The 72089-nt window shown below is 40.3% G+C and overlaps 1 long non-coding RNA gene across 1 annotated transcript; it reads right to left on the minus strand.

Moving 5' to 3' along the window:
• Window positions 1-17903: 17903 nt before the first annotated feature.
• Window positions 17904-59514, minus strand: LOC147357489 (uncharacterized). The gene is made up of 2 exons (XR_015142477.1): window positions 59136-59514; window positions 17904-18994 (listed from the first exon to the last, which is right to left on the minus strand). It is a non-coding gene; the product is annotated as an uncharacterized LOC147357489 (long non-coding RNA).
• Between the last annotated feature and the right edge of the window lie 12575 nt (window positions 59515-72089).

Below are 72089 nucleotides of genomic sequence, written 5' to 3' on the forward strand. Positions count from 1 at the left end.
AAAATCATGTGACTTTTTTGGCAAAGGGACAACCCTGCCCCCCCAAGCCCAGGGCACTCGTGGTGATCTGTCTTCTTGGCAGACTCCCATTCCTGTCTTAGAAGGACCCCAAATGTAAAGCCGAGTCCTCTGAGACCCCAGAGATGAAGCAAACCTTTCAGGATGTCTGAGTGACCAGCTGAGGAAGGTGCCCTTGTTCCAGACCCAAGAAGTTGCCCAGCCATCTCTTGGATGCCTTTTACCCAGACTATTGCAGATCAAGCCCTGAACCTTTAGAGTGGGAGCACTGACTCCAAGACCCTAGACTACCAGAGAACTAACCCTGCTGCTGCTGCTGCTGCTGCTGCTAAGTCGCTTCAGTCGTGTCCGACTCTGTGCGACCCCATAGACAGGCAGGAAAGTGAAAAGTGAAAGTGAAGTCGCTCAGTCTTGTTCGACCCTCAGCGACCCCATGGACTATAGCCTACCAGGCTCCCCCGTCCATGGGATTTTCCAGGCAAGAGTACTGGAGTGGGGTGCCATTTAGGGAGTGTCAAATAGTGAGAACTCACAGAAAGGAAGCCACCCGGATACAAGACCCAGCATCATCCAACCACCAGTAGCACCCCGTGCTGGATGCCTCATCTAAACATCAAACAACACAAAAGTACAAACCCAATCATTAGCAGACAGGATTACCACCTCACTCAGCCTTGCCCATCAGAGGCAAACAAACAAACAAACAAAAACTCAGCACAAATCTCACCCTATGCAAAGCTTATACAAACCACTGGACCAACCTTAGGAGGGCAGAAACCAAAAGGAAGAAAGAATTCAACCTTGAAACCTGGGAAAAGGAGACCTCAAACACAATAAGTTAAAAAAAATAATGAAAAAGTAGAGAAATACTACAAAAATGAAGGAACAAACAAGAAACACAGAAGTCCAAATAAATGAAGAGGAAATAAGCAAACGATCTGAAAAAGAATTTAGAATAATGATAGTAAAGATGATCAAAAACCTTGAAAACAAAATGGAGAAAATGCAAGAATCAATTAACAAAGACCTAGAAGAATTAAAGAATAAACATACAGAGACAAACAACACAATTACTGAAATTAAAAATACTCTGCTCCTGCTGCTGCTAAGTCGCTTCAGTCATGTCCGACTCTGAGTGACCCCAAAGACGGCAGTCCACCAGGCTCCTCCGTCCCTGGGATTCTCCAGGCAAGAATACTGAGGTGGGTTGCCATTTCCTTTTCCAGTGCATGAAAGTGAAAAGTGAAGTCACTCAGTCATGTCCGACTCCTCACGACCCCATGGACTGTAGCCCACTAGGCTTCTCCGTCCATGGGATTTCCCAGGCAAAAGTACTGGAGTGGGTTGCCATTGCCTTCTCTGTCAGAATGGCCATCATCAAAAAGTCTACAAGCAATAAATTCTGGAGAGGGAGTTGAGTAAAGGGAACTCTCTTGCGTGGTTGGTGGGGATGTAAATTGATACAGCCACTATGGAAGATGGTATTGAGAGTCCTTAAAAAACTAGGAATAAAACCACCACATGACCCAGCAATCCCACTCCTAGGCACATACCCTGAGGAAACCAAAATTGAAAAAGACACTTTATGTATCCCATTGTTCATTGCAGCACTGTTTACAATAGCTAGAACATGGAAGCAACCTAGATGTCCATCAACAGATGAATGGATAAAGAAGTTGTGGTACATATACACAATGGAATATTACTCAGCCATAAAAAGGAACACATTTGAGTCATTTCTGATGAGTTTGGATGAATATAGAACCTATTATACAGAGTGAAGTGAGTCAGAAAGAGAAAGATAAATATAGTATTCTAACACATATATACGAAATCTAGAAAAATGGTACTGAAGAACTTATTTACAGGGCAGCAATGGAGAAACAGACAGAAAATAGACTTATGGACATGGGGAGAGGGGAGGAGAGGGTGAGAAAGAGTAACATGGAAATTTACATTACCATATGTAAAATAGATAGCCAATGGGAATTTGCTGTATGGCTCAGGAAACTCAAAAAAGGGCTCTGTATCAACCTAGAGGGGTGGCATGGGGAGGGAGACGGGAGGAAGGTTCAAAAGGGAGGGGGTATATGTATACCTATGGCTGATTCATGTTGAGGTTTGACAGAAAACAATAAAATTCTGTAAAGCAATTATCCTTCAATAAAAAAATAAACTAAAAAAAAAAAAATGAGGACAAAATAAAGACATTTTAGGTAAACTAAACAGAGTTTTTATCAACAAGCCCTCAGCAAAATAAATTCTAAATGATGTCTTTCAGACAAAAAGAAAATTATTCCAGATGGAAGATATGAAATGCAGAAAGGAGTCAAAAGAAAGGAAAGTTGTAAATAAGTGGATAATCCACATGAACAGTGACTATACAAAAGAGTAAGTATAAAACTCTTGCAACTTAATTTTAGATATAAGAAATTAATGGAGTTAGTGTTGTAAGATCTTTGGGTTATGTGATATGAAGATTAGGTTATTCACATTTGATTTTGATAACTTAAACATATATCTTATACATTTTAGAATATATTGTTCATGATTCAGCACAGAAAAACAGAAACAAAATATTTCAATAAGGAAAAATATAAATACAAGGAATTAGGAGTTTATTAAATCATTGGAATGATTGAGAACAAAATTTGGAAGTGAAAAAGTATCCGGCTGCTGCAAACTTCAAGATTTTTACAACCTGTACATCAGCCATCACCACTGTCAAAGAAAGAAAAGTATTTTCCTCAGTCTTGCTCTCCAGATTATATGTATTTATTGGCAGAACACAAATTGCATTTCAAAGTCCAGTGTTAAAGAGTTTGAGAAATGTAGGTTATAGGTTTCCAGTCCCTGAGATCTAGAGACAGGCACAGAAGAAGATAGAAATGAAAGATGATTACCACTAAACATTATTCAGCACCAAAAGAATAAAAAGCGTGTATAATATCCAAAGAAGTAGATTTGCCACTATGTTTTATACTAGAATCATCATAGTTTTTACTTTTACATTTATGTATTTGTTGTATACTGTATTTAGATATATGTTATCGATTTTAAATTATTTTTTACATATTGATTGGAATTCATCTTTTTTTTTTTTTTTTTGGATTGTGGATATCCAATTGTTCCAGTACCATATGTCAAAAGACTATGGTTCTCCACTGAATTGCTTTTGGTATGTGTGTGTGCTCAATTGCTCAGTTGTGTCCAACTCTTAGAGGCCCCAGGGACTGTAGCCCTCCAAGTTCCTCTGTCCATGGGATTTTTCCAGACAAGAATACTGAAGTAGGTTGTCATTTTCTTCTCCGGGGGATTTTCCTGACCCAAGGATTGAATGCATGTGTCCTCATTGGCAGGCAGGTTCTTTACTGCTAGCACCACTTGGGAAGCCCCCCTCGCCCTTTTGTCAAAAATCAATGTGTGTGTTTATGCAACTTTTAGATTCTCCATTCTGTTCCATTGCTAGGACAGTCTATCTGATGCCAACATTACACTGCCTTAATTGCTGTACCTTTATGTTCATTCTAAAAACAGGTAGAGTTAGTTCTCTATTTTGCACTTCCTTCTAAAGTTTATTTTGGCTATTCTACCTTTACAATTCAATATAACTTTTAGAGTCAACTTGTCTAAATCTACAAAAAAAAAAAAAAAAAAAAAAAAACCTTATGGCATTTTCAGTAGAGATTCTTTTGAATTTATTTGAGGACAATTGACGTTTTAACAATACTGAGCCTTTGAACGTATGAACAAGGTATTTCTCTCCATTTATTCTGGTCTTCCATTTCTTTTGACATTATTTTTTTTGTAGTTTTCAGTGACAGATTTGGCATATATTCTGCCAGTTTTATACCTAGTCATTTCATATTTTGGTGATATTATCTCTTAAAAATATTTCAATTTATTATTTTCATTGTTAATATTTAGAAATACAGTTAAATTTTGTATATTGGTCTTGCAACCTGAAGTTCTGCTAAATTCATACATTAGTCTCAGTAACTTTTTTTTAGATTGCATCCCATTTTCTAGATGTACAATCTTATTGTATGTGAATTATTTGTGTATGTATGTGAAAATACTTCTACTTCTTCCTTACCGGTCTGGATGCCTTTTATTTCTTTTTCTCGATTTATTGCACTGGTTAGAAATTCCAACATAATGAATAAAAATAGTGAGACTGGATATCCTTATTTTGTTCTTGATCTGAGGGGGGGGAACAAGTTTTCTAAGAGTTTTGTTTTGTTTTTTTTTTTAATGAAAAATGGAAGTTGGGTTGTCTCAAATGCTTTTTCTTCATCTATTGAGATAATTATGTGGTTATTCTCTTTCAGTTTGGTAATATGGTGACTTATATTAATTCTTTTAAAACGTTAAAGCAACTTTAACACTGATTCATGGAATAATTCATGTGATAAATCCTATTTGGTCAAGACATGTTATTATTGATTTGGTTTTCTAAAATATTGTTTATAATTATGGTATTTATGTTTATGGGAAATATTGTTTTGTAGTTTTTTTTTTTGTAATGTCTTTGCATTGTTATCATTGTATCAACTGTACTAACTTTCAGATGAATTGGTGCATATTCCCTCTTTTTCAATTTTTTGAAAGAGTTTGAGTAGAATCATTTTAATGTTTTTGTTCAGTGTTTGGCAGAATTCACAGATGAAGTCACTTGAGCCTGGAGTTTTCTTTGTTGGAAGGTTTTTATTTACAAATTCAATATCTGTAATAGATGTAAGTCTATTCAGGCCATTTCTTCTTGAATGAACTTTGATAGTTCGTGATTTTTCAAGGAATTTTACATTTCATTTAAGTTAATAAATTTATTGGCATAAAATTGTTCATAATAATTCCTTCTGACCCTTTTAATATCTGTAGAATCTGTAGTGACATCACTTTTCATATCTGATACTAGTCTCTTGGTCCTCTTTTTTCCCCCTTGATTAGTGTGGTTAGAGGTTTATCAGTTTTATCTTTATTAAACAATATTTATTGTTTATTACTACATTATACATATTACATATATTTATTTTAAAAGCTGCTAAATCTTTTTTTTTTTTTTTTTTTACTGTGATCCTTTGATCTGTATTATTTCTTTTCTTCTATTTGCTTTAGGTTTGTTTTTTTTTTTCCCCAGTTTGTGAAGGTGAAAGCTGAGGTTATGTGTTTGAGATATTTTTTTTTTTTACTAAAATAGATGTTTAGTGATATAAATTTGTTTCTAAGTACTGCTTTAATAATCCCACAAATTCTGATACATTGTGTTTTCATTCAGTTCAAAATGTTTTTGATTTTGTCTTTTGGTTTCTTCCTTGATTCATAGGTTATTCAGAAATGTGTTATTTTGTTCCCTAATTTTTAGAATTTTCCTTATATTTTTGTTTTTGATTTCTATTTACTTCCATTGGGGTTCCCTGGTGGCTTAGATGTGCTCAATGTGGGAGACTCAGGTTCAGTCTCTGGTTTGGGAAAATCCCCTGGAGAAGGGAATGGCAACCCACTACAGTATTCTTGCCTGGAAAGTTCCATGAACAGAGGAGCCTGGAGGGCTACAGTCCACGGAGTTGCAAAGAGTTGGACATGACTGAATGACTAACACCTTCACACTTACTTCCATTTTGGTCAAAGAATATACCTTATATGGCTTGAATCCCTTTAAATTTATCTAGATTTATTTTTTTGGCTTTTGGTCTGAATTTGGTCTACTTTGACAATTGTTCCTTTTACATTTAGAAGCAATGTGTAATTTATTCTTGTTGGAGGGAATATCTTATGGATATCAGTTAGATCAAGTTGTTTGACAGTATGTTTAAGTCTTTTATATCATTGTCAGTTTCCTGTTACTTATTTTTTCAAGTATTTAAAGAGGAAAAGTTTCCAAGAGTAATCCCCAGCTATACCTTTGGATTTGTCTATTTCTCTTCTTAGGTTTATTTTTCTTTGTTTCATGTATTTTGAAACCCTATTATTATATTCTAAACGTGAATGTTTAGAATTGTTATACTGTGGATAGATTAGGGCATCTCTGGTAGCTCAGACGATAAAGAATCTGCCTGCACTGCAGGAGACCCGGGCTCGATCCTTGGGTCAGGAAGATCCCCCAGAGAAAGGAATGGCTATCCACTTCAGTGTTCTTGCCTGAAGAATTCCATGGACAGAGGAGCCTGGCAGGCTACAGTCCATGGGGTCACAAAGAGTCGGACATGACTGAGTGATTCCCACAGACATACACACACACACTGATAGATCAACCCCATTAATCATTATGACTTAAAGGTCTATCTCTTATAGTATTCTTTGCTATGATTCTAATTGTCTAATTATAATACAAGCACTCCAGCCTTCTTTTAACTAGTGTTAATTTTTTCCTTTTGATTATTTTTTAAATAAAATTTGCTATCCATTCATGATAAATAAAACATTTAGCAAAATAGAAATGGAGGGGAAACTTCTTTGTCTTGATAAAACATATCTACATCATACTTAGCAAACATAGCAAGTACCATATTTAATGGTAAAGGTCCATATACTTTCCTCTTGAAAGCAAGAACAAGACAAGGAATTCTGTTAACCCCACATCTATCAATTCAATATTGTACTAGAGGTTTTGGCCAACACACAAAACACCTTCCTTCACTACCTCCAGAAAATGATTGAAAAGGAAAAAAAAGTCATCACTTAAATATAACTGTGCATGTAGAAAATTGAAAAAATTTCCATAGATAAAATTTTAAATGTAAGAAGAAAGTTCTAACAAGTTTGTTGGGTACAAAATAAATATAAAAACAACATTTGTTAGAATATTTACACCACCATATATCAAGCCCTACTATAAATAATATGTTAATTAGGTTGGTGTTGCACTGATGCAGTGATAGCAAAATGGAGCAATGCCATGGAATAGCAAGCCAAGCAATAGACTCTCGATACAGTGCAGAGGTGATCCTGCAGAGAATTAGATAAAAGACAGACTTTTCAAAAATGGTGCCAAGAAAATTGGATATCCATATGGGAGGAAAAGAAATTAGATATCTGTCTCACATCATACACTAAAATCAATTTCAGATGGATTAAAGACCTGATTATGAAGTCAAAATTATATTGCTTTCTGGAATTTCAGTTCCAGAACAAGATACTATAGACTGACATTTTCTTGCTCCTTCTCTCTCTAAATATAGCTAAATACCCAGGAATTTTTAAACAGACAATGATTAAAGGACTCTGAAAGCTGGAAAGAAAAGTCAGACTGGCTAGAGACCTCAGGACTTGAGGAATAACAATGTGATGAGTTCCCTTGGTGGGGGGTGGGGGAGGGGCTGGGTGGTTTGTTTTTGTTTCATTTGCTTTGTTTTATGTCTCTTGTGTATCCTTATACTGGGCACTGGGGAAGCCTACAGCCCAGAGCCACTGACAGGCATAAACAGAGAAAAACAGAAAGACCTTCTCTCTACTGCCAAAGGACCAAAAAGAGGCAAGCCCAACAGAGATCTAGTGGGGAACCTCCACTCCTGCTCCATCACTAGGAAACCAGCAGTGGCAGCAATAAGGACTCAGCCCCCTCAACCCTGCTCCACAACCAGGATGCTGGTGGGTGGGCTACTCTGCTTACAGCAGCAGCAGAAATTCCCCAGGCCACCCAGCCCTTGCTCCACAAGCCAGGCCCAGTGGGTGACCTAATCCATGGGAAATAGTGAAGCCCTGAGCTGTTTAAGCCACCACCGAACAACTGGAACACTGGCGGCTTATCCCATCTGTCAACAGTGGCAACAACCATGAAGATCTGTGTCTCCCTGCTTTCCCTTTAGAGGTATAGGGAGACCCCGGCTCAGGGATTTTCTTCTCTGTCAAAGGTCTCTCAGTAACAGGTGGCCTAAGGGAATACCTTCTGCCACTGCAAACAGTGCTAGCAGGCCTTGAGCAGGTATTTCAACAGCACTAGAGAAACAAAGCAAGTGAAAACATTGCAAGGACCCAGAAAACTGAGCTTTTATTAGAAGTAAAACCACAAAAGTAGGGCAGAACCTATACGTTAAACTTCAAAAGCGTAACTTTCTGCAAAAGTAGATTTAGATGAGATCAAAATTTCTTAATTTAATAACCAAAATATCCAGGATGCAATAAAAAAAATCACCCTTCATAACAACAGAAGAACCACAACTTGAAAAAGAAAAGACAATCAACAGACACTAATCCTGAGATGCTGAATTATTTGACAAGACTTTTAAAGCAACTCAGACAAAATGCCCTGTAATCAATTACAACTTCTATCGAAACAATGAAACATATAGAAAATCTCAGCAAAAAAATAGAAGTCATAAAAAAGAACCAAAGAGAAATAAACTCAAAAATACAATAACTTAAATGAAAAGCTTGCTGAATGGAATCAATAGCAGAGTGGATATGACAGAGCACTAGATCCATGAACTTGAAGTCAAATCAATAGAATTTATTCAATCTGAACAATAAAGAGAAAATAGACTAAAGAAAAAATAAAAGTATCAGGGATTTATACAACAAATATCTAACGTGTATATCAATGGAGTCCCAGAAGAAATAATAGCTGAAAACTTTCCAAACTGGTGAAAAGCAAAAACCTACGGATCCAAGAAGCTGAGTGAATCCCAAATAGGATAAACCAAAAGAAATATATACCAAGAAATATCACAAACTTCTGAAAACTAATGGTGAAGGGAAAAAATCTTAAAAACAGCCAGAGATAAATGACACATTATTAAAACCCACCAATTTGAATGACAGAGGATATCTTATCTGAACCCATGAAGCAGACAAAAATGGCATAACATTTTTCAGTTCTTAAACGGCAACCTTGAATCAACTGAAACAGGTATCAGGGCTTTTTGTTTTCTTTTGTTTGTAGACACAAACAAGTTTATTTTTTTTTCTTTTAAAATTTATTTGCATTGGAATATAGTTAATTTACACTGTGTGCTAGTTCCTACTGTATAGCAAAGTGAATCAGATATAGATATATATATATATATATATATACACACACATACACTCTTTTTTTCCTTCCCCTATGTAAGTCATTACAGAGTATTGAGTAGAGTTCCCTGTGCTATGCAGTGAGTTCTTATTAGTTACCTGTTTTATAATAGTAATCAGTTAGTAAGTTCAGTCTCTCAGTCATGTCTGATTCTTTGTGACCCCATGGACTGCAGCTCGCCAGGGTTCCCTGTCCATCACCAATTCCCCGAGCTTGCTTAAACTCATGTCCATTGAGTCAGTGATGCCATCCAATCATCTCATCTTCTGTCGTCCCCTTCTCCTCCTGCCCTCAATCTTTCCCAGAATCAGGGTCTTTTCTAAGGAGTCAGTTCTTCTCATCAGGTGGCCTTGTTAATCCCAATCTCCCAATTTATCCCCCTTATCCTCCTTGGTAACCATAAGGCTGTTTTCTACATCTGTGACTCTATTTCTGTTTTGTAAATCAGCTTATTTTTAAATTTATGAAAAGAGAAAAGCTCTAGAATGGCCAAAACAATTTTGAAAAAGAAGAATTAAGTGCTAGAAATAATTTTTCCCAATGTTAAGTCTTACTATATGGCTAGGGTATTCAATGGGCTTCCTAGGTGGTGTGAGTGGTAAAGATCTCGCCTGCTAATGCAGGAGACATAAGAAATGTAGGTTCGATCCCTAGGTTGGAAAGATTCCCCTGGAGGAGCGCATGGCAACCACTCCAATATTCTTGCCTGGAGAATCCCATGGACAGAGGAGCCTGGCGGGCTACAGTCCGTAGAGTCACAAAGAGTCAGATTTGACTGAGCACGCACACAGTATATTCAATTAAATGTAATACTAATAGGGGGATAGACATATAGATCAGTGCCATAGAACAGAGAATTCAGAAATAGATCCACACAAAAATACCCAACACATTTTTGATAAAAGAACAAAACTAACTAAAGAAGAAGAGACAGCTTTTTAACTAAGTGGTACTGGGGCTATCCATAAGCATAAAATGGACTTTGATTCTAAACCATGCATTTTATGTGCAAATAAATAAAAATGAATCATGGGCCAAATCTTAGGGAAAAAAGCATAAGAGAAAACCTTTGAGTTCCAAGATTATGTAGAAAGTTCTTAGACCTGACACCAAAAACACAATCCATAAAGGAAAAATTAGAACTTACCAAAATTAAAAAGTTTTCTCTCAAAAGATCCTCTTAAGTGGACAAAAAGACTGAAAGAAAGTGTTTGCAGTATTGTGAAGAATTTGTATCTAGACTACATAGAGAACTATCAAAATTCAGCATAAAAAAAAATCCAGTTAGATAGTGGGCAAAAGACACGCACAGACATTTTATCAAAGAGCATATGCAGATGACAAATAAGCACATGATGTCCAACATCGTTAGCCATTAGAGAAATGCAAATGAAAACTACAGTGAGACAGTACTGCACACCTATCAGAATAGTTGATGTGAAAAATCACACCGAATACTAACAAGGATGTGAAGAAACTGGTTCACCTATATATTTCTAGTGCCAATGTAAAATGGTACAACCACTTCAGAAGATAATTTGATATTTCCTTTATAGTTAAAAATTCACACAACAACCAGACAATTAGGCATTTATTCCAGAGAATTGAAAACTTGTTTTCACACAGAAGCTTGTATAAAAATATTTATAACAGCTTTATTTGTAATTGCTCCAAAACAGAAACTATCCACTGTCCTCAATTAGCTGAAAGATTAAATAGGCAGTGGTGCATTTATATTCTGGATTACTACTCAGCAGTAAAAAGGAATAAACTTGAAAACTGCAACAACTTGGATGAACCTAGAGGAAATTACACTGAGTTTAAAAAGTTATGGTTGAAAGTGTATATGCTGCATGATTCCACTTATACAGCATTCATGAAATAGCATAATTACAGAGATGGAGAGCAGATTAATGCTTACCCAGAGACAGGGATAGAGAGAGGAGGAGATAGCTATTGGGGCGTGGCATGAAGGGAGTCTTGTGATAACTATACACTTATGTATAGGGATTGTGGCAGTGATTCCATGAAGCTACACTTGTAATAAAACTGCTTGCTGCTGCTGCTAAGTCGCTTCAGTCGTGTCCGACTCTGTGCGACCCCATAGATGGAAGCCCACCAGGCTCCCCCGTCCCTGGGATTCTCCAGGCAAGAGTACTGGAGTGGGGTGCCATCACCTTCTAGTGATACAAATACACATTCATGTATGTACAGGTGCTATATGTGAGTGCAGTGAAATCTGAATATGCTCTGTAGATTGCAGTGATGTCAATTTCCTGGTCCTGGGATTTCACCCCAGTTCTACAACGTGTTAACATCGGGAGATGCTGGGTGAAGGATGCATGTATGGAGATTCCCCATATGTTTTTTTTTTAAAAAAACACTAGCTTTGTTGTTTTTCAGTTGCTAAGTCGTATTACTTTGTTATTAATATAATGGTTTTTATTGTTACCCTTTTTCATGTTTAAGAGGCAGAAACATCTACCTGATATCAGGCCATGACTATGGGATAGAAGGGGAGAATGTTCTTTTTGACCCTCTTTTGCTTACAGAGGTGGTTGGTGGGGAGGTTCCTCTTGAAAGTTTGAACTGGTGGCAGAGGAAGAAATACCCTTTATGCCCTGTAATTTCTAAACTGCTGTTTTTTAAAATGTATTTTTAATTGGCGCATAAGTGCGTTACAATGCTGCATTGGCTTCTGCCACCCAACAGTGCGAGTCAGCCATGAGTATACCTATGTCCCCTCCCTCCGGAGCCTTCCTCCCCCACTTCCGCCCCATCCCACCCCTCTAGGTAGTCACAGAGCACTGGGCTGGGCTGCCTGCGTCATTCGGCATCTTCCCACTGGCTTAGAGTGGAAAGCTGCTCTATTTTACACATTGCGGTGCATATGTTTCAATGCCACTCTCTCAATTCATCCTTCTTCTCCTTCCCCCTCTGTGTCCGCATATATTTTTTAGTGCCTCTTGTGGCTCTACAATTATTCCAAAATAAAAAATAAAGATTTTAAAAATTATTTTGTTTTTAGATGACAAAATAAAATAACCTCATCACCTCAAGGTAGGGAAGAATTTCTTAAACAAAACACAAAATATACTACATACGAAAGACATTTCCTCAGTTTTCAATCTTACTCAAACTTCTTGAAGCACTTTATATTATTCAATATTATTTACCTTGAAATCTAGCTTTGATTATTTTCTAGCTTGGCTTCTATGGATCTTCAGTTCAGTTTAGTAGCTCAGTTGTGTCCGACTCTTTGCAACCCCGTGAATTGAAGCACGCCAGGCCTCCCTGTCCATCACCAACTCCCGGAGTTCACCCAGACTCACGTCCGTCGAGTCAGTGATGCCATCCAGCCATCTCATTCTCTGTCATCCCCTTCTCCTCCTGTCCACAATCCCTCCCACAATCAGAGTCTTTTCCAATGAGTCAACTCTTTGCATGAGGTGGCCAAAGTACTGGAGTTTCAGCTTCAGCATCATTCCTTCCAAAGAAATCCCAGGGCTGATCTCCTTCAGAATGGACTAGTTGGATGTCCTTGCAGTCCAAGGGACTCTCAAGAGTCTTCTCCAACACCACAGTTCAAAAGCAATTCTTCGGCACTCAGCCTTCTTCACAGTCCAACTCTCACATCCATACATGACCACTGGAAAAACCATAGCCTTGACTAGACGGACCTTTGTTGGCAAAGTAATGTCTCTGCTTTTCAATATGCTATCTAGGTTGGTCATGGATCTTAAACTTATCTATAATTTTCTTTTACTTCTCAGAATTTATTCACTTTGTTAAATGACTACTGAGCACCTATCATGTGCCAAGAATTGTTTTATGCTCATTCAGTCATGTTCAACTCTTTGCCACCCCATGGACAGTAGCCCGCCAGGATCATCTGTCCGTGGACTTTTCCATGCAAGAATTCTGGAGCAGGTTGCCATTTCCTCTTTCAGGGGATCTTCCTGACCCAGGGATTGAACCCACATCTCTTGCATTGCAAAAGAATTCTTTACCACTGCACCATCTGGGAAGCAGGCTATAATAGTGAACAAAAGAGGTTTTTCAAATAGATAGCTTCCTATCCTGATGGGGCTTACAGTTTAGTGCTAGCTGGTGGTTGAGAAGACAAAAAAAAAAAAGTATAAATAAATAAGTAAAATATAGTAGTATGTCAGTTGGTGATAAATGTTGCAGAAAAACTATAAATCATGAAAAGGGAATAAAGATGCTGGGGAGAGATAAAGTGTGCAGTTTTAAATAGAATGATTAGGGAGTTCCTCACGGAGGTGTCTTCTGAGCAGGGAATTAAAGGAGGTGAAGAATGTGCTGCGAAACTACCCGGGGGCAAGTGTTTAGAAAAGAGGTTTGAGCAGGAAGGTGTATGCTTGGCTCAAGGGTGGGTAAGGGGGCCACGGAATCCAGAACAGACTAAAGAAAAAAGTAACAGGAGCTGAGGTCAGGGTGGTAATGACACCGGATCCCAGTGTAAGGCCCTTACTTTCCCTCTACATCAGTGGTCTTGAAACACAGTCCTCACCCAGCAGCATCAGCATCTCCTGGGATGGTGTTAGAAATGCTCAACATCGCTAGTTATCAGAGAAATGCAAATCGATATTACAATGTGATATCACCTCACACCAGCCAGAACGGCTATCATCAAAAAAGTCTACAAATAATGAATGCTACAGAGATTGTGGAGAAAAAGGAACCCTCCTACACTGTAGGTAGGAATGTAAATTGGTGCAGCCACTATGGAGAAAGCTTTGGAGGTTCCTTAAAAAACTAAAAATAGAGCTACCATATGAACCAGCAAGCCTACTCCTGGGCTTATATCTGGAGAAAACTTTTGAAGAGGTATGTGCAACCCAAGGTTCGTTGCAGAAATATTTACAATAGCCAAGACGTGGAGACAACCTAAATGTCCATGGACAGAGGAGTGATAAAGAAGATGTGATACATGCACACAATCGAATAGTATTCATAAAAAGAAGGAAATAAAGCCATTTGCAACAACACAGATGGGGCTAGAAATGATCATAATAAGTAAGGCAGACAAAGCCAAATATGATATCATTAAGATGTAGAATCTAAAACAATGACACACACGAGTGGAGGTTGCCATAGCCAGGCATCCCTGGGGAGGAAGCCGCGGCTCCTCCCTGGAGCTCAGGCCACAGCCGCCTACATTCGCACCGGTGAGTCGCCCGGAGGGCCCGGCTGCTCAGGGCCTCCAGGTGGGCGGGAGCGGGCAGGCCAGGTGTGTGAGGGGGCTGGCCCAGCTTCCCAGGGGCCGCGACTAGAGAGGCGCCCCCATGCCGTTCACTTTCCCTTCGCTCTGGTCCAGGCGATGCACTCCCATCCTTGGCCCGTTGCTGGCTCCCTGGGCCCTGGGGCCTGCCGGGCCTCCCTCCATCAGTCTGGCCTGGGGAGGGTCTGTGGACATACCAGCAGCCTGATTGATGCCGCAGTTCAGTGCAGTTCAGTTCAGTCGCTCAGTTGTGTCCGACTCTTTGCAATCCCATGGCATCCCACTCCAGTACTCTTGCCTGGAATATCCCATGGGCAGAGGAGCCTGGTAGGCTGCAGTCCATGGGGTCGCACAGAGTCGGACACAACTGAGCGACTTCACTTTCATGCATTGGAGAAGGAAATGGCAACCCACTCCAGTGTTCTTGCCTGGAGAATCCCAGGGATTGGGGAGCCTGGGGGACTGCCGTCTATGGGGTCGCACAGAGTCGGACACGACTGAAGCAACTTAGCAGCAGCAGCAGCAGCAGAACTGCAGCACGCCAGGCTTCCCTGTCCATCACCAACTCCTGGAGCTTACTCAAACTCATGTCCATTGAGTTGGTGATGCCATCCAGCCATCTCATCCTCTGCCATCCCCTTCTCCTCTGCTTTCAATCTTTCCTAGCATCAGGGTCTTTTCCAATGAGTCAGTTCTTCACATCAGGTGGCCAAAATATTGGAGTTTGGTCTCCCCAGGGAGACTGTTAACCACCTGCCCGCCTGGGGCACCTCAGGCTGGAGACCACTGCCTTGCAGTTGACACTGCATGGTCAGGAATTTTTTTTATTAAAAAAAAAAGTGACACAGATGAACTTATAAACAAAAAACAGAAATAGATGTATGGGTATAGAAAACAAACTTTCACCTGTGTCTCTTTTGCTGTCTTGCATATAGGGTTGTCATTACCATCTTTCTAAATTCCATATATATGCGTTAGTAGACTGTATTGGTGTTTTTCTTTCTGGCTTACTTCACTCTGTATAATAGGCTCCAGTTTCATCCACCTCATTAGAACTGATTCAAATGTATTCTTTTTAATGGCTGAGTAATACTCCATTGTCTATATGTACCACAGATTTCTTATCCATTCATCTGCTGATGGATGTCTTAGAACAGTCTTTTGGACTCTGAGGGAGAGGGAGTGGGGGATGATTTGGGAGAATGACATTAAAACATGTATGCTGCTGCTGCTGCTGCTAAGTTGCTTCAGTTGTGTTCGACTCTGTGCGACCCCATAGATGGCAGCCCACCAGGCTCCCCCGTCCCTGGGATTCTCCAGGCAAGAACACTGGAGTGGGCTGCCATTTCCTTCTCCAATGCATGAAAGTGAAAAGGGAAAGTGAAGTCACTCAGTCGTGTCCGACTCTTCGAGACCCCATGGACTGCAGCCTACCAGGCTCCTCTGCCCATGGGATTTTCCAGGCAAGAGTACTGGAGTGGGGTGCCATTGCCTTCTCCGGTAAAACATGTATAATATCATATAAGAAATGAATCGCCAGTCCAGGTTCGATGCAGGATACAGGAAGCTTGGGGCTGGTGCACTGGGATGACCCAGAGGGATGGTATAGGGAGGGAGGTGGGAGGGGGGTTCAGGATGGGGAACACGTGTATACCCGTGGAGGATGCATGTTGATGTATGGCAAAACCAATACAACATTGTAAAGTAAAAAAAATAATAATAATTAAAAAATTAAAAAAAAAGAAAACAAACTTTCCATTACCAAATGAGAAAGGGGATGAAAGATAAACTGTGAGTTTGAGATTAATATATATATCAGATCATATATATATATATCAGTATATATAAGAAATAATCAACAGGAACCCACTATATAGCTCTGAGAACTATACTTAATATTTTGTAATAACCTATAAAGGAAAATAACCTGGAAAAGCATACATACATACATACATATATATATATATATGTATCAGTTCAGTTCAGTCGCTCAGTTGTGTCCGACCTTTGTGACCCCATGAATCGCAGCATGCCAGGCCTCCCTGTCCATCACCAACTCCTGGAGTTCATCCAGACTCATGTCCATTGAGCCAGTGACGCCATCCAGCCATCTCATCCTCTGTCGTCCCCTTCTCCTCCTGCCCCCAATCCCTCCCAGCATCAGAGTCTTTTCCAGTGAGTCAACCCTTCGCATGAGGTGGCCAAAGTACTGGAGTTTCAGCTTTAGCATCATTCCTTCCAAAGAAATCCCAGGGCTGATCTCCTTCAGAATGGACTGGTTGGATCTCCCTCCTGTCCAAAGGACTCTCAAGAGTCTTCTCCAACACCACAGTTCAAAAGCATCAATTCTTTGGCACTCAGCTTTCTTCACAGTCCAACTCTCACATCCATACATGACCACTGGAAAAACCATAGCCTTAACTAGACGGACCTTTGTTGGCAAAGTAATGTCTCTGCTTTTGAATATGCTATCTAGGCTGGTCATAACTTTCCTTCCAAGGAGTAAGCGTCTTTTAATTTCATGCCTGCAGTCACCATCTGCAGTGATTTTGGAGCCCCCCAAAATAAAGTCTGACACTGTTTCCACTGTTTCCCCATCTATTTCCCATGAAGTGGTGGGACTGGATGCCATGATCTTCGTTTTCTGAATGTTGAGCTTTAAGCCAACTTTTTCACTCTCCACTTTCACTTTCATCAAGAGGCTTTTTAGTTCCTCTTCACTTTCTGCCATAAGGTTGGTGTCATCTGCATATCTGAGGTAATTGATATTTCTCCCGGCAATCTTGATTCCAGCTTGTGTTTCTTCCAGTCCAGAGTTTCTCATGATGTACTCTGCATATAAGTTAAATAAGCAAGGTGACAATATACAGCCTTGACGTACTCCTTTTCCTATTTGAAACCAGTCTGATGTTTCATGTCCAGTTCTAACTGTTGCTTCCTGACCTGCATACAAATTTCTCAAGAGGCAGGTCAGGTGGTCTGATATTCCCATCTCTTTCAGAATTTTCCACAGTTTATTGTGATCCACACAGTCAAAGGCTTTGGCATATCAATAAAGCAGAAATAGATGTTTTTCTGGAACTCTCTTGCTTTTTTCATGATCCAGCAGATGTCGGCAATTTGATCTCTGGTTCCTCTGCCTTTTCTAAAACCAGCTTGAACATCTGGAAGTTCACAGTTCACGTGTTGCTGAAGCCTGGCTTGGAGAATTTTGAGCATTACTTTCCTAGTGTGTGAGATGAGTACACTTGTGCCCTAGTTTGAGCATTCTTTGGCATTGGCTGTCTTTGGGATTGGAATGAAAACTGACCTTTTCCAGTCCTGTGGCCACTGCTGAGTTTCCCAAATTTGCTGGCATATTGAGTGCAGCACTTTAACAGCATCATCTTTCAGGATTTGAAAATATGGAGAAGGAAATGGGAACCCACTCCAGTATTCTTGCCTGGAAAATTCCATGGCCAGAGGAGTCTGATGGGGTATAGTCCATATGGTCGCAAAGAGTGGGACATGACTGAGCACACACATATACATAATGTAATAATATATATATAATATATTGAATAATATATAAATAATTGAATCTCTTTGCTGTACACTTAAAACTAACACATTATAAATCAATATATTTCTTTTTTTTTCTAATTTTATTTTATTTTTAAACTTTACATAATTGTATTAGTTTTGCCAAATATCAAAATGAATCCGCCACAGGTATACATGTGTTCCCCATCCTGAACCCTCCTCCCTCCTCCCTCCCCATACCATCCCTCTGGGTCGTCCCAGTGCACTAGCCCCAAGCATCCAGTATCGTGCATCGAACCTGGACTGGCAACTCGTTTCTTACATGATATTTTACATGTTTCAATGCCATTCTCCCAAATCTTCCCACCCTCTCCCTCTCCCACAGAGTCCATAAGACTGTTCTATACATCAGTGTCTCTTTTGCTGTCTCGTACACCGGGTTATTGTTACCATCTTTCTAAATTCCATATATATGCGTTAGTAGACTGTATTTATGTTTTTCCTTCTGGCTTACTTCACTCTGTATAATAGGCTCCAGTTTCATCCACCTCATTAGAACTGATTCAAATGTATTCTTTTTAATGGCTGAGTAATACTCCATTGTGTATATGTACCACAGCTTTCTTATCCATTCATCTGCTGATGGACATCTAGGTTGCTTCCATGTCCTGGCTATTATAAACAGTGCTGCGATGAACATTGGGGTACACGTGTCTCTTTCCCTTCTGGTTTCCTCAGTGTGTATGCCCAGCAGTGGGATTGCTGGATCATAAGGCAGTTCTATTTCCAGTTTTTTAAGGAATCTCCACACTGTTCTCCATAGTGGCTGTACTAGTTTGCATTCCCACCAACAGTGTAAGAGGGTTCCCTTTTCTCCACACCCTCTCCAGCATTTATTATTTGTAGACTTTTGGATCGCAGCCATTCTGACTGGTGTGAAATGGTACCTCATAGTGGTTTTGATTTGCATTTCTCTGATTATGAGTGATGTTGAGCATCTTTTCATGTGTTTGTTAGCCATCTGTATGTCTTCTTTGGAGAAATGTCTATTTAGTTCTTTGGCCCATTTTTTGATTGGGTCGTTTATTTTTCTGGAGTTGAGCTGTAGGAGTTGCTTGTATATTTTTGAGATTAGTTGTTTGTCAGTTGCTTCATTTGCTATTATTTCCTCCCATTCTGAAGGCTGTCTTTTCACCTTGCTAAAAAAAATAAAATAAAATAAATCAATATATTTCAATTAAAAAAAAAACACATATTCCCAGGCTTTTCCCACTACCTGCTAAATTAGAAACTCTAGAAATGGGGCCAGCAATCTGTGTTGTAACAGCCCTGTTGGGTGATTTCTTTTTTCTGAGCCCCCATGGTGATTTTCTTTAAACTTATTTTTTAAAATTAATTTTGATTGAAGTATACTTGGCTGACAGTGTTAGTTTCTGCTGTACAGCAAAGTGAATCAGTTATATATATAAATATATATTTATAAAAAAGTCAGTTATACATTTACATATATACCTAAATGTCTATATCTATATCCACCCTTTTTAAGATTCTTTTCCCATATAGGTCATTACAGAGCATGGAGTAGAGTTCTCTATGCTATAAATAGCTTCTTATTATACATTTTTTATGGTATATGTCAATTCTAATCTCCAGATTTATCTTTTCCCCCTTCCTCCTTGGTAACCATAAATTTGTTTTCTACATTTGTGATTCTATTTCTGTTTTGTAAATAAGTTCATTTATCCCTCTTTTTTTAGATTCCACATGTAAGAATGTCACTCATATTTATCTTTCTCTGTCTGACTTCACTCAGTGTGACAATCTCTAGGTCCATCCACGTCACTGGAAATGACATTATTTTATTCTTTTTTTATGGTTGAGTAATGCAACAAAGGTCCGTCTAGTCAAGGCTATGGTTTTTCCAGTAGTCACGTACGGATGTGAGAGTTGGACTATAAAGAAAGCTGAGCACCGAAGAATTGATGCTTTTGAACTATGGTGCTGGAGAAGACTCTTGAGAATCCCTTGGACTGAAAGGAGATCCAACCACTCCATCCTAAAGGAAATCAATCCTGAGTATTCATTGGAAGGACTGATGCTGAAGCTGAAACTCCAATACTTTGGCCACCTGATGACTCATTGGAAAAGTTCTTGACGCTAGGAAAGATTGAAGTTGGGAGGAGAAGGGGACGACAGAGGCTGAGATGGTTGGATGGCATTACCAACTCAATGGACATGAGTTTGAGTAAGCTCCGGGAGTTGGTGATGGACAGGGAAGCCTGGTGTGCTAAAGTCCATGGGGTTGCAAAGAATCAGACACAACTGAGCAACTGAAGTGACTGACTGATATTGTTCTCCATAGTGACTGTACCAATTTACATTCCCACCAACACTGTAGGAAGGTTCTCTTTTCTCTGCACCCTTTCCAGCATTTATTGTTTGTAGAGTCTTTAATGATGGCCATTCTGACCAGTGTGAGGTGATACCTCATTGTAGCTTTAATTCATGCAGCTCAATATAAACAACAACAACAACAAAAAACCAATCAAAAAATGGGCAGAAGATCTAAATAGAGATTTCACCAAAGAAGAGATATGGATGTCGAAAAGGCGCTTGAAAAGATTCTCAACATCACTACTTATTAGAGGGTGATTCTGATGCACACTAGAGTTTGAGAAACACTGCTCTAAATCATATGGAAACCATCTGAGAGCCTTGAGCAGAAGACTGGGATGGTCTGATTTACCTTCTGGCTTCTCTGTTGAAAATATTTCACAGGTGTGGACACAAGGAGGCCAGCAAGGAGACTACTGCAAAGATCTATGGGAGACTTGATGGTGGCTTTTTCTAAAGTCATAGTGGTGAAGATAGAGAGGGGGTTATCACCACTGATTTCTCAAGGATTGTTTTTCCATGAGTTATTTTCTTTTGAGTTTGGTCACAAGGTTTCACATGTAATTTGCATAAGAAGATGCTCAGATCCGTGTATTCCTGGGCACCTTGCAGGGCTCCCTATCCCCTATATTCAACTCCTTTTAGGATATTTGAAAGGAAATATCACCAAGCCTTCACTCAGTGGAACTACTCTTCATGTTTTGGTATCTGCAGTACATGTGTTTACACTGATAAATTCCCAAAGACTTAAAAATAAATCCATTTCTGGGCTTTATTAACCCCCATAGGACTGAGGTCCTGTCACACCTATGAATTAGGTTACTCTGTCTCCAAAACCCATTAAAAATATTTGACATCTGTGCTTGTGTGCATGTGCTCAGTCACTCAGTCATGTTTGACTCATTGCGAACCCGTGGACTGTAGCCTGCCAGGCTCCTCTAGTCATGGGATTTTCTAGGCAAGAATATTTGAGTGGGTTGCCATTTCCTCCTCCAGGGGATCTTCCCCACCCAGAGAATCAACCCTCATCTCCCATGTCTCCTGCACTGCAGGCGGATTCTTTGCCACTGAGCCATTGGGGAAACCCATCCTGTCACCTAATATTCCTAAGAACTGATGTCCAGTCTAGGATGACAATTTTGTCATTTTGCAAGGGTTAGGGTTTATGTTCCCAAATGTTGGGTTGGTTCTTGTGGGATCACTACAGCCAAGGAATCTGTAAGCCTCTAGTTGGTTCAGTTCTAAATGTTGATAGTGACAGATGATAAGAATGAGATGAATGTTTGTAAGAACTGCATGATCTCTGAGTGTTTATTTATTTGATCTTATAAAAATTAATCTTAGAATTTGGACTACATGTAATGCTAAACACATGTCACTGATTCCAAACTTAATACGGTGCATGGAAATGTTAACAGGAATTAGAAGTACTTCAGAGTCTGTCACGGGGACAGACTATTGACACAATCTGCTTATGCCTTCTGAAACCTATATTTAGTCACGGACAATTTTATGTAACTCTTTTAAGAGTTTAATGGCTAAAATCATTAGTCTCGTGTCTAAGAAGAATGAGATTGTTAATTGTGTTTACAATGAAAGATGTGAATAAATAAACAGAGTATGTTAATATTTTATTATAACTGTTAGGATTTGCTAGAACAGTATTTAATACATTGGGTACAACTAGTAGATTTTATTTCTCATGCTAGGTCCTATGATTGCTAATGACTGCTTGGAGCTCTGGGCAAAGAGTTCTGAGGCTGAGTATGGTTACCTCAAGAAAGAGGGTCACGTCTGATATAAATTTTCTGCTGTTGGAGTGGGTCGTGGGCACAGGGGTGGGGGTGGCTTTAGAGCCTCATATTGCCTGACTCTTCCACAGAAGCAAAAACTGTCAGCTTTATTTGGATAAAATCAACATTTCCCAGCCTGGATGGGAACTCCCGACTCCTCAACTATCCACTTTGAATGTGCTTATCTTTCTCATCTTTGCATTTTTCTCAAGAGCCCACTGCTCATCCAGCTGCTGTTCTATCTAGCATGAGATTCTCTGTTTAGCTTTGAGGGTTCTTATGATCTCCTTCCTCCCATTCTATGCCTATCATCCTCCTAAGGTCCTTTATGCATACCCTTCTTTCTGGTTAGCCTGGCTTCCTTATTGTCACAAGTGGAAAAATATTGATAATTTTGTCTCTGAACATTTGGTTAAACCTTCCATTTGAGTCTGAAATGTCCACTCTCCTCTCTATTTAATTTCTATCGTCTTTCAAGATGTGTTATAAGTCCTTTGTAGACTGTGGAGTCTTCCCGCATTGCCCTGACCCCTCTCCCCAACACTGCAGTTCTTGATCTAATAGAAGCATGGAGTGTGCTGCAGAAATCATGATATCTTTCTTAAAGCAAAACAACAGAACAAAACATAAAAACCAATGATGAATTACAGAGAATTGGGTAACGTTGGAAAGTTTGGAAGAGCATGCCCTAGGCTGCGCTTTTACAAAGACTTAAAGAATGTCAAGAATTCATCCACTTGGGAAGCTGCTTCCTAGATCCAAGAGGAAAGGTTAGGGATTAGGAATAAAAACCCTAGAACACTTGGTTTTAGGGACATATCATTTTAGGTAAAGTCCAGGAATCAGATATTGCCAGTATCGTAACTGTTGAGTTAAGAGCCACATCAGTCCTGCCAGAGTACACTAGGAAAAAGGCTGCCCTATGCCCAACATTTTGGCATCTGAGAATCAAATGACTGGATGATGGAATACGGGGCACAAATGCCCTGCTTCATGGTCATGCTTGCCAGCAGAAGACAGCGGATGCCTGAAAGGATGCCCACCTCTGCCTTCTAGATCTTGCCTGAGTAGATGTGATTGCCTCAAGCTAAATCTTGAAATCCAGCTGGAAAAGCCTAGGGAATGCAGTTCCTGGCATTCTACCATCTACCATACAGAAAGATACACTAGAAAGAGAGTGGGATTGATCTTGGTGAGGCAGCAGGGAGTGGTGGTGTGAAGCAAGATCTTAATTTCCTGCCCAGGAATTGGACCTGGGTAGCCTGGATGAGAACCAGGAATCCTAGCCACCAGACCAGCAAGGCTACTGGCTAGAAGCAATTTTTCCCTGGATCTTTGCCCCCAGTAAAAAAATGTATTTATCACGGAGGCAGAAACTGTAAATGCAGGTAAAGTTTATTATTAGAGACAAAGCGCAACAACAAGTGGGGGAGCGCATAGAGAAATAGTTTGTTTAGATGAGATAGAAGCAAGACAGAGATGCACATGTGGAGAGAAATGGTGTGGGGATCCCCCGTAGTGAGGAGGAGGGCAGTACAGCGGCTGTTAAGTCATTTATATAAGGCAGTTCTTCTGGGTCTTTGTCTTCCTTCAGGCATAATATCTGGTTTCTTTTTCTACATCTGACCTCCCCTGGGTGTACACTTACCCCTCAGCCTATATAAATCTTGAAGTGAAGGCTTCTGGGAGGAACAAGGCTCACTGCGGCCTGGAATTATCCCCTCGCTTTTGACCGACAAGGATCTGTGCATGTGTAACGTCTCCCTGTCCCCAAAAGAGAGGGGAGCAAAGATTCCTTAATCCTTTACTCAAACAGGCTTTGGCCCCTCTTTGTCCTTGCCATGATTATTACCTTAGAGACAAACACTGGCTATTTACCCTGCTTCTGTTGTTGCTTCCATTTTGGAGGGCAAACAGGAGGCTGATTGTAAATGCCTTAACAGGAGCCCATCTATCTTTTGTCTCAGGAAGTGCTAACGGTTATAAGTATCCAGCCTGAAGCCCACTTCTTCAAGCCCCATGAAATGCAAACAGGAGGCCAGTTGTAAATGTCTAACCTGGAGCCCATCTATCTTCTGCATCAGAATGGGTATGGACAATCTGCCATGTTTGCCATAAGCATCACAAATTGCTATCTCTTTCTAAAAAAATTAATTTATTTTAAATTGGAGGATAATTGCTTTACAATGTTAAGTTGGTTTCTGCCATATATCAACATGAATCAGTCATAGGTATATGTATGACCCCTCCTTCTTGAACCTCTCTCCCTCCTCCCATCACATCCCACCCCTCTAGGTTATCACAGAGCCCCAGATTTGAGCTCCCTGCATTATACAGTAAATTTTCACTGGGTATCTAATTTTACACATGGTAGTATATATGTTTCCAATGTCCTCTCTCAATTCATCCTACCCTCTTCTTCTCCCACTGTGTCTACAAGTTTGTTATCTATGTCTGCATCTCCATTGCTGCCCTGCAAATAGATTCATTAGTACCGTCTTTCTAGAGTCCATGCTGCTGCTGCTGCTAAGCCGCTTCAGTTGTGTCTGACTCTGTGCGACCCCATAGACGGCAGCCCACCAGGTTCCCCCGTCCCTGGGATTCTCCAGGCAAGAACACTGGAGTGGGTTGCCATTTCCTTCTCCAGTGCATGAAAGTTGAAAGTGAAAGTGAAGTCACTCAGTCGTGTCCCCTCTTAGCGACCCCATGGACTGCAGCCCACCAGTCTCCTCTGCCCATGGGATTTTCCAGGCAAGAGTACTGGAGTGGGATGCCATTGCCTTCTCTGTCTGGAGTCCATATATATCCATTAATATATGATATTTGTTTTTCTCTTTCTGACTTATTTCACTCTGTATAATAGGCTCTAAGTTCGTCCCCCTTATTAGAACTAAGTTAAATGTGCTCCTTTTTATGGCCGAGTAATATTCCACTGTATATATGTACCACAACTTCTTTATCTAATCATCTGTCAAAGGGCATCTAGGTTGCTTCCATGTCCTAGCTATTGTAAATAGTGCTATGATGAATATTGGGGCATGTGTGTCTTTTTCAATTATAGTTTCCTCAGGGTGTATGCCCAGTAGTAGAATTGTTGGGTCATACGGTGGTTTTATCACTAGTTTTTTTTTTTCTTTTAAGACATCTCCATACTGTTCTCCATACTGGCTGTATCAATTTACATTCCCACCAACAATGCAAGAGGATTCCCTCTCTCTGCATCCTCTCCAGCATTTATTATTTATAGACTTTTTTGGTAAACTTAAAAGATTTTGCACAGTGAAGGAAACTATAAACAAGGTGAAAAGACAGTCCTCAGAATGGGAGAAAATAGTAGCAAACAAAAGAACTGACAAAGGATTAATTTCCAAAATATACAAGCAGCTCATTCAGCTCAATACCAGAAAAACAAACAACACAATCAAAAGTGAGCAGATCTAAACAGACGTTTCTCCAAAGAAGACATGCAGATGACAAATAGACACATGAAAAGATGCCCAATGTTGCTCATTATTAGAGAAATGCTAACCAAAACTGCAATGAGGTATCATCTCACACGGGTCAGAATGGTCATTAACAAATTGCTATCTTTAAACACTGCTAATCCTGTCCTGCTATTTCCCTCTTTAAAACCACTCATTGCCTCTTAATAGCCTGAAGCTGTACTCCTTAGCATGGCCATAGGCTTTCTTCTGTGCCCAAGAGTCTAGGAGAGTACAAATGTAAAACAGAGTTTATTAGGGGAAGGTGGCTTAGATAGCTTTTCCAGCTTCTGGGCAGTAGTATCCTCTCCTTTGCTCTTTTGCAAAGTCATAAAAAACACTGCTTTTGTTTTGATTTCATACTTTTCAAAATACGACTGTTTCAACCCCTCCCTTTTCTTTTAAAAAATTGGGGATATATTTGCTTTAGAATGTTGTGTCAGTTTCTGCTGTACAACAAAATGAATCAGCTATACGTGTATATATGCATATGTATATATCCCCTCCCTCTTGAGCCTCTCTCCAACATTGCCTATACCACTGCCCCCCATTTAGGTTATCACAGGGCACCAAGCTGAACTCCCTGTGCTGTCCAGCAGCTTCCCACTAGCTATCTATTTTATACTTAGTAATGTATATGTTTGGAGAAGGCAATGGCACCCCACTCCAGTACTCTTGCCTGGAAAATCCATGGACGGAGGAGCCTGGTAGACTGCAGTCCATGGGGTCGCTAGGAGTCGGACACGACTCTGTAACTTTCAAGTAGACAACCTGAGTGACTTCACTTTCACTTTTCACTTTCATGCATCGGAGAAGGAAATGGCAAGCCACTCCAATGTTCTTGCCTGGAGAATCCCAGGGACAGGGGAGCCTGGTGGGCTGCCGTCTATGGGGTCGCACAGAGTTGGACACGACTGAAGCGACTTAGCAGCAGCAGCAGCAATGTATATGTTACCCAGTCTGGAAGTAATTGACTGGGAGTCCATTCCAGTCTCCCAGTTCATCCCGCCCTCTTCTCTTCTCCCCTCCCAAGTCCACCCTTACTTTTATTGGAAGCTTCCTCTTCTTATGCCCCTATAGTCCTCTGCTTGCACAGTTTGGATGTTTACTCCCAGAAGTTTCTTCTTGGTGTAATGCTTTGCCTCAGAAGCAAGATTTAGTTGGTTAGCTCCAGGTTTTAGGGTCCAGACTGGTTCAGCACCATCTGTCATGATTGTACTCACCCACGTTGCACAGCCAATATGGCATTGTCTCTTCGCACTCACCCACAAATTGGCTCCTGTAGAACTCCTCCCCATTATTGGCCTCTGTTCTCAGACTGGGCCTCCAGAATTCTAGCGAATACTTCTGGCATCTTAAAGTTCTCATATTCTTGGGGCCATGAGAGCTCAACTGGCTTTCCTTTTTACCTTTAGCACAGATGCTAATATCACTTGTTTTGATGATATTAGACTATTCTTTGAAGGTTTGTTCCTACACACTGGGTATATAACAGGATTTCATGATTTCTCCTTTTATTATAGATGTTTTCCATGATTCTTTGATTTTGATATCCCAGTTGCTATGTCGTTTTTTTAAATGGGAAAATTAATGGAAAAAAATGAAGATCATCCCATTTTTGTCACCATCTTCTTTTAAAAATATTAAATGAATAAATAAAAATCACTGATGACTCTGAATTCACCCCTACTTTTGTTAGAAAAAAAAGAATCTTAGTAAAGTCTTGATGTCATGAAGAATGATGGATTTGCAGGGATTTCGTCAGCAATAAGCCAGCACCCTCACTGAGTTGACAGTTTTGGCTTGGGTCCACCCAAAGTTTCCTTAGTTGGGCCCAACGCAGCCTCTTTCTACTCATTGCCCTTTTCCTGTGGAAACAGATGCCACTTCTGATGCTCTTGAAAAAATTGTAGGTGCTTCCTGTGGCATTACTAAGAACAGAAGCTGGGCTTTGTCATTGATGGTGTAGATGAATTCTAACTACCTTTCATTTTCTTGTCACTTACTCAAGAGTTAAAATCGGGTGGGGAGGTTAGGTGCACCTTACTGGCAAAGTCTAGGCTTGTTCTTGTGATTTCCTCCCTAGGGAAGAGAGGATGAAACTGATATTTCAGTGTCAGTAGTATAAGAGGTTAAGACTGCATAATAGGTGATTCCTTTACAATGAGAAAGGAGTTTGATGTTGGAAAGCAGCGGGAAAAGCTAAATCCCTATTGCAGTCCATCCTTTTGGTTGGTGAAAATCTATTTACTGTTCCTTAAATCTTAAAATTTTGTCAGGAACAATAAAAATAAACAAAGGAGGAAAACAAGAAAGAAAGACAAGCAATAAAACACATCTATCTTTTATACAAATGAAATGTCTACTTTTGATCAAAGATGGACTACGATCTTGCAGTTCTTGCAGAACTTGCAGATCTTGCAGTTTTAGGTACAGGATTTTGGTGATGCTGTCTTAGTATTGGCTCACCAGGTTGTGAAGTTTACCACCACCAATGCACATTATACCAAATCATGAAAAAAAGAAAAGAAAAATAAAGTGAAATGTATTTTACCACAAATAAAGAAAGGTAAAGGCTATGTCTGTTTTTTCCAAAGCTGATTATGACACTATAGTTAATTTTTATGACTTCCTTTCTCTATTACCAATTCCTGTTTCCATGGACTTTAATTAGAACCTTAACTAGTTGGAATTCCTTCCTGAGTGAGGTGGTGCACATGACATTCATTCCTGAGGGCATGAGCTCTTGATAATCCTGTGTGTAGAGCCTCCTATGAATTTTCACCATTGCAAACAATACTACTGGGAGGAGTACTAGAAGATCCTCTGAATTTACTCCTTTCTTTTTCTTCCTCCCCTTCTATAAGTCACTCGGTCGTGTCCAACTCTTTGTCATCCCATGGACTGTAGCCTTCCAGGTTCCTCTGTCCATGGAATTCTCCAGGCAAGAATACTGGAGTGGGTTGCCATTCCCTTCTCCACCCCTCTTATAGCAGAAACCTTATTTATTTCATCTTGATACTGAGAATTAACCATCCTATCTAACACTACAAAATTATTATTGTTTGCATGTTGTCTCAGGAACATGAGAAACCCAAAACATCCAGGAGACAATTACCACTTCCAACTTGGTTAAATAACTGTTGTATTTCCTCATGGAAACATTCCTCCATCGAGAGGTATTGTAGCATAGTGGGTAAGGGCCTGAGCCCTCAAATTCCAGCTCCACCACTTACCACTTCACTGCAGTCAATTTCCTAATGTGCAAAACGTGGACAATATAGTACTTCAGTGGAGTCGTCATGATGACTAAATGAGATGTTCCATGTAAGTCACACAGAACAGTGCCCATCACACGAGTGTTTTTAAAATACAAACTGTTACCACCGAGGTGCTAAACATGCAGAGTACAGTTACAAGGAGGGAAACAAACAAAATCAAGATTATGGGTGTAACTGTGAACCTTGAACAGCCCCTCACTACTTTATGTACATATATTTTCACACCTTCATTTCTTCATTATGTTGATAGTAGAAATAGCACCATATATTTGTTGCCCACTCAAAGCACCCAATTTACCCTATACCTCGTGCTCTAATCTCCCAAGATTCCCCCACAACTGGCACTGATTTTTATAAAGATCCATATTCTTGTTCCATAAGGTCACCTATTTCTGGGTGATGCGTGTATGTCGTGATCAATGAATCCCATGGGTATCGATCCAGTGTCAATTCTTTTCTGTACAAATGTCAATTATTAATACTAGTATTTGAATTATTTGATAAGAAATAGCAATGTGTGACTGTCATTATGATGTATAAGGCAACAATAAGATCATAGATGACATGTTAAGAAGGAAAGAAAATCTTAATCCAGAATAACTTTCTCTTCCAAAGGGGTAAATCATGGCCCCCTTCATAACATAAGTGTTCACTGTAATCAGCCTGCCAACAGGAGGCTAGCTGGTCCCTTTGGTATACCGTATTAGGGGATAGGGATGTTGGTTGCTGCTCTACAAATTGTTGAGGATACATCCTTATTCTTAGTCTGTGTTCCTGTCAGCTCTTGGTCCCATGCGTGTGTGGATCTGGTGTTCCATGTGTGAAATAGCACTCTATCAGTTCAGTTCAGTTCAGTTCAGTCGCTCAATCGTGTCCGACTCTTTGCGACTCCATGAATTGCAGCATGCCAGGCCTCCCTGTCCATCACCAACTCCCGGAGTTCACTCAGACTCACGTCCATCAAGTCAGTGATGCCATCCAGTCATCTCATCCTCTGTCGTCCCCTTCGCCTCTTGCCCCCAATTCCTCCCAGCATCAGAGTCTTTTCCAATGACTCAACTCTTTGCATGAGGTGGCCAAAGTACTGGAGTTGTCCACTTATTCAGATCATCAGAATGTACTCTGTAGAATCCCAATAACAACTTTGCTTTGTTCATAAAAATAATAAGCAATGTTTAATTTTCTAATGCTATCATAAAAATTACCAGAAATTTAATGGCTTGAAACAACACAAATTTTTAATCTCACAGTTCTGTAGGTCAGAACTCTGACATGGGTCTCAGGTATCTAAAATCAAAGTGTCAACATGTCTGTATTTCTTTTAGAGGCTCTAAGAAAAATCTGTCTTAATGCTCATTCAAGGAGTCAGTAGAATTCAATTCCTTGAGGTTGTAGGACTGAGGCCCCTACTTCCTTGCTGGTTGTCAGTTGAAGGCTGTTCTCAGCATTTAGAGGCCCCTGTATTGCCTCCTCTATCCATCTTCAGATCTAGTAATTGTGAGTTGAATTCCTTTCACACTTTGAATCTCTCCTGCCTCTTTTGTTACATCCCTCATACTCTTCTTTCAGGAAATGTTCTCCACTTTTAAGGACTTAAGTTATTTGATTGGGTCCACCAGGATACTACAGGATAATCTTCCAGGCTCAAGATCCAAAGCCTTAACCACATCTGAAAAATTCCTTTTGCTGAGTAGCAAAACATAATAGGGTCCAGGGATCAGGGCATGACCATCTCTGAAGACCCATTATTTTGTCTACCACAAGCAAGCATTGTAGAAGAAAGCTAATATCGTCTGACTCTCTGCAGTAGGAAACTTTGATGATTATTCACAAGAGACATAATACCATCCTTTCAATCCCCAAATGTTGATCCTTCTAACTTATAAGTAATTTGGCTAAACCATTAGCAAACTCCTAGTTCCTTAACTCACTTTATCACTCTTTCCAGGCAAAGTGGAAAAAGAGATGTCCTAGTCAAGGAGAGTTGAGACATCTCTGAGAAAGTCATAAAGGTGTACATTTGTCCCATCAACGGAAAGAAAATTGCTTCTAGTGTCCTCCATTTGTTGGAAATTGAGGAGAAAAAAAGCATTTGTCAGATTAATAACTTCATACTCAATATCAAGGGCTGTACTGATTTGTTCTAATAAGGAGACCATGAAAGGAAAAGTACCTGCAGTTAGAGTCATACATTATTAAACTGACAATAATCCACTGCCATTCTCCAAGGTTCATCTACCCTTGGCAGGATAAACCAAAGAACCAAATGGGCCTGTGAATTGGAGTGCTTTTCAAGTATTTTATGGTGACACTGATTTCCATGATTCTCCTAAGGATGTGGTTTATGTTTTAGCTTATTTTTTTGGTAGGAAGCACAAAGTGCAGAGGTTTCCTCTTGTCTCTTTCTGTCATGATCTCCCTCCCTCCACTGGTAAAGGGTACTGATAGAGGATCATTGCTGTGTATATTTATTTCATTTATTGACATATGTTTTGATTACCATTGGCCCACTACCATGATTTAGTTCAAAACTCCACTTGTCACCTGTCTTGTGTAAGCTTCCATTCTGGATATTAGATCACTGTGGTTTTCTGAGAGTATAAGCAGTAGTGTCAGTTTAGACCTGATGGGTAATGTACATAAAAAGTTTAGATACCTATCTATTTCTGAGGATAAATATCCATATCTACCTTTGGAGAAGAATAAGGGGGAAGATTCTAAGTGAACACTTGGATATTTTTGCAGGATATCCCCTCAAGTGTACCCAGTCTTCATTTGCAAGTTTCTGTTTCTTTGAACTTGAGTCTAGGAATTGCATGAAGGGTCAGGATCATCATAACCTGGTGACAGTTGACGTCAGGCCTCCAGTTATTCAGTAATATCCATAATGTAGGACTTCAGTAGGTATGGCAGAAAAAGTAATGCTCACAAGTATTCTATATGGTCTATCCATTTCCCCTTCCCCTTGCAGTTAAGTGCTGCCATGTGATTAGCTCTGCTCAATGGGCTGTGAGCAGAAGTGACATGTGAAACTTCTGGCTGAAGCCCAGAAAAGCAGGCATAAGCTCTTGATACAGTCTCTTCCCCTACCATGGAAGCTAAGAGATCAGATCACAACACGAAACAAGCTTAGCCTCTAGTCACTGTATGATCAAAAGCCCAAGGGAAGTCACTCAGACCTATAGCAGACTTATGTACAAGAGAAATAAACTTTTAACTGCTAAACCACTGACACCTGAGGGTCATTTTTATTAGCATAGCATTTTCTCATTCATTGGGGAACCAGTCCTTACAGTCAAAGGATCCCATGAGCAATCAACCATCATCAATGATCTTGTGGTTTAGACCATTTTATTTACCATAATGATACTTCCTTCTGTTATGATAATCAAGCTCATTCTGCCTCTGCCGGTTAAGCGTCTCTGCTTTTTTTTTTTTCATTCTGAAATCCTTGCATCACACTGAAACCAGGGGGCCTATTTTAAATGCAACATCTTCCTCAACATCTTTGGGCTACACAGAACAACCATCAGAGTGTTTCTCAAAGGTCTCATACTTCTTTTACCAATATTGATCTCAAGGTTTCATTGAGGAGAGATTTTTTTTTTCTGGGCCCTCCCTAGGGACTTAGGAAGTGGGTGGTTGCATTCTGATTAATTTCAGACTTCCTATATCCCTCCAAATTAAAGTTCCTTTATATACATTAGATCAAAATATTTTTGGTGTTTGAATTTTATTTAGTGAGGGTCAGCTAAGAACATGGAGGCAAATGTAAATTAACCAGATATACAAATTATTACAATACATACCAGCAAGAACACAAAAACTAGGCTGTCTAGTAAGTCAATTCATATTGATAACTTGAGTCCAGTCTAAAGCTATGTTTCTTCCAATTTGGTGTGTGTGTGTGTTCATTTGCTTAGTCATGGTCGACTCTTTGCAACTCCCTGGACTGTAGCCAGCCAGACTCCTCTGTCCATGGAATTTTCCAGGCCAGAATACTAGAGTGGATTGCCATTTCCTACTCCAGGGGATCTTCCCAACTCTGGGATAGAACCTGCATCTTTTGCTTTGCCTACACTGGCAGACAGATTCTTAACCACTGCACCATCTGGGAAGCCTCCTTCCAGTTTGGTGAGAACCCTCTTAATTCATTTCCACACACATTCCAAAGAACTTTGCAAATAAAATGAAAGTCCTGCAATTCTTTGGAATAGATTCCTCTCTTTGATTTTATTTATCATTTTCTCCTTAGGGTATGCTGTGATCTAATTTAATTGTAACTTTGGAGAAAAGAAGGGTGTGTGAGGGGTTAGAGAGGGTAGATTGAAAGATAAAGTGGTTTGTTGTTGTAGGGTAACTCTCTCATTCATGGGCACAGGAAGATTATTTCCAAGAGCATGGGAAGTTCAGTGATGGGTAAGGGTTCTATATACCAAGATATCTCCTAATCCTGCGACATACATCTAATCCAGTGTTTCAGTGTTCTCTTTTTTCCTGATACATGGCCCTACTGAAGAGACATTACAAGCTGGTTAATTCAACAGATGTCACAATTTGGCAGTCCGCAGGGGAAAAAAATAATCTCTGATAAATTTGGTATTCACTTATCTCAGTCCTAAAGATGCAACTAAAAATTTATTCTTTCACAGTGTTTGTAGAAAGCCTGAGAATTTAGAAATTTAAATGCTTCATTTTCTTTTTTAAAAAAATCATCAAATGCCAAGATAAGTAATTCCTTTACCCTGTAGTCTTTGCTTTAGCAACAACAATCTCCCAAGATTTGCCCTCCATGAACACTTAATTCCAGTAACTCTGGGTAATCTTTAACTATTTTGCTGCTGTGTGCCATAAACTAGAATTCCGTCCTGGAATTGTAATAGGATGCTCATTGCTTTCTGCTGTATCTAGGCTAAATACCCAATCCCAGCTTTTCTATACTTTATTGGAGACGTGTTAATTACAACGTGCTCACTTTGTGCCAGGCGCTGTTCCGAGTCGTTCTCACACATTAACTCTTTAAGCATTAAAACAAGCCAGTGAGATTGGCACTGTTATTACCCACACTCAAAAACGAGACACTGATACATCTACAGGCTAGTTCGCAGAGCTTGTAAGTGGCAAAGCTGGAGATTTAAATCCAGGCCGTCTGACTCCTCCGTGTGCTTTGCTGCTTCTCAGTTTGAAAGTGGATTCTTATCAGTTAGTTTGCTGTCATCTTGTGAGAAATAGAAACTAATTTTTGCTATCTTAACAAAATGATGTTTTATTGGAATGTCGTCAGAATTGACAGAAAAGACAGCAAGAGCAGCCTTGGGTAATAAACAAGATGGAGCTGAGGTCTTATAGTGGGCCAAAGAAAAGGAAGGCAGTAACTATTCTACTGAGAAAACAGTCTGGCCAGGACACCGCTCTTTTCACTACATCTGCCATCACTGCTAACTTCATGACAGAGTTCTAATCACTCCATCATCGTATTGCCACTGACTCGAGTGCCAAACGTCAGAGCAGAAGCCTCTGATGTGCTGAGCTTACTCACCTGCCTGTATTGTGGCTGCCAAAGAACGAAGAGAAGGAGGACTGAAAGTTTTTGGCTTTCTTAATGGGAAAGAGATGAAGCCCAGCTTCACAATGAAACTAAATACAATGAGGAAATCTTACAAATCGTAAAGGGGTTGCTTAACAGACATCAAAATACTAACTGATTATTGAGATTTGTAAAGGTCTAAAAGGATCGGTACCCTACAATCTCATTTGTGTCTGAAAACCAAGAAACCAAGGAACAGATATTGCTCAGCCTTCCCACTCTCCAAATCTCTCCTGGCTCCACTGTATAGTTGGATAGACTTCACCGAAAAGAAGTAAACCAGCTCTCCCTAACCCCATCTCTGAAACACGGCAAACTAGATTCAAATTCTAGGCTCAGACCACTTAATAGGAGGCTATTTTTTCCTCCCAATTTTGCAAACCTAAGACACACCCTAGTCTATTCTGAGCTTGGGGCTGTTTCTCACATTCCTTTGTAGAATTGGTTACCCACAATCTCAGTAGTCCCAGACCAAGTCCCAAACCACTGAATTTAGCCCATCAGACTTTCAGATAAAATTTGGTATGGTAGAAACAGCCCTAAGCAGTCCAATTTATCAAAATAGGTAAGTCCCTTACACTTTCTTTGCGCAACCCCAATCTCTCAGGAAATACTGTAAAAGGAAACAAGAAGACATAAACTTGATAGGTGAAGCTGTAGATAGATATAAAAAGAAAATGAGGAGAGAATGAGAAGAAAGAATGCAGCTCCATTCAAAAGAAAAATGCTTCCCAAATTACTCCATCTCCAGAGTGCTGCCCTCTTATTTTGGAAAATGTCACTATTCCTAGCCTGCCTGCTTCAGAGAAGACAATGGCAACCCACTCCGGTCCTCTTGCCTGGAAAATCCCATGGATGGAAGAGCCTGGCGGGCTGCCGTCTATGCGGTTGCACAGATTTGGACACGACTGAAGTGACTTAGCAGCAGCAGCAGCAGCAGCCTGCCTGCTTGCCTACTCTTTACCCAGAAAGCCTGCAGATAACTGCCTATCAACATTTGCAGTAAATCTTCCCCATGTGCAGTTGCAAACATAAGGATTGGACTCATGAAATCTACATCAGCTTACTAAACAAATGGATGGGGTTCTTCATTCTTAAGTATTAATAAACAAGCACTAGATATATGACTGAAACCTATGATAGGAAATAAATGTGCACGGTGAACAAGCAGAGCTGACCATAGATGAAAGAGAGATGATAATGGAGAAGAAGAGAACTCGATATATCCCTGAGAGGTCATTGCAGCCATAAAAGGATGCAATCAAAAAGCAAAAAAGAGTGAGCAAATCTGTTATTAGTATTAACTATGAAGGGGAAATCAACGAACCAGTAAATAATAAAATGGACAAAGTCAGTTGGGTACTTATGGATAAAAATTGAGAAAATCAATGATAATATAATAAATGGATTATATTACATTACAGGAAAGTTGAGACTGGGTGAATAGAATTCTGTTCTGAATAAAAGAATTTCTGGGGAAAAAAAGTGGAGAAAATATCAAAGATACACAGAAAAATAGTTTCCAGAGCCAAACAAAGACATACACTAGCAATAATTTTGATTTTTCCATGTTTTCTTTTTTTCTTATTGTGAATGTATCTCATTCCTATTTTCTGTCCCTTTAATTATCTGTTTCTTCTGTGGTTTGTTCTGTTTACTCTGTAAGTGTGAGCAAAATTGATTTTAAAAGACTACACCTGAACTTCTGGTTCCAATCTGGTTGCAGTACCTTCCATAAACAACTTTAAAAGCTAGACAAAAAATATAAAAACTTTTGTTTCTAGGCATTAGAGAACAATTATAGCAGAAGTATAGGAAGTGAACACTTCATTTATACTCACTTTGTCCCCAAACCCAAAGGCATTTTCTAAACTGAGGTGCAGGGAACCCACACAGAGAGTGGTGGTTTATTCAAGCAGAAGAGACATTCATTGTTTAGATCTGCCAAGAGAACTTTAACTGAAAGATTATAACAGTAAAGGAGAGACCTGCAGTTAAGTCCCCCAAATCTGTATTTTCCTAGTACTTTGAATAATTTCTAAATTATTTGTGCATAAGGAGAACCTCTGGAAAAAGAGCCACAATTTGGGAGGTAAAGATTATAATTTTGACATAAATAGAATGGAAATATCTTGGTAAACTCCATAGACTTTCAGTGAAGAGCTAAGAAAGGTCATATCCTAATAAGTGGCAAATGTTAGGAGTCCTAGCTACATCCTCAGAGTAGTATAAAACTGAAGTAAACCTACTTAACAAATCCTAAAAGGCCTCTACAGGATAAAAGTGATCTTCCAGTAAATTTTTCTCTTTTAAGTTTAAAATAATTTTACTGACATTTAATTTACATACAATAATGCATTTTAGCAACTGGTTTGAATTGTAAAGCTTCATGACAAACGCTTACATCCATATAATCACTACTCCGAAAAAGATACAGATGTTTTCTATCACCTCAATTTTCTTTTTTTAAAAAAATTCTATCGATACAGAGTTGATTTACAATGTTAATTTCTTCTGTTTAGCAGTGTTTTGGTTATACATATATATTTAATATATATATATATATATTCCTGCTCATATTCCTTTCCATTATGGTTCATCATGAGATATTGAATATAATTCCCTGCAGTATACGATAGGACCTTATTGTTCATCCATCCTGTATATAATGGTTTGCTTCTCCTAATCCAAAACCTCTAATCCTTTCCTCTCCTGTCACTGCTTCCCTTTGGCAACCACAAATCTGTTCTCTATATCCGTGAGTTTGTTTTGGTTTCATAGATATTACTTTGGTGGTTTGTATTATATTTCAGATTCCACATATAAGAGATATCATATGCATTTGTCTTTCTCTTTCTGACTTAACGATAATCTCTAGGTCCGTCCATCTTGCTGTAAATGGCACCAAAAAGAATGAAATAATGACATTTGTATCACCCTAAATTTTCTTTGTGATTTTTTGCAGACAATGACCCCTCTATTTTCTCTAGATTCCTCTAGAAAACTACTAATATGCTTTTTATTAGTAGATAAATTTTGCCTTTTAAAAAAGAACATCCTTTTGTGTCTGGTTTATTTGACTCAGCATAATGTTTTGAAATCATATATATTGCTGTGTGTATTAGAACTTTGGTCCTTTTTCTTTCTGAATAGTGTTGCATTATATAAATATACTACAAAAATTTACTTATTGGTAGGCATTTAGGTTATTTTCATTTTTTTGCTATAGTAAATAAAGCAGCTATAAACATTTATGTGTAAACTTTTCTTATGAGCCTTTTCATACTAGTCAAAGCTATGGTTTTTCCAGTAGTTATATATGGATATGAAAGTTGGACTATAAAGAAAGCTGAGTGCCAAAGAATTGATGCTTTGGAACTGTGGTTTTGGAGAAGACTCTTGAGTCCCTTGGGCTGCAAAGAGATCCAACCAGTCAATCCTAAAGGAAATCAGTCCTGAATACTCTTTGGAAGGACTGATGCTGAAGCTGAAACTCTAATACTTTGGCCACCTGATGCGAAGAACTGACTCATTTGAAAAGACCCTGATGCTGGGAAAGATTGAGGGCAGGAGGAGAAGGGGACGATAGAGGATGAGATGATTGGATGGCATCACCGACTTGATGGACATGAGTTTGAGTAAACTCCAGGAGTTGGTGATGGACAGGGAGGCCTGGTGTGCTGCAGTCCATGGGGTCACAAAGAGTCGGACACAACTGAGTGACTGAACAAAGCTGAACTGAATGGGTATGGAATACTTTTCTATTTGGTTTTTAATTTGCATTTCCCTGGTGACTAATAATATTAAGTACGTTTCAGATGGTATTGGTTATTGCATATCTTCCTTTGTGAAGCTCTGTTCAAATATTTTGCCCATGTTTTAAAATGTAGCTGTTTGTGCTTTTATTATTGAGCTATAATGCTTCTTTACATGCTTTTGATGCAAGTTCTTTATCAGATATATATCTATATCTCTGTGTGTTGTGTGCTTAGTCGCTCAGTCGTATATGACCCTTTGTGACCCCCAGGCTCCTCTGTCCATGGGGATTCTCCAGATCAGAATACTGGAGTGGGTTCCCATGCCCTCCTCCAGGGGATCTTCCCAACCAGGTCTCCCACATTTCAGGCAGATTCTTTACCATCTGAGCCACCAGGGAAGCCCAAGAATACTGGAGTGGATAGCCTATCCCTTCTCCAGGGGATCTTCCTGCCTCAGGAATTGAACCAGGGTCTCCTGCATTGCCTATATATACATATATATGTGTGTGTATACACACACACACACACACACACACACATAAAATATCTTCTCTGAGTGTATAGCTTGTCTTTTAACTTTCTAACTGGAATCTTTTGAAGAGTCAAATTTTAAAATTTTGATGAGGTTATATTTATAATTTTTTATTTTCTCATTTGTTTGTGTTCTATCTAAGAAACTTTTTCCTATACTTGGTTCACAAACATTTTCTCCTCTTTTGTTTCAGAGGTCTATAATTTTATTTTTTACAGAGGTTCATGTATGGATGTGAGAGTTGGACTATAAAGAAAGCTGAGCACCGAAGAACTGATGCTTTTGAACTGTGGTGTTGGAGAAGACTCTTGAGAGTCCCTTGGACTGCAAGGAGTTCCAACCAGTCCATCCTAAAGGAGATCAGTCCTGGGTGTTCATTGGAAGGACTGACGCTAAAGCTGAAACTCCAATACTTTGGACACCTCATGCGAAGAGTTGACTCATTGGAAAAGACCCTGACGTTGGGAAAGATTGAGGGCAGGAGGAGAAAGGGATGACAGAGGATAAGAGTTGCAAAGAGTAGTACACAACTGAGCGACTGAACTGAACTGAACTGAACTGAACTGACAGAGGTTCATGATCCATTTTGAGTAAATACTTGTTCATGTTGTGACTTAAGGAATGAAGTTCATTTTTATCCAAACAGATATCCAGTTGTTTCAACACCATTTCCCCACTGGATTATCTTGTTGAAAAATCAATTGAACATGTGTAATTTTTCCCAGTGAACTTTTCATGTTCCATTTGTTTCTATTTTAGAATTTCAATAATATAATTATTATGGTTACAGTTTCTATAAATTCTTGAGCTTTTTAAATAAAAGTGTTTTAAATTGTTTTCTAGTTACATCATTTTTCTTATTCCTGACTATGCTTTGTTAACTGATTTTCTCCTGATTATGAGTTGTATTCTCCTACTTCTTGACATGTCTATTAAATTATGATTGTAGACTAGACATTGTGAATGTTACATTGTTGAATGACTGGATTTTCTTAATGTCCTTAAAGAGCATTTGTTTGGGGCGGGGGGAGAGTGGAAGTAGCTAAATTATTTGTTGTTCAGCTTGATCCTTTTGAGATGTTTCAAAGACTTTTGCATGTACACACCTTTAGTTTACCTACTAACAAATGATTCTATTGGGATCCCTATTTAATATCCTGGGTATTCAATAAATTCTCTCTACTGTGCTTGGCTAGAATATAGATATCTCCTAGTTCTATGTGAATTCTAAAGTTTTTTTTTTAACTTGTAGAAAACTAAAGATTGTAATTTTTGCAGCATCAAGGAATTTCACTTGATGATATGTAATAAATACTCAGCTAAGAAATCAAGAATACTCCAAGGCAGATATCTGAAGCTCTCCGTCTGCGTAGTTCTCTCCTCTACAGTACTATGCCCTGCAAATTCCAGTCACATTATTCTCCAACAAATCCTGTTTATGTCTTCCCAAGTCAGCAAAACCCCTTTTGTCTGCTTGAGTTTCTTTTCCTTTGAAAAAGTCTAGAAGTCTCTTCCTGGAAGAAGGCTAGAATGAATAGAGTTTAAGAGACACAAAGGTGTCTAAAGTCATATATGTATTTGATTCACCAGAAGTGAGGATATATAGTGAAATGAGGCAATATTTGAAGAAATAGCACTGAGAAATTTCCAAATCTGATGAAAGTCATCAACCTATAAATTCAAAAAAACTCAGAATACAATTTTAAAAAGACTTCGTCTAAGCATGTACTAGTCAAAATGCTGAAACCCAAAAATGAGGAGAATATCTTAAAATATTCAGAGAAAAAAGACAAGCAAAAACAACAATAAACTGATAATTTTTCAACATATACTATAAAAGCCAGAAGGCACTAGAGTGACATATTTAAAGTGCTAAAATAAATAAATAAAACTGCCAACTTAAGATCATATACTCCATGAAAAACATCCTGTAAACATATGGACAAAATAAAGATGCTTTAATATAAAATAAGATACCAAAATATTAATTTTTAGCACACTCATACTATAAAACCTACAGGAAAATGATAGAGATGAAAGTCCAAAACATAAAGAAGGAATAAAGAATATTAAAGGACTAAATAGGTAGCTCAGTTCAGTCGCTCAGTCGTGTCTGACCCTTTGCAACCCATGGACTGCAGCACGCCAGGGTTCCCTGTCCATCACCAACTCCTGGAGCTTGCTCAAAGTCATGCCCATCGAGTCAGTGATGCCATCCAATCATCTCATCTTCAGTCGTCCCCTTCTCCTCCCTCCTTCAATCTTTCCCAGCATCAGGGTCTTTTCCATGGAGTCAGTTCTTCACATCAGATGGCCAAAGTTTTGGAGTTTCAGTTTTAGCATCAGTCCTTCTAATGAATATTCAGGACTGATTTCCTTTAGGATGGACTGGTTGGATCTCCTTGCTGTTCAAGAGACTCTCAAGAGTTTTCCCCATCACCACAGTTCAAAAGCATCAATTCTTTGGCATTCAGCATTTGTTATGGTCCAAATCTCACATCCATACATGACTACTTGAAAAACTATAGCTTTGACTATATGGACCTTTGTTGGTAAAGTAATGTCTCTGTTTTTTAATATGTTGTCTAGATTGGTCATAGCTTTTCTTCCAAGGAGCAAGCGTGTTTTAATTTCATGGCTGCAGTCACCATCTGCAGAGATTTTGGAGCCCAAGAAAATAAAAGCTGTCACTGTTTCCGTCGTTTCCCTATCTATCTGCCATGAAGCAATGGGACTGGATGCCATGACTTTAATTTTTTGAAAGTTGAGTTTTAAGCCAGCTTTTTCAGTCTCCTCTTTCATTTTCATCAAGAAGCTCTTTAGCTCCTCTTTGCTTTCTGCCATAAGGATGGGGTCATCTGCATATCTGACATTATTGATATTTCTCCCGGCTCTCTTGATTCCAGCTTGTGCTTCATCCCACCCGGCATTTTGCACGATGTACTCTGCATACAAGTTAAATAAGCAGGGTGACAATATACAGCCTTAACATGCTCCTTTCCCAATTAGGAACCATGTTCTGGTTCCATGTCTGGTTCTAACTGTTGCTTCTTGACCTGAATACAGATTTCTCAGGAGCCAGGTAAGGTGGTCTGGTATTCTCATCTCTAGAAGAATTTTCCACATTTTGTTGTCATCCACACAATCAAAGGGCTTCCCTGGTGGCAGGTAAAGAATTGGCCAGCAATGCAGGAGACCTGGGTTCGAACCCTGGGTTGGGAAGATTCCCTGGAAAAGGGAATGGCTATCCACTCCAGTATTCTGGCCTGGAGAATCTCATAGACTGTATAGTCCATGGAGTCGCAAAGAGTCACACATGACTGAGAAACTTTCACTCACACAGTCAAAGGCTTTAGTGTAGTCAGTGAAGCAGAATTAGATGTTTTCCTGGAATTCTCTTGCTTTTTCTATCATCCAAAAGATGTTGACAGTTTGATCTCTTGTTTCTCTGCCTTTTCTAAATCCAGCTTGAACATCTGGAAGTTCATGTACTATTGAAGCCCAGCTTGGAGAATTTTGAGCATTACTTTGCTAGCATGTGAGATGAGTGCATTTGTGCAGTAGTTTGAACATTCTTTGGCATTGCCTTCCTTTGGGGTTGGAAGGAAAACTGACCTTTTTCAGTCCTGTGGCCACTGCTGAATTTTCCAAATTTGCTTGCATATTGAGTGTAGCACTTTAACAGCATCATCTTTTAGGATTTGAAGTGGCTCAGTTGGAATTCCATCACCTCCAATATCTTTGTTTGTAGTGATGCCTCCTAAGGCCCACTTGACTTTGCACTCCAGGATGTCTGGCTCCAGGTGAGTGATCACACCATCGTGGTTATCTGGGTCATGAAGATCTTTCTTGTATAGCTCTGTGTATTCTTGCCACCTTTTTTTTTTAATATCTTCTGCTTCTGTTAGATCCATACTGTTTCTGTCCTTTATTGTGCCCATCTTTGTCTGAAATATTCCCTTGTTATCTCTAATTTTCTTGAAGAGATTGCTAGTTTTTCTCCTTCTATTGTTTTCTTCTATTTCTTTGCATTGATCACCGAGGAAGTCTTTCTTATCTCTACTTGCTATTCTTTGGAACTCTGCATTTAGATGGGTATATGTTTCCTTTTCTCCTTTGCCTTTTGCTTCTCTTCTTTTCTCAGTTATTTGTTAGGCCTCCTCAGACACCTTTTTGTATTTCTTCATCTTGGGGATGGTTTTGATCACCACCTCCTGTGCAATGTTATGAACCTTCATCCATAGTTCTTCAGGCACTCTATCTATCAGATCTAATCCCTTGAATCTGTTTGTCACTTCCACTGTATAATCATAAGGGATTTGATTTAAGTCATACCTGAATGGTCTGCTACTTTCTTAAATTTAAGTCTGAATTTTGCAGCAAGGTAGTTAAATATAGTCATATTAATTTTTTTAAAGAATTTTTTAAATGAGGACCATCTTTAAAGCCTTTATTGAATTTGTTACAATATTGATTCTATTTTATGTTTCAGTTTTTTGGCTGCAAGGCATGTGGGATCTTGGCTCCCAGACCAGAGATTGTACCCGCACCCTCTGCATTGAAAGGCAAATTTAAAACACATGCCAGATTTAAAACATATAGAACTAAACTACTGGACAACAGTAATACAAAGAGAATGAAGGGGAACTCATTGAATTAAACTGTTGTAAGGGTATTGCATGGTTTAAAAATTCACATAAGCATTAATTTAAATACACTGTAATAAATTAAGGATAAATACTGAAATATTCAGTATTTAAAAGAATATAAAATCATTTTTAAATCTCCATATAAAAGAATAATAAAAGAATATATGAATAAAAGAACAAAAAGGGATAAAAATTGAAATATGAATAAACTTGATTGATTTAGAAGGGAGCAAGAAATTAAGAATAAAAAACAAATGAAAACATGAAACAGAACACAAAAACCAAAATGACAGGGCTGACTAGATTGGTAAGCTATATTAGGGATAAATAATTTAAAGAGTTACATTATAAATGAAACCATTAAGTAGTATAATTAAAACTGAACTTGTAAGAATGGATAAACAAATAAACTTCAGCTACATGCTATTTATAAATGGTATTCTTCATTAAAAGCCACAAAAATTAAAAATAGAAATATATAAAAGGATATTCTAAGTAATCACTAACTCAAAGAAAGCTGGTATAGTTAACTATATAAATATCAAGTAAAGTAGACTTTAAGGCAAGATATTACATTATAAAATATGTAATATAATATGTAGCGGTGGTGGTTTAGTTGCTAAGTCATCTCCGACTCTTGCGACCCCATGGACGGTAGCTCACCAGGCTCCTCTGTCCATGGGATTTTCCAGGCAAGTATACTGGAGTATATAGTATATATAATTAATGTCATTTCATTTTGTAATAGTAAAAAGTCCACATTAAAAAAAGATGGGAAAATATTGCATAATTTGTGTGCAATCAATAACAATTTCAAAATATTGGGTTGGCCAAAAACTTCACTTGAGTTTTTCCACAACACCTGAATTTTTAAAAAATGTTATTGGATCTAAATGTAAGACCAAAAACTATAAAATTCCTAGAGGAAAACATAGGCAAAACACTCTCTGATATAAATCACAGCAAGATCCTCTATGACCCACCTCCCAGAGCAATGGAAATAAAAGCAAAAATAAACAAATGGGACCTAATTAAACTTAAAAGCTTTTACACAATGAAGGAAACTATAAGCAAGGTGAAAAGACAGCCTTCAGAGTGGGAGAAAATAATAGCAAATGAAGCAATTCACAAAGAATTAATCTCAAAAATACACAAACAGCTCATCCAGCTCAATACCAGAAAAATAAACGATCCAATCAAAAAATGGGCCAAAGAACTAAACAGACATTTCTCCAAAGAAGACCTACAGATGCTAACAAACGCATGAAAAAATGCTCAGCATCACTCACTATCAGAGAAATACAAATCAGAGCCACTATGAGGTACCATCTCACACCGGTCAGAATGGCTACTATCAAAAAGTCTACAAGCAATAGATGCTGGAGAGGGTGTGGAGAAAAGGGAACCCTCTTACACCGTTGGTGGGAATGCAAAGTAGTGCAGCCACTATGGAGAACTGTGTGGAGACTCCTTAAAAAACTGGAAATAGAACTGCCATATGACCCAGCAATCCCACCGCTGGGCATACACACTGAAGAAACCAGAATTGAAAGAGACACGTGTACCCCAATGTTCACCGCAGCACTGTTTATAATAGCCGGGATGTGGAAGTAACCTAGATGTCCACCAGCAAACGAATGGATAAGAAAGCTGTGGTACATCTACACAATGGAGTATTACTCAGCTATTAAAAAGAATGCATTTGATTCAGTTCTAATGAGGTGGATGAAACTGGAGCCTAGTATACAGAGTGAAGTAAGTCAGAAAGAAAAACACCAATAAAGTATATTAATGCATATATATGGAATTTAGAAGGATGGTAAGGATGACCCTATATGTGAGACAGCAAAGGAGACACAGATGTAAAGAACAGACTTTTGGACTCTGCAGGAGAAGGTGAGAGTGGGATGATTTGAGAGAATAGCATTGAAATATGTATATTACCATATGTGAAACAGATCACCAGTCCAAGTTAGAGGCATGAAACAGGGAACTCAAAGCCGGTGCACTGGGACAACCCAGAGGAATGAGATGGGGAGGGAGGCGGGAGGGGGTTCAGGATGGGGGACACATGTGCACCCGTGGCTGATTCAGGTCAAAGTATGGCAAAACCCACAATGTTGTAAAGTAATTAGCCTCCAATTAAATAAATTAATTTTTAAAAAGTTATTTATTTTTAACTGAAGGATAATTACTTTTCAATATTGTGTTGGTTTCTGCCATCATCAATATGAATCATCCGTAAGTATACATATATCCCCTCTCTCTTAAACCTCCCTCCCACCATTGCCAGGATGAACTTTTTGGTAAACTCAGTATATAAACGGAGAAGGCAATGGCACCCCACTCCAATACTCTTGCCTGGAAAATCCCATGGATGGAGGAGCCTGGTAGGCTACAGTCCATGAGGTCGCTGAGGGTCGGACACGACTGAGCGACTTCACTTTGACTTTTCACTTTCATGCATTGGAGAAGGAAATGGCAACCCACTCCAGGGTTCTTGCCTGGAGAATCCCAGGGACGGGGGAGCCTGGTAGGTTGCCGTCTATGGGGTCACACAGAGTCGGATACGACTGAAGCGACTTAGCAGCAGCAGCAGCAGCAGCAGTAGTATATAAAGCCAAAGTTGACAGAACTAGGAAGAGGTAGATGAACATACAACCAGCTATCAGTGGGAGAGATTATAATCAACAACCTAGCGGGTAAATAAGTCCACTTCAGAGGGTAGCACCACGGCTGGCCACAGACCAGAGGCTCTACGCCTACCATGATTGCCCTGTGAGCCCTGGAATGTAGATAGTATTGTGGGAGAAGGGTTCAAAAGGAAGAAATCTAGAGTTACTGACCTTAAACCTGAATTACTGAGTGAACCCTAAAATGAGATTACTAGAATTGACAAGCTTATCTTCCCAGTTGCCACACAAATTGAGGAATTGAAATACAGATTACTTAGAGTTACAAAAAATAGTAGTCACTAGTTTTGAATAATCCATTATGTGGCTATAAAATTCAAACCCTATATAGATCTCTAATTAAAAATGATAGGTTATGATACACTGACAAAAGGGATTACTATAGTAATACAGTAGTTTAAAGAGTAAAATATATCTGTAGGTACTAACACAGGAAAGATGTTGACAAGATATTAAATTTTGAAAAATTTGCATAATGGTATAATATACTAGGATACCTAATATGTAAAAACATACATAGATGTGTATTCATGTCTTTATATGTACACACACATATACAAGCTTTTAACCATGTTGATTCCTGAGGAGAGGTATTTGAGGGGAGGTATGCCAAGACAGGGTATCTTTACTTTTTAATAATGAATTTCTGTACTGTCCCTGTCTCCTGTACAATGTCACGAACCTCACCCCATAGTTCATCAGGCACTCTATCTATCAGATCTAGGCCCTTAAATCTATTTCTCACTTTCACTGTATAATCATAAGGGATTTGATTTAGGTCATACCTGAATGGTCTAGTGGTTTTCTCTACTTTCTTCAATTTAAGTCTGAATTTGGCAACAAGGAGTTCATGGTCTGAGCCACAGTCAGCTCCTGGTCTTGTTTTTGCTGACTGTATACAGCTTCTCCATCTTTGGCTACAAAGAATATAATCAGTCTGATTTCGGTGTTGACCATCTGGTGATGTCCATGTATAGAGTCTTCTCTTGTGTTGTTGGAAGAGGGTGTTTGTTATGACCAGTGCATTTTCTTGGCAAAACTCTATTAGTCTTTGCCCTGCTTCATTCCGTATTCCAAGGCCAAATTTGCCTGTTACTCCAGGTGTTTCTTGACTTCCTACTTTTGCATTCCATTCCCCTATAATGAAAAGGATATCTTTTTTGGGTGTTAGTTCTAAAAGGTCTTGTAGGTCTTCATAGAACCGTTCAACTTCAGCTTCTTCAGCATTACTGATTGGGGCATAGACTTGAATTACTGTGATATTGAATGGTTTGCCTTGGAAACGAACAGAGATCATTCTGTCATTTTTGAGATTGCATCCAAGTACTGCATTTCAGACTCTTTTGTTGACCATGATGGCTACTCCATTTCTTCTGAGGGATTCCTGCCCGCAGCAGTAGATATAATGGTCATCTGAATTAAATTCACCCATTCCAGTCCATTTGAGTTCGCTGATTCCTAGAATGTAGACATTCACTCTTGCCATCCCTTGTTTGACCACTTCCAATTTGCCTTGATGCATGGATCTGACATTCCAGGTTCCTATGCAATATTGCTCTTTAAAGCATCAGACCTTGTTTCTATCACCAGTCACATCCACAGCTGGGTATTCTTTTTGCTTTGGCTCCATCCCTTCATTCTTTCTGGAGTTATTTCTCCACTGATCTCCAGCAACATATTGGGCACCTACTGACCTGGGGAGTTCCTCTTTCAGTATCCTATCATTTTGCCTTTTCATACTGTTCATGGGGTTCTCAAGGCAAGAATACTGAAGTGGTTTGCCATTCCCTTCTCCAGTGGACCACATTCTGTCAGATCTCTCCACCATGACCCGCCCATCTTGGGTTGCCCCACGGGCATGGCTTAGTTTCATTGAGTTAGACAAGGCTGTGGTCCTAGTGTGATTAGATTGACTAGTTTTCTGTGAGTATGGTTTCAGTGTGTCTGCCCTCTGATGCCCTCTTGCAACACCTACCATCTTACTTGGGTTTCTCTTACCTTGGGCGTGGGGTATCTCTTCACGGCTGCTCCTCACAGGGTCACAAAGAGTCGGACACGACTGAGTGATTTTCACTTACTCACAAGCATTATTTAAATGTACTTTTTTTTTTTTTTTTTGGATTAGTCAGTGCGCATGACATAGAGTGGTGGTGTTGGTTTAGTCATTAAGTTGCGTCTGACTTTTTTGCCAGCCAGGCTCCTCTGTCCATGGGATTTTCTAGGCAAGAATATTTGAGTGGGTTGACATTTTCTTCTCTGGGGGATCTTTAGGTCTGAAGGATTGAACCCTCGTCTCCTGCATTGCCAGGTGGATTCTTTACCACTGAGCCACCAGGGAAGCCTGCATTACACAGAGTAGGCAGTCAATAAATGATAGCTACTATTTAAAGAGGGTAACTTTTACCCAGCTTACTATGCGTCAGGAATTAGATAAATAACTTGTACATAAACTGTCTCCTCTAACCCTCTCTAACAGCTAATTGTGAGAACTGACACCAGGATTCCACTTCTGGGCCCTCATCTGATTTCTTCCTATTACATCTTCTTCAACCACAGGCAAACCCCAGATTTCTGTGGCTGCTCTAACTCTGCAAAAAGAGTCCCTTTGACATGACACCAGCCTCTTCTGGGGAGAGAGTGGAAGCCAGAGGAGCACTGGCACTGCCTGGGGGGACAGAGGTGTGCAGGCAGCATGCCCAGTGCAATTAGAAGCGGATTAAGAGGGAAACAGAGTGGGGGCCAGGCGTGATGTGTTTTTACCGTCTTGTCTGGGATTAGTAGTAATATATCTGCTGGTGTGATGGACACATCTGCATTCGTTTATTCTGAGCCCTGTCAAGCTCACAAGCCTGGATTAAAGCAAAATCACGCTGAGTGAACATTGCTAATTTAGCTACTTTTTTTCCCTCTCTTTTTCTTCCTCATCTTCAAATTTTAATGTGAATGCTGCAAGAAGTCATTTCTTTCCAACCAAATGATTTGGGAAAGGAGCCTCAAATTCATAGATCCTGAAGGGGAGAGGGATGAGGAGATTTGGACCAGAAGGTGGAGCCTGGGGAATCATGTCCATATTCAGATGAAAAGGGGAGAAAGGAGAGACTGTAGGATGGGAGGGGAGTAGAGGAAATGTGAATTTCCACAGTACTTCCTGGGTTGAATAGATTTGGAACACTTCCCCTTAAAGCAAAAAAAACCCATCTCCTCTTGCAGTGAAGAAGAAAGCCCAGGTGTATTTCAGTTCACAGTTCTCTTCTACCTCCCAGAGCATCTGACTTTTCCTCTCTGTAGCTCCATCCTTGAGATTGGCTCCTACTTCCTCAGTCTCTTCCTTGCCGGATGCATGCATGCATGCTCAGTCTCTTCAGTCATGTCTGACTCTTTGCAACCCTATGGACTGTACCGGCCAGGCTCCTCTGTCCATGGGCTTCTCCAGACAAGAATACTGGAGTGGGTTGCCATGCCCTCCTCCAGGGGATCTTCCTGACCCAGGGATAGAACTCTCGTATGTCTCCTGCATTGGCAGGCAGGTTCTTTACCACTAATGCCACGTGGGAAGTCCTTGCCTGATACTTCCCTGTAAAAGAATTTCACTGCAGTGTGAGCTGCTCATGGTACCTCAGTTACAGGTCCACTGTCTCATTTCTGAAGCTCAGTTCTCAACAAGTTTGCATTTCTGACTGGCTGCCCAAATGCTGCTTCTAAATGCTGAGTCAAAGAACTCCCTTCGCAACCTTCAGAATATGATCTTAGAGATTCTTTTCTTAGTTTCTGCCCAGAGCCTATACATCAGAGTCATGTCTTCAGGTACTTTTTGTTGGTCTAGACAAGATCTTGGGATTTCCCCTCTCTCCACCCTAGTTAGGTTTTTTTCATAGACAAATAAGCTCCTTTCTGCTATCTCTGGGTGTCTGATTTGCGTCAATTCATTTGGCCGATTCCTCTTCCGTTTCTTGTACTTTTCTCAACTTCCCTTTCCTTTTAACATCTTTGAGACAGCAACATCTTTATTTACCAAGAAGAAACATTATAGGAGAACATATTTCTGGCTTTGAAATGTGATAGCCAGATGCAGAAATAGTAAATAAGCTCTAAGAATAAATGCCAGGATGCCAGATAAAGGGGATTAAGGTATGAACAGTCTTTAAAAGCGTAATAAAATCAAGCTGAAAGTCAGCACAGTGTCTTGGGACAAAGGGAAGGGATGTCAGGGATTAGGCTAAGATTAGAGGTTCAGAAGGAGAGACACAGCTGATCTCAAACCAGGAAGTGGAAGGGAGAGGCAGGAGGCAGGCTGCAGCCTACCTCTCCAGGAATCAGGCAGGTTTTGGGTCAAAGATAGTAACTGAGGGATCGGATCTCTTTTACCCTCTGCAAGGCTTGGGACATCGACAGCCCCAGAGTGCTGTTTGCCTACTCCCCAACCCTGTCTAGGAGGGCAGGGACCGTTTAGTAGGGCAGTCCCTCTGGCTACTGCGCCACGCCATTTCCAGCAAAACAAAAAGCACTTGAAAAGGGCTAAATCAAATTCACCTTCAGAGCTAGAAGAATCTGGCTAATGTGATTTCAAGCTCCCCCTCCCTTCCCCCAAAGCTCACCACCTTCTTACTGAAGTCTCAAATTCTTTTTAACAAGAGAAAAAGTCTTTCATGCCACAATTAGGGATAAAAGACATAAAATGCAAACGCCTGGCTGAGCTCCAGTTGGAGAATAATCAATCAATCCTTGGAATATAAATTACTAATATCAGATTCTTTCCTGGTATGACAGAGGGAGGAGGGTTAAAGACCAGGATGATAGTGACACCTGAAATGGAGGTTGCCAAGGAGATGGGAGCCGAGGAGGAGGGGGCAATCCCTTCTAGGTACACAACACCTTAAGATTTGAAGAGTGTGTGTGTGTGTGTGTGTGTGTGTTTTGAATCACTACTGCTCACAGCCCTGGGAGGCAGGCACGTGTGTCCTTTTCATCAAGCATAAGAGGAAACTGAGGCTCAGAGCTGTCCAGAAACCATTGCCAGGACCAAAGGTTGCCAAACTAGAGATCTTTATCTTATATTTGAACCTAAGGTTCTGATTGCAAGCCCAGTGATCTTTAAAATATATCAAAGCTGCAGAATGAAACTGACAACAGAAGAAATATCCTACCAACTTTCACAATTTTGGCTGAGACTTGTTGACTTTCAAATGGGGGAGGACACATGACTCTGTGTGTGGAGTAATTTTAGGATGGAGCTGCCAAGGCAAGTAGCCTGCTTTGCATGATTTATGAAGACTTTTAAAAAAAGAGAAAGAGGTTGTGTGTTGACTTTGTTAAAAAGGAGCTTCATTTTCTGGGAATTTACTATTTGAAGTACACCCACATCTTCATGAATTTATCCTCTCCTCACAAAACTCCATTGACCTTTTCTTTCCCATCCATGGAGGAGTCCAGAGTTTAAACTATTTCTAGTTTAGTATGGATATTCATGCTTATTTTTCTTAATTTTTAAAAAATAAGCATGTGAAGTATAATACTCATACAGAAATATGTACACAACATGGAACTATAGCTCTGTAAATGATCATAAAACAAATCTCAGTGAAGCTATTACCCAGATAGGAAAATAAAACACCTGTAGTACCCCAGAAACCTTCTTCTTAATCCCTCCTCATCACAAGTCTCTCTTCTCCCTAAAGGTTACTCTTATCCTCACTTCTGAGATCACAGGCTGGTATTGCTTGTTTTGGGGACTTTAAATGGAATCATACGAAGTATATTAGATGCACTTGACTTATTTTGATACATATCACACACATGAGGGGCTTCCGGCGCTAGTGGTAAAGAATCCACCTGCCATTGCAGTAGAGGTAAGAGACACAGGTTTGATTCCTGGGTTGGGAAGATCCCTTGGAGAAGGGTATGGCAACCCATTCCAGTATTCTTCCCTGGAGAATCCCATGAACAGAGGAGCCTGTCAGGCTGCAGTCTATACGGTTGCAAAGAGTTGAACACAACTGAAGTGACTTAGCACATGCACGTACATGAGAGATTCATTCTCATTGTTGAGTACAGTTGTAGTTGATTTTCATTGCTGGGTAGTATACCATTGTACAAATATACCACATTTACCTGTTCTACTGTTGGTGGAATTTGAATTGCTTCAGTTTGTGCTATTATGAGCAATGTCACTATGAATATCCTTGTGCATGTATTTTTATGCATAATGCATTATTCTACTGTATACATACCTGGGATTGAAACTGCTGGGTCATAAAGTATGCATAAGTTTAAGTTTAGTAGGAAGCTGTTTTCCAAATAATTCTACCAAAGTACAGTCCCATCAACAAAGTATGAGTGTTCCAGTTGCTCCACACCCTTGCCAACACTTGTTATTTATTACCAGTCTGTGTAATTTTAGCTGCTCTGGTGGGTATGTGGTGGTATTTCACTGTGGCTTTAGTCTTTATTTCCTTAATTACTTGATCATTTTCATTTGTTAACTGGTCATTAAAATATTCTCATTTATTAAGTATCTTTCTCATCTTTTTTTAATAATTGTACTTTCCTTATTGATTTGTAAGTTCTTTACATATTTTGGATTGAGTCCTTTGTCAGTTTATGTGGCTTGCAAATGTTTCTGACTCTGTACCTGTTTTTTCTCTCTTAATAGTATCTTTTGATGAATAGAAGGTCCAATTTATGCAGTCTAATTTATCCATCTTTTTCTTTATGTTTAACACTTTTGTGTCCTTTCAAATAATTCTTTTTTTTGTTTCTTGCTCCTGGGTCAGGAAGATCCCCTGGAGAAGGAAACGACCGCCCACTGCTGTATTCTTGCCTGAAAAAGCCCATGGACCGTGGAGCCTGTTGGGCTATAGTCCACAGTATGGCAAAGAGTCGGACATAACTGAGTGACTAACATTTTCATAGAGGTAATACCTTAGATTGTCATGTAGAAACTTCATGCCGTTGCCTTTTACTTTTAGATAAATAAGCCATCTGAAATTGATTTCTATATATGCTATACTATAAAAATCAAGTTTTATTTTGTTCTATATGGATATCCAAGGGTCTAACAGCATTAAAGAAAACACTGTGTTATCTCTACTATTCTGCAGTGTCAGACCCAATGATCATACATACATAGTAGTTTCTGGACTCTTTTCTGTTCCATTGGCCTATTTGTCTATCTTTGTGCTAATACTATGCTGTCTTAATTATTGTCACTTAATGATATGTTCTACTTTTTTGTTCTTTGTCAAGAATGTCTTAGCTTCTTGACCTTTTGCACTTCCATATGGATTTTAGAATAATATTTTCCATTTCAAAAAGAAAACAAGAAAGAAGGGAGAATTCACTGGCATTTTGATTAGGATTAAATTGAATATATAGCTAAACTTGGAGATGATATCATTGCACACTTTAGTTTTTAATCCTTGAAAACATTCTGTATCTCATTGAATTTAGGGGAGCTTCTCTGGTGGCTCAGTACTAAAGAATCCACCTGCAGTCCTGGAGATTGGGAGATGTAGGTTCAATCCCTGGGTCAGGAGGATGCCGGGAGTTGGAAATGGCAATCCACCCCAGTATTCTTGCGTGGGAAATTCCATGGACAGAGGACACTGGTGGGCTACAGACCAGGGGGTCTCAAAGAGTCAGACATGACTGAGTGACTGAGCATGCATTGGATCTAGACCCGTTTTTCCAATAATGTTTTAATAGGGATTTCTTTTGGTATGTTTTCTGCTTGTTGCTTTGTTGTTGATGGTAGTGCTCTGCATGATATATGTATACGTAGAAGTCTTTCATATCTTTCATTAGATTTAATCGTAGGTATTTTGTTTGCTGATGCTGTTATGAATGCCTTGTAATTATCTGAAAAACAATTCATACTCTAACTCTTTGTTTATATTATACAAGCATATAATTGATTTTTGTATATTGTCCTTATATCCAGTCACTTGCTAAATAATTTTAGAATTCTGATTATTTATCTGTATACTCTTTCAGATTACCTATGTACAAAACAGTATTAAATGCAAATGTTATCTCTTTATAGGTTTAGTTATCACTTTATAATTGTGATCTTTTTTTTCTTATCACATTAGCTAGACAATTCTATTACAATTTTTTAAAATTGTTATTATTATTTTTACTTTACAATATTGTATTGGTTTTGCCATACATTGACATGAATCCTCCATGGGTGTACATGTGTTCCCCATCCTGAACCCCCCTCCCACCTCCCTCCCTATCCCATCCCTCTAGGTCATCCCAGTGCACCAGCCCTGAGCACCCTGTATCATGCATTGAACCTGGACTGGCAATTCATTTCACATATGATAATTTACATGTTTCAGTGCCATTCTCCCATATCATCCCACCCTCGCCCTCTCCCACAGAGTCCAAAAGACTGTTCCATACATCTGTATCTCTTTTGCTGTCTCGCATACAGGGTTATCACACCATATTTCTAAATTCCATATATATGCATTAGTATACTGTACTGGTGTTTTTCTTTCTGGCTTACTTCACTCTGTAGAATAGGCTCCAGTTTCATCCACCTCATTAGAACTGATTCAAACTATTACAATTTTGAACGGACGTAAACCCTTGCTTTATTTCCCTTTCCAAAGGGTCAAAAGGAATATCTTCAGTATTTTCCATTAAGAATGGTGCTTGCTATTTCTGCCTTCCAAATAAGTTAATCTGTATCCTTTTTCTAGATTTCACATATAAGCGATATTTTATGATACTCTTCTTTTTCTGATTTACTTCACCCTATATGACAGTCTCTAGGTCCGTCCACATCTCTGCAAATGGCACAATTTTGTTCCTTTTTATGAGATACAGATATAGAAAATGGATGTGTGGATACCAAGGTGGGTGGAGAAAGGGTGGGATGAACCGGGAGATTAGGATTAACGTATGTACACCACTATGTATAAAATAGATAACTAATGAGAACCTACTGTGTAGCACAGGGAACTCTACTTGGTGCTCTATGGTGACCTAAATGAGAAGGAAATCCAAAAAAGAGAGAACGCATGTATACGTATGGCTGATTCACTTTGCTGTACAGCAGAAACTGCAGCAGAAACTAACATGACAGTTTAAAGCAGCTATACTCCAACAAAAATTTATTTAAAAAAGGATGGCGATTGCTATTTTTATAGTTATTTTTTCTCATAAAATAATTTAATTCTGTTTCTGTTTTGCTTAGAGCTTTTATCATCAATATATGTTAGATTTTATTAATAATTGTTCTTGCTTCTATTGAGAAGATTGTATAAAATTTCTTCTTTTTTTCTGTTATTATTGCGAACTAGAATTGTTTTCAAATATTAAACCAGCTTTTCATTTTTACAGTAAATATCCCTTGGTCTTCCTAGTCTCCTTTGCATATATTCCTGAATTCTGTTTGATGAGGCTACTTAGGATTTTTGTATCGGTGTTTGTGAGTCAGATTAATTTAGACTTCCTCTTTTGTAATATCCTTGTCAGCTTTTAGTATCAAGGCTTGCTAACCTCTTAAATGAGTTAGGAAGTATTCCCTCTATTTAGGGACTTCCCTGATGGCTCAGGCCATAAAGAATCTGCCTGCAGTATAGGAGACCTGGGTTCGATCTTTGGGTCAGGAAGATCTCCTGGAGAAGTGAATGGCTACCCACTCTAGTATTCTTGCCTGGAAAATTGCATGGATATAGGAGCCTGGTGGGCTACACTTCTTGGGGTCACAAAGAATTAAACTCGACTAAGCACACACACACACACACACACACACACACCCTCTTTTTAAAGTTTCTGAAAAAGCTTTGTAAAATTGTTGCTTTAAATTTGTAGGTTTCAATACAAAAGAGACCTAGGTCTGAAGTGTGTGTGTCAATGTTTTTAACTATAGATTTGACTTCTGATTAGATGTAGAATGATCATATTCTCCTTCTTTTTGTGTTAGTTTTAATAAGCTATGTTTTTAAGGAATATATTCATTACCTCTATAGTTTCAAATGTATTGGTATAAAGTTTTTATATTAGCTTCATGTTTTTAGTCCTGTAGAATCTGTAATAATAACACCTTTTCAGATACTGTTCTTTTATCAGAAGGAGAGGATTTTTTTCAGATCCGAGGCCTTAATAAATGAAGAAATGTTGACTTTGTGTTACTATTCCCAGCACCCAGTTCTGATCTCCTAGCATCATCTTCAGATAGCAACTTCAGGCTGAAAAAGGTAGATGGAGTCTTCCTTAATATTGATGCTACAGGCCAGCATCAACAATCCCTTCAATTCTAGTATTTTTAGATGAAAATTTATGAAAGCATAATATATATACACAAAAGTGTATATATCACCCAACTCAATGAATTCTGAGAAACACATCTATATAAGTGATTGTTCATCTATATAATCAGTGCACATATTAAAAAATAGAACATTACTAGCACCCAGAAATCCTTCCCATGCTTCCTTCAAATTATACTTCCTGCAATCCAGACTTCAAACATCATGAACTGTTTGCTTTCATGTAAATATCTGTTGTCTTTTATTCAAAATTATGAGAATTCTGAATTCTTATAATCTTGAGAATTATTCCTACTGTTACATACATACAATAGTAGAAGATTTATTCTCTTTATTGTATAGTATTGCATTGTCTTAACATACCATAATTTATCTATTGTACTATTGATGGATATTGGTATACTATCCAGATTGGTATCATAGTTCTATGATAAAAACTCTTGTAATATTTTTTGCTGAATATATGTACGCATTTTTCTTGGTTCTGTACTTAGGAGTGGAATTACTAAATCATGGTTTGCCTATGTTCCACAGTAGTGTAAATACCATATCTGCCAAAAGGTTTTAAAAAGTGATTCTATGAATTTACTCCTTACTATCAATGGACAAGAGTTACATTTGTTCTTCATCCATGACAACACTTGATATTTTCCATCTTCTTCATTTTACCATTTGGCTACCTGTCTAGTGGAATTGCACTGTGAGTTTTAAAAGGTGTTCTCTTGATTTCTAATTAGGTCAAGCATCTTTTTGTATGTCTATTGGCTACTTGGAGATCTTCTTTTGTGTTTATTCAAGTATTTTGCTCATATTTCTATTGGGCTGATATTTGTTTTATAATGATAAAATAAGGATATTTTATAACATTTATGTTCATGATAGAAAATTTGGAAAACACAGAAGAGTATCAAAGCGACATTAAAAAACCCTATGAGTCCAATAATATTTAAATAACTCAATATTATAATTTTACCACATTATATCATATAATATAGTAGTTATAGTTGTAAAGTAGTTATACAATAATATAGTAATGTGCATACTCTTTGAAACAATTACATTGACTCCTATTTTATCTAAGGCTCTCCAAAGCACACAGATGGGACATGAAAGGAGGTACTCCTTTTCTCTCAGCCTTAAAAGGGTTGAAGATATTAACCCCTTAATCTCATCCCTCATCAGAGGAACATCATTAGCTGATCACAAGGTCACTCCTATTCCCAGCGTCTCTGGAATCTGAAAAAGGCACATTTGGGGATCATTTATGTCAAGTTTGTTTCCTCTCTGAGTTCATGGCATCACCACCCTCCCTCTTTCCTGAGCCAGACACCCAAGTCAAGTCTTATTCCTTTATTTCGCAAAGCTAAATTTTCACTTAGTCCAAACCCTCTTCTTTCCTGCTGCTAGTTCCCTGATTTGAGCCTTATCTGTCCCCCGAATTACTTCCATCCCACTTGCCTCTTGTTCTTGTTCTTGCCTCTATTCTTACCCTACTGCTTGCCTCCCCTTCCACTCCAGGCCATTCTTCAGATGCTAGGCAGATTTTCTAAAATGCAAATCTGACCATGTCACTTCCCTGCTTATACCCTCTAAGAGGCTTCCCAATGCCTTCTGATAAGGTCCAACGTCTTTGCATCGATTGCTTGCATGCTTCTAATCTGGTTCTTGCTTTCTTTAGCCTCATCTCCTGCCACTGACAGATCATGCACTTCTAGGCATCAGAGCCTTTGTTCAAAGTCTCCCTGTTAAAATGCCCTCTCCTGGTGTCTCTGTCTTGGAGACATCCTGTGCACACTTTCAAGGCCGGGCTCAAGTGCCATCTGAGCTCCTAGACAGGATTCTTCTGTCCCTCTCAGTTGGTTGTATAAACCACTCAGCTCGTCGAATTGCTATAGTATCTTTCCCATCCTTGCCATACACTGCATTTCTCAAATCTTTCTCTCTTGACTTTCAAGTGCTTGGCACAAGATCCAGCTTATAATGGACGTTCAATAAACATTGAAAGAATACCCAAAGGAATTAATCAAAGGTAAAAAGAAAAAGGAACAACATTTGTTAGAAACTTGCCACATAGCAGACACTTTTCCTATGTTCTCTCTTTTAAACTCCCCCAACAGCCTTATTAATTAGATGGTCTTATGTCCATTTTTAGGAATGAGGAGATAAAGGCATAGATAAATTTAATAATCTTTTGCTCAAAGTTACACAGCTAATATATAGCAGAGCCAAGATTTAAATCTGAGTCTGAAAACAAAGCTGTTCGTTTACGCTTAAACAGGTTATTATAATAATAATCATGATTATTTTAATGATGGTACTAAGAAATGGTCAGAGCCCTTTACATGCATTTCTCAGTGGTTAGTTCATAGATCACTTTCCCATCCATTATTGTTATTGAGTCCCGTCACAAACAGATGGAGTCAGCAGAATTAGCCCCCAACTCTGATAAAGACAGTAAGTATGAGGGTTTAAAGTGCCTCATCTGACTTACTTCACCTACTGTGATAATCTCTAGATCCATCCATGTTGCTGCAAATGGCATTATTTCACTCTTTTTAATGGCTAAGTAATATTTCATTGTGTATCTATACCACATATTCTTTACCCATCCTTCTGTCGATGGACATTTAGGTTGCTTCCATGACTTGGCTAGTGTAAACAACACTTCAATGAACACTGGGGTGCGTGTATCTATCCTACGGTATAGCACAAAGAACTCTGCTCAGTATTCTGTAACAACCTAATGGCGAAAAATTTTTGAAAAAGGATAAATAGATACATGTAAATGTATAACTGAATCACTTTGTTGTACACCCGATACCCAGCCTTGTTAATCAACTATACTCTAAGATAAGATAGCAAGTTAAAAAAAGATAAATCAATTGCCTCACCTAAGGTCACACAGTCTTAGCAAGCAATGTGGCTGGATCTCAAATCCAGGTCTTCCAGCTCTAAGTCCAGCGGGGGCTGGCGAGGAGGACAGAATCTCAAAGGAAGGAACGCTTTGAAATAGTAAGCTGGCTGCTCACTCTGGCACATATCCTGTCCGTTTCCCTTTGCAAGTCTGCTGGAGCCATGGCAGCTTCTAGAAGGTGGAAAAAAAAAAATCTCAGGCTGAAGTGGTCCACCATTTCGGGAGGATTGGGAATTCTTTGCATGAGAGCCATTGTTTGACTTGGCAAGAAAAAAAAATTTTTTTTTAATGAAGAGAAGAGAGACCAGTATATATAAACATTCTAAAAAGCTGCATGGAGCCCGGACCAGTACAGCAAGAAGAAAAGCTCTCTTGGGCTGCTGCCCTGTGTGAACCACCCCCAGGTAACCCCCTGTAGGCACTGCCCACCAGGCCTGCCTAGGGAATCTCCAATCTCGGGGAAGAAAAGGATAAAACAACATGAATTCTCCAGGAGCCTCATTATTCAAACAGTTCCAGAGGCAGTGAGAGGACAGCGGTGACTTTGGGAGAAGCACAATCTTATCTCCAGGGTGAATAGGACCATTTGTTGTTTATGTCCAGGAAAGCGGGCCCCGCACAAAAAGAATGGGGGAGAACTTGGAGGAGAAGGGCGCCAAAAGCCAGCGGCTGATCTAAAAATCCTCTGCAGAAACAATGGCTCCTCCCGGGATGAGCCGCAGCCTCTTCAGAAAACAAAAGCTCTCGCGGAGGAAACTGGTCTTTTGCGGCTCTGGCAAGAAGCGACCCAGATAAAGCTAACCTGGCCTGACCCTCTCCCTTGCAGCAGAGGAGACACAGAATTTGTGGGGAAGTGGGGACACTTTGGCGGAGCATCCTGACTTCTATCTGCTCTTCCAGCTTCCTGGGTCCTTCACAGAGACCTCCACTCTTTTCGCAGCAAGGCCCCAGGACATCCTGGTCACCCACCCCCAGCCCGCTTTCTGTGTCCCTCTGAGGCGTGTGGTTTCTGTCCCTCTCGTTCCAGCCAAAACCAAAAGCTGCTGTTGGCCCTGGAGCCCTTGCGAGTTTTTCTGACAATTTTTTGAACTTGGGCTAAAAATACACTCTGGCCTGGGACTTCGAAGCCAGCCCAATCTTGCCCTAACTTGAACCCATTTGGCCCTTTTCAGCCGGCCAGCAGAAGCCCCCAAATTTCAAAGGGAGCCCAGCTGGGACACGGAACAGGCTGCCAGCCAGCATCTCCCCCACTCCTCCTGGGTCACCAGGGTCCCTCGGAGGGCCCAAGTTCCCCTTTGTACCCTAAGACCTGGCCCTGGGGTGGCCTTTGAGCTGACTCTGCAGAATTGTTTTTTATGATACTTCCCACATTTGGATTTAGATAGGACTTGGAAGAAGTAATCTGTTTAGAAGAGCATCCTGAAGACCTTGTCTTGAGATGATGTTTGCCTCACAAGAGAGTGGTTTTATATTTAGATTGCTGGTCTAATTGGGGAAATTGCTGGGGGATGAAGGCCAGCAGAGGTTTCCAAGCCACCCCTCCGCAGCAGTTTCTATTAATGACCACGTCAGTGGCAGGGAGGGGAAACCACGCTCAGGAGCAGAGCAGAATTTATCCCGCCCATAGTCTGGGGGAGGGTCGGGGGAAGCCAGGCTCTTCCTAAGGCTTTTGTGGGGAAGCGCTCAGGCACCTTGATGCCTTAGGGCAGCTTTGGAGAAGGGAGAAAGAATCTTTTCTTCAAGGAAATGCTGAGGCTGCTTCTCTGCCCTGGGAATGTGGAGGGGAAGCCATGATGGGTGCTGCCTCTGGGCACACAGGACAGTGACCAGACTGAATCAACCAGTGTTTGTCAATAATAGTAACCAACTTGCACCTTATTCTTTGGAGCTAGTGAAGTACTTCCTCATACTTTATCTTATAAAGTTCTTCCATTAAGAACATGAGGTAGTAAGAATATAATCAAAGCTGTTTCTTATTGAGTACCTACTATGTACTGGGCAGTGTTCAGTGCTTACAAAAGCAGATTTTAGCATAGTGAAGGATGGGCTCCCCCAGTAGAGCTAGAATGGACTTCAGGGTCTCCGTAAAGAGTTGAAATTCCAGGAACAATCTTGCATTTAAGCAAAAATGACTGAACTCATTTCTGGAGTGAAAGGCCATGGCTTCCAGCATGTTCTTAAAGGCATTTAGGAATAATAAATGATCAGAGCCGCTGCTTTAGAAACAGGATTTCAGGTTCTATATTGGTTTGATACCAGGGTCAGTCCCTCTTCTGACAGGTTTATAAACCTTATTTCCGTTCTCACATTGCACTTTGCATGTGCCTTCATTGGAACAATAATAAGTGTTTATTGTATTTTAAAGGGCTCTTTTTGAATCCTCACCTTTTATTCATTAGACTACAAATTTTTGAAGTCCGGAATTGCATCTTTTTAAAAAAAGTCTCTATTGAATTTGTTACAGTACTGTTCCTGTTTTATGTTTTGATTTTTTGGCCTCAAGGCATGTGCAATTTTATCTCCCCAGGAACCGAACCCACACCCCCTGCTTTGGAAGGTGAAGTCTTGACCAATGGACTGCCAGGAAAGTCTCCAGGTATTGTATTTTATTCACAATTTTTATCTTTGATGCCTAAAGTAAGTTCAGGTACTTAGTAAATGCTCAATAAGATTTCAATGCGTAAAATTAACACAACATTATAACTCAACTATATTTCAAAAAAAAAAAAAGATTTTGGTGCATGAATGACTGAATGAATATAAAGGCCCCGGTAGAGAAGCTGCTTGCTTGTAAGTATGTGAATGTGTAGGAGAGTGCATTGTGGGTGGGGAACGTTGGGCCCTCTCAGACAAGGTGACAGAAGGTGAGTGTGTGGAATGACTGGGGCTGGTTTGCGGGAAACCAGAGGCAGCCTCAGTGTTGGGCACAGAGCCAAGGGAAGCTGTGTCCGTGCATCCTGGTGGCACTTGGATTTGGCTCCAGACTGGAACATCTCAAGCGCGCCTCTCCCTGCCAGCACCCCTGTGCCTCCACTTTCCTCGGCATCTATTAATGATAAAAGTCCCTGTGGTTTATAATTACCAGTTTGACAAGTTCAGGAGTTCTCTGTTAATTATTATAATTAGCTTTCACTCAGTGTGACTTCGGGAGTTTAACAACAATATTAACAACGGGAGGATGACGATCAGGAATTGACTACAAAGAATTGACTAGAAAGACTTCCTTCTGCTGTCAGGGAAACTTATTAATGAAGGCAGAACCTGCACAGCAGCTCCCCTCTGTCCATCTTAACTCAGTGATCAGATCTAAATCTGCCTTGGGGAAATGAAAACAATGGTTGTGGCCAGTGCTTGCAAACCCCAAGTTTAAAAGTAACCAGGGAAGAAAGAAGAAGCCGCTGAACTGACAGCTGTGGGATACTCCTTGAGCAGAAATCGAGCAAAGGTGGTGGCCAGAGAGGAAAGCACAAACCAAAGCTGCCAGCCGTGGCTCCAGATCTGGTTGGTAGGGACTGCAGACGTGTCCAAGGTATCATGGGGGGAAAGGAGGGCAGGGCTGGGCATTCCCGGGGTCAATCAACTTACCCTGACACTGTGACAGGGAAGGCCACTTTTTCTGCCCATCTCTCAATGCTATTCATTCCCACAGCTATTCCCTGAGTTATGACCCTCAGTCTCTTTCACCTGGATGTTACTGGACTTAATTGGTTTCCACTCCATTTTCCAAATCTGCTTCAAGTTCACAGACTTATCAGATTATTCATCCTTAAGGATGGCTTTGGTGACTTCAACTTCTCACCTCCAAAGTCTTTGATGGGTTCTAATTGCTCATCAAATACAACCTAGAGTCCTCATTTTGGCACCAAAGTCTACTCAGTATGGGTCCAACTTGTCTTTCCAATACTGTATGTGTGTTAATTGCTCGGTTGTGTCTGACTCTTTGCAACCCCGTGGACAGTGTAGCCCGCCAGGCTGCTCTGTCTATGGAATTCTCCAGGCAAGAATACTGAAGTGGATAGTCATTCCCTTCTCCAGGGGATCTTCCCAACCCAGGGGTCAAATTGAGGTCTCCTCCATTGCAGGCAGATTCTTTACTGTCTGAGCCACCAGGAAAGCCCCTTTCCAATACTATCATCTAATTATTCTCAGTCTGTCACTCAGACAATAAACACCTACTCAATATCAGATGGTGTTTCAGATACTGCAGCCTGAGCGGACAACAAGACAGATGAGTATTTGCTTCAACGGCTTTTTAACTCTAGTGCATGACATCAGAAAATAAACAAATACGCTAATAAATAGTGTCATCCAAGGAGATGAAAAGTCCTCCATTGTCATCTTAACCAAAAAGCTAAAGGCACTGAGCCTGAAGCAGGGAGTTCCAAAGAAACCAATGTTTATTCAGCCTCTATCATAGGCCAGATGTGATGATAGCCCTTTGAGGAAGCTATTCCCCTTTAGGTTAAACAGGTATTTTTCTACCTGCTGTTTTCCAGCCTCCTCTCTGCCATGCTCCAATGACCAGGAAAAGAATAGAATAGAGAAAAAATAGGAAAAGAAGAAATCCATGGCGACAAAGGGATCAGAAAAGTAGGATGGCGGAGCAAAGAATGAAAGATATCAACAATTTTTTGACAATGGGTAGCAGGCTGGAGTGTTAATGATGAGCAGACTGAAGAGCTGACATCTGAGAGCCTGCAGAGGGGTTTGCCAATGAGAAGTGAGAGGCAGTCCCTGGAAGCCTTAGGTGATCGTGAGTACCAGAGTCCTGAGAGCATGGATCAGGAGTGAGGTGCACACAGGGAGATGAGTTAAGGAGCATTGGACCTCCAGATCTTCTTTATTCTGTGCAGCCAAATGACTATACTTCTCCAACCTGGCAAAAAGCTTTGTCTTCTGGAGAAATTAAGTGAGGGAAGTGCTATATTAGGGACAACAGGTGAGGGTGAAGGTAAAGAGATGCATTGTGGAAAAAAGATATGATAAAGTACACTCAGAATTCTTCCAGTGGCTACTCCTCTTCTCTATTCCCTCAACTCTGTCAGGAGCTGGGAGGACTGTGCTCTGGGAAAGACTATCTCCAGAGAAAAGCCCTGTGGACACTGACATCTGACAGTCTCAAAGATGTGGGTCCTGCCATACAGACTAGTGGGCCCAAGATGTTGACAACCCACATATATGGAATTTCCAGTCAGATTTTAGTGCCTCATCCTAAAGGACCACCGAGGATCACCACACATTTGGGGAAAACTTAAAAGCAGTGCCCAAACTATCAGGGAAAGAAATTCAGAGGAAAAGAAAGCAACACAGGGAGCAGAAGAAAAATATGAGGGAAAAGAATCCCTGTCAAATCTGTGGAAAGAGAATACTTTTCATTTCTTGTATTTCAGAAACAAGAACAGGATACTATTTTTCTTCCTAAGGAACATTATCGTAACAGGAAAGAACTCTTGAAAGATAAAGTTATTGTGACCAAAATTTTAAAAAGATCAATTGAAGATTTGTGAAATAAAAAATGAATGTATTTCCTATGAAGTGTGAAAGCAGAAGAAAGTGAAATGGAAGGGAAAAGACAAACATATTTGAAGTAAGTGACTGTATTTTATTGAACCATTACAATAGCTGTGTAGGTTAGGTGGAATTTCTTCTATTTTGTCAGAGAAACTGAGGCTTCGGGGAGCTTTAGTAATCTTCTCAAGATCACACATAGTGAAATGGCAGAGCTGGAATGTGACCCAAGTCTTAGGACTCGAAAGCCATGTGCGTCTGCTCAGCTGTCCCCTCAGAAAAGCAGTGGAGAAGGCAATGGCACTCCACTCCAGTACTCTTACCTGGAGAATCCCAGGGATGGGGGAGCCTGGTGGGTCGCCGTCTATGGGGTCGTACAGAGTCGGACACGACTGAAGCAACTTAGCAGCAGCAGCAGCAGTATAAAAGCAGACTCAGCAGAGACCTGGAAGGTGGGTTGGGAACTGAGACAGCAGTTTTAGTGAAAGGCATAATATTTACACCTTTCTGCTCCGTGGTAACTCTAAGACCCATGCTTTCCCAAAGTTTTTTGTGATTATTTAAGAGAGATATCACACAGAGTGTACAGGGCCCCAAAATATGGTTCTTCTCTTTTCTTATCTGCAGCTGAGCTAGAATCCCAGTAACTCTTTGTCCTGGGATTCTATCTGATAAACTTATGAGCATTCAAAACACACAGTTGTCCTTTGATCAGACTTAGTGGGGCATTTTCATAAAGTGACAGTGGCATCTAGAAGATGGTTCTATATCAGACCTTTCATCCAGGTGGATTAGGCATGTATTCATGCCTTGACATGTATTTCAAGTCAGGGGAAAATGTAGTGTCAGAGGAAGCATAATCAATGACAACTGGGACTGGCATGTCTTCTGATTTACGGGCCCCAGTTCAGCTGCTGATCATGGACAGTGGAAGGAGATAAGACCCTCAGCAGAACTGTCTCTCATTTCCTGGGAGAAAAGAGAATGGAAGAGAAAACTCAGGCTTCTTATGGATCAAAGGAGGCCTAATAAGATAGATGGTGTGAGGTTCTACAGTCCATAGAAGTTTCCACTCTTTTGCCTTTCTTTCCTCTGTCTCCCTTCCTTTACTCCCTCCCTCCCTTCTTCCCACCTTCCTTCCTTCATTTTTTCCTTTCTTCTTTCCTTTTTTCCTCCCTCCTTCCCTCTTTCCTTAAAGGAGGCAGAAGACAGAGCTCAACACAATCACCTTGATTATCAATACAGATTAGTTTGAGGACATGACTTATATACATGACAGCAGTGGGCTTCCAGACACTGGCCTAGAAGAGAGAGGCGAGATGGATCTCAGAAGGGTTGGCTGGCTGATATATCACTGAGTCCATTCCTGGGACAGAGACGTCATCCACCCCTCCTGTCTAGGGAAGAGTGGGTAAGGAAAGGAGGAGGCATGCTATGCTAGTCAGTGCTCCTCCCCACAGAAGGAAGCCTCAGAAGTAGGGACTACGGTCCCTCTAGGTTACAAGTAAACATTGGCATAAAAGATATTTCATGGGGTGGGGTGGAACATTGTGAAGTACCCGGGAGACAGGGCTTTTGCTGAGGGATGGGTAAGAGCACTGGGGTTTTCGTTTTCTTTTTGCTCCGTTCCTGGGGTATGTTTTGATAAATGCTTGGCAACTCTGAAATGATTAATTTCTACTTCTTTCTACTGCTGCTGCTGCTGCTAAGTCGCTTCAGTCATGTCTGACTCTGTGCGACCCCAGAGACGGCAGCCCACCAGGCTCCCCCGTCCTTGGGATTCTCCAGGCAAAAGTGCTGGAGTGGGGTGCCACTGCCTTCTCTGTCTTTCTACTAGTAGCTGGGAATCTTGTAGATATCACTATACCATCCCCGGCCATTTATTCTATCATCTTGAGTTCCATCTGGCCTGTCTGGAAGCTGGGCATAGCTCTGGCTGCCTCGTTCACCTTCCAGGGTGGCTGTAGGGATCAAAATGCAACATTGCTGTGAAAAAGCATCACAAACACTTAATAATGCCGAAGATTGTCCCAGTGGTATCCAGTATGGCTCCAGACTTCTCCTCCACAGCTCTGTTCACGGATACTTCTGCATATGTGCTTCCTGTCTGGTCCACAGAGACTCTCAGGAGAACACCCTCCATGGCCTTCCATGGCCACAGATAGGCATCCTCTGTCCTCCATTCTGCCCCCGCTCTAAATACCTTGTGCTTTGGTAACAGGGAGCAACCTGCCCTGCTACAACCAAAAGGAAAGAAAGAAAAAGAGAGATAAGAAAAACACACAAAGACAAACAAACAAAAAAAACCCATATTCTGTACCTCTAGCTCAGAAATGGCACAGAGAGGGAGGTCTTAAGACAGAGAGATTAACTTTCTCCAAAAGCCAGTGTACCTGGGAATACACAGCAAGACACAATAGGCTGAGCAAATATTAGACAAATATTCCTTTTCTGCATGGCCCACTTTGCTGGAGATGAATGGCTCGACTTCTCAAACACTCTCAGAGCAAACCCAGCCTGCCTGGCTTCAAGATCAATATCACTTGTCTTTCTTTCCTTCCCACCTCTCCCTCCTTTTCTAATTTCTAAAGCAAATGTATACAAAATATTTATCTAGAATAGAGGCACTTAGAAAAGCAAACTGTGCAGAGTTGATGATCTGAGACCCCAGTCTTTATTTCTCTGTGGGCTGGTACCTGTCTGGGCTCCAACCTGGACTTGCAATGCAGAAATACCTGGGGAAGGCTTGTGGCACTTCCCTGGTTCCAAGATGATGCTCTTTGGAGCCCTTTGACTCCTCCAGGCACAGGTGGGGAGGATGGGGTTGGGTAAGGAGCTATGGACTCAGAAGAGCAGAGAGCAGAGATGTGCTCTAAGAAAAAGCTTAGTGGATTTAGGTTGAATGTGAAAAAATGTTGTCCAGTGGATACTGCTTGACTCTGAAATAAAGTGAAATGTGAAGGAAGGCTGTAGAATGACTTCCTGAGGTCCAAAGAGAGAAGGGGGAGGGGAAGGGTCACGGGTGAGAGATGGTGCCTACAAATAAATGAAGACAGGATTGTCTTGGGGCAGGAATACATCCACTGTGACCTTTAGGTGTCCCTGTCTGCTGGAACCAGATCGTGAGAAGCCGTCACTGGATGGTACCTTATGGTCGTGGTGCTTTATCAACAGTTGAAGGAAAAGGCTCAGAGACATACAGGGAGTTTTCTGGTGTCACATAGCAAGGAAGTGATGCGGCTAGGATTGCAGGCTTGCTCTGAGCCCTAGGCTGCCCAGCTGAGTCCTAACTGCCTGTGCCTTCCCCTTCTGGGCTCAGTTGTCTCTGAGCTCCCAGCATAAGCTGGTTCTGCCCTGAAAAGACTGGTCCCCTGGGTCAGGAGCTAAAGGAATGCTCTAAGTTAGAGCATCCCTATGCATCACCCCAGCCCAACAACACAATGTGTGTTACATGTCTTCATGTATTGAGATGCTGCTGATGCTGCTACCAAGTCGCTTCAGTCATGTCAGACTCTGTACGACCCCATAGACGGCAGCCCACCAGGCTTCCCCGTCCCTGAGATTCTCCAGGCAATAACACTGGAGTGGGTTGCCATTTCCTTCTCCAATGCATGAAAGTGAAAAGTGAAAGTGAAGTTGCTCAGTCGTGTCCGAACTCTTAGCGACCCCATGGACTGTAGCCCACCAGGCTCCTCCATCCATGGGATTTTCCAGGCAAGAGTACTGGAGTGGGGTGCCATTGCCTTCTCTGATTGAGATGCTAGTCTCTTCCAAATATGCTCTCTCTGCCCCAATCCTGGTCTTTCATGGTCCTAGCTTCTTCTTTTTTTCCACTGCCTAAGGCAAAGGTCCCAGCATGCCTTTCTGATGAGTCTGTTTGCATTAGGGCAAAAATGGGTGGAAGTAGCATTTTCTCATGGCTCCAGGCCTCATAGGACAGTGGACTCTAGGATGTGACATTCGCATTTTTCCTGCAGGAGGAAGAGGGATTTTCATCTTTTCTCTGGAAGAAGAAATGACAGGAAAGCCACAGCAGCCAGGGCTGGAAGACAGACTGTGGTTTCTCATCATTAGAAAAATTAAAGTATACAGACAGAAATGTGGTTTTGCTCCATAACTGTATCCTGTCAACTAAATATTTCATTTAGACCTAATGCCTGAGCCAAATGAGAATCTCGAGCAAAACTGCACTATTAGAATACACTTAATTATTGATTCAGCCAGGCAAAAAATAAAAAATAAAGAAACCGGGCGGTACTCTAATTCCTCTTATCAAGCATCTCGAGTGCTAATATGCACTTGAACAGCTGCTATTATCCTGGGGAGCCCACTGCCTTCAGCTGCAAAATGTACAACTTCACACCAGCCACATGGAGCCAGACTGAAAGCGACAACGGAAACACATCCTTTTTTTCCAGGCTCAATTCCTCTCTCGGGGAGAGGAGGGGGCAGAGGTCCTATGGTCAGCACCAAAAGGGAAGCCTCCCCTTTCACTTCTTTCTGACTTCTTATCTCATATGTATAGAAAATATCATATTATTTCAGTGGTTCCCAACCCAGAATTTATAGACGTGACCCAAAATACTGCTCCTGTGCTATCTAAATGTCCTCTCTGTCACTTGATTAAAATTAACAAAGACAATGGTTTATGATCCTAGCACTAAAAGGGACTGTGGGCACCATCTGATTCAACCCTTTCATTGACGCAGATGGAATTATTGAGACTAGGAGGCTGAGGTGATGAGTCCAAGGACCCATAGTGTCAGTGGGAGTAACAGAACTCATTTAGTTTCATCTAAAACATGTTGTTGGTGATGGGAGAGGAAAGAGAGTAGAGAGGAGTTGGAAGGGGAATATGGAGGTATTGTTAGCTGTGATGTGTGTGTGTGTGTGGCTGGATGATGCTGTGTTATATAATGTGTCTGTAAAAAGACATTGCTGGTATGTCAGTTTCAAAAACTCGAAAATGCAACTTTTTTTTATACTTTTTTTTCTAGCCATATTATATAACTTCTCTTCTTATAGCTTTATTATTTTAGCCGCTATAATTCCTCTATTTATCCATTCACTTATCCATCATTCCATTCACAAAGCTGCCATTCAGTTTCACCTCTTTTCTCCCTCCCTCCCTCTGGTCCTTCCTTCCTTCCCTCCTCCCTTCCTTCCCTCCATCTGTCTGTCCATCCATCCAGCTACCCATCCATTTATTTATCCCAGAAGCACCTATTGAAGCCTTACCAAGTACAAGATATTGAAGCATAATTCTTCGCAAGTAATACTGCTTTGTTAAGAGTGTCTTCCTACAAGCATCCTGGGGGAAAGCACTGTGTTCTAAGTCACTTAACAGAACCAAAATATGGGGTTTTCTGACGGATATGTGCCCAGTGAGACATTTATGACCAAAACTGAGGAAATTTAAACGTCTCCTGAAGACGGAGGTGGTAGAACTAACAAGTAGGAAGGAGCCTACAAAGACCATCTTGTTCCTACCTCAGCTTTCAGGGTAGCTTTTGACCTAAATCCTACCATCTTGGCAAAATGGCCTCTTTAATGTTCCCATGGATGGTGTGAATTCAAGTTTCCCTTGCTTTGGGGTGACCAAAGGTGTCAGTTTGCCCAGGACTGAGATTTCCCATCAAATGAGAGTGGCACCTTCTTCCTTTGTTAAAACAGCTCCTTCTATTTATAGGAGGAGCTGTTATCTTGCTTTTATTTATACACATCTTTCTTAACTCAAGTCCTGCCACCTCTACAGAGATGTACGTAGCTCCTTTTCCTTTTTTAAAATGTCATTGCAATTGGACTCCTTGCCAGACCACTCGTATTTGTACAGTGAAGTTACACTGGGCAGTCCTTTTCACTAGTGTATGAACATCACTGTGGAATCTCTAGCTACACTGGAAATGTCTCAGGTGAAGGGACTTGCCTAAATTCTGTCTTGTGTCCTGTTTACTGCAGCTCTTGCAGAAGAAAATTCTCCACTCTGTCTAACCCAATTCCTTCCTGCTGAATTTGGTCTTGAATTTCCTACTTTTTCCTCAGAAAAGATAGCCAGGAAGTCATCGTCCCACTGATGCTAGTCTTTCTAAAACATCGAGTCAATGACTAAAACCCTTCCTGTCCTTTCTATCTTCTTCATGAGTGTCTTTCCTTTGGTCTGTCCTCCGAGGGGCCATTTCTTTTCCACGTTGTCTCTTGTTTTCCTTTGCATTCTTTAAACGAGGAGTCCAGGCTGGACATGGTGTCTAAAGGGAGACTGGCCAAGGGACGTGGCTGCTGTGAGCCCGGGGGGCCAACGGGCCAGGTGCTGACAAGCTCTGTCACACAGTCTTGTGGAGGAAGGAGGAAGGAAAAGGCCTGGGGAGATCTAAGCCACAGCACTCTGCCTCTCAGAAGGACTGGCATGCATGGACCCAGCTTTCCTTGGGAAATCCCCACCTACTGCCACCAGTAGAGTCTGTGATTGCTGGTCTTGCCCTGACACTCACTTTGGCTGCCTGAGGGAGTGATGCTTCTTCTTTGCGTGCTGATGTAAAAGAAAATGCCCACAGAGGCCTGAGGGACATAGGAAGCAACAGACAGTTTGTAGTGTTAGGAAAACAACACTGGAGATGCAGAGGTTGGGAAAAAGAAAATCGATGGCTTGTGAAGACTATGCTGGGCAATTAGGACTGGGAGCCTGGCTCTTGCCTGTGGCTGCTTGGTTGCTGTGAGTTGTGGCTGGATTTGTGTTATTTTATGGCTCCTGAAAAGTGTGTTTCTGAACCCCCTCCCATTTCAAACCAGGAGGAAACTATGGAGGCAGTTAAGGGCTCTTACAGGAGTGTGGTAGGTCGATGGCAAAAATGACCACATTTTTTGTATTCATGCCTTTTGCAATGTGACTTTGCAATTCTATCAGTTTTCCTATCCCTTAAATCTGGACTGAACTTTAAAGAAACTCATTTGCCAATAAAATGCAGCTGAAGTGACAGGGTCCCAGTTCTAAGTCTAGAACTCAAGAGCTTTCGTGTGCTTCTCTCTCCTGTGAAGACGGCACTGCCATGTATAAAGCCTGAGCTAGCTTGCTGAATGATGAGAGGTATGTGGCCCTGTCACTCCAGTACTACAGCCAACAGCCAACCGCCAGACACAAATGAGGCATCCTGGACAAGCTGTCTCCCAGCCTACGCACCAGCTGACCACAGTCTCATGAGTGAACCCAGCCAAGATCAGCCAAGCCTGGCCCAAATCAGAGCTACCCAGTGGACTTACGGGTTTGTGAGGAATAATAAAGGTTTGTTGTTTCAACTCACTGAGTTTGGGGCAATTTGCTATGTAGCAAGAGCGAACTGGTACAGGGATTGGGAGGGTGAAGGGGAAAGAGGTATTGTCTATAATAGATCCTAAGGGAATTAGAACAAATCTAGTTCCTAACTGCACA

This window comes from Bos grunniens, chromosome 15, assembly GCF_055505025.1.
Source record: "Bos grunniens cultivar Pamir isolate PY7600 chromosome 15, Bosgru_T2T1.0, whole genome shotgun sequence".
Classification (NCBI taxonomy): Eukaryota; Metazoa; Chordata; class Mammalia; order Artiodactyla; family Bovidae; genus Bos; species Bos grunniens.